The 72,089-nt window shown below is 46.7% G+C and overlaps 1 protein-coding gene across 1 annotated transcript; it reads left to right on the top strand.

Moving 5' to 3' along the window:
- The first annotated feature begins 38,932 nt into the window (after positions 1 to 38,932).
- LOC146191459 (cytochrome P450 2C30-like) lies at positions 38,933 to 67,581 on the top strand. The gene is made up of 8 exons (XM_084599951.1): positions 38,933 to 39,185; positions 42,363 to 42,484; positions 46,959 to 47,065; positions 48,646 to 48,950; positions 51,481 to 51,596; positions 59,051 to 59,309; positions 62,797 to 62,987; positions 67,355 to 67,581. Exons 1-8 carry the CDS (start codon positions 38,935 to 38,937, stop codon positions 67,531 to 67,533), a joined length of 1,530 nt encoding a protein of 509 aa, XP_084456077.1. The 5' UTR covers positions 38,933 to 38,934; the 3' UTR covers positions 67,534 to 67,581.
- Positions 67,582 to 72,089: the final 4,508 nt, after the last annotated feature.

Raw genomic sequence — 72,089 nt, 5'->3', positions numbered from 1 at the left:
TGACCCACTCTGCACGCTTTCTATCTCTTAATGTTACCCCTACCATTTTTCGTTCCATAGCCCTCTGGGTTGTCCTCAACTTAAGTAGAACTCTCTTGGTTAGCCTCCACGTTTCAGCCCCATAGGTGAGTACAGGCAAGATGCAACTGTTGTATACTTTCCTCTTGAGCGATACCGGTAAGCTGCTAGTCATAATCTGCGAGTGCTTGCCAAATGCGCTCCATCCCAATCGTATTCTTTTTGTTTTTTCCTTTTCGTGGTCCAAATCTCCGGTTACTACCTGTCCTAAGTAGACATATTCGCCTACTACTTCCAGTATTTCGCTACCTAATGTAAACTGCTGTTCCTTCCCGAGGCTTCTGAACATTACCTTAGTCTTCTGCATATTGATTTTCAAGCCTACCTTTCTACTATTCTTGTCTAGGTCATCAATCATTATTTGCAGTTCATCCCCCGAGTTGCTTAGCAAGGCAATGTCATCAGCAAATTGCAGATTACTGAGGTATTCTCCATCTACCCTTATCCCTAACTGCTCCCATTCCAAGTCTCTGAATACTTCTTCTAAACAAGCTGTGAATAGTACTGTGGAGATTGTGTCTCCTTGCCTAACACCTTTTATACCAGAAAAGAAATCGTACAACAAAAACTGTCATTTCCATCGCGTCCACGCCGCGGTAGTACCGTGGTGAGACTCCCGACTACTGTTCCAAAGTACATTGTTCGATCCCGACCGCCGGCTGCTACGATCCAAAGTAGGCAAAACCAACGCTGTGCGATGTGTATATACGTTAAAGATCCCCAGGTGGTCGAAATTACTCCGGAGCACTCCACTACCAGCTCCCCTTTCTCTATTTCCGCTTTCACTCCCACCTTCCTTTATTCCCTTATGACATGGTTCAGGTGCTCACAAAACAAGTGCGACAGATACTGCGCGTTTCCTTTCCTATGAAATAAATTATGTATTGTTTTTCATCGCGTTCCACGGAGATTGGAAATGCATCGATAATCCGGTACCGATCGCTAGAACACGAAGGGAAATACATGAAACGATGTGCCGCTGTGCTGACACGGAGAGCGGAACGCTGCAGGATCGGTGTCCAGATTGTTATTGCGAAAGTAACACTACGACAGCCAAAGCGAGACCTCAGGTGGCCGCAGCTACGCCACGAAGAGGCGTAGCTACGGTCCCCTCATAAGCAAATCAGTCTGTCATGACATTTGAATGCACGTTTCCCCTATCCCACGGGCAGGAGCTGCCAACTCGGGTCGCTGCTTTCATATGGGAGGGTGATATCAGAATGAGCCTGCCAGGACCATTTGCATTCTCGTTACCCCTACGACACGCAGGTATGTCCATACGGCTTGGTTGAAGTGTGACTTTATATGTGGCCTGGTAGCTAACGCTATCGCGTCATACCCTTAAAGTATGAGTTTAAGTGTGCCCAATAATGTAGCACCTTACACTGGGGCGTGATAGGCGAATAATGTAGCAGGCAAAATAAGCTTCCGCCGTTGCTTTCGCAGTTCAACTAGCGTTAACCAGAGCTAAACCAGACATTTTTTTTTTTTTTTAGAAGGGATGAGAGTAGCTTCTCGCACCTTTACGGTTCTTCAAGCTGTTTCTCGTTGCTTGCCATGCTGTCGATCTGCGCGCTGTAAATCAACAGTTGACGAGAGTCAACCCTTAAGCCAAATAAAGGATGTAGTCATTCTTTTTTGTGTGTGTGATTCTGTGAGCGCTGTGCTAACGGATTTGACCTCTTTAACTCTTTTTGACCTCTTTAGCATGACTGTGCCGTCAGGTGCAGCATGAATGTCTGGAATCGCTAATATAATGTTTGTTGTGAGAGGACGTAAATGAGTTCCAGTTAATATCTGGAGTATTAAGATCGTCGAAAATGAGTAGTTAATGCATGCTATGAGAAATTATAACATGTTCGATTGAGAAAAGTACATAATCGTATAAGAGGAAGAGACAGATTATGAGGAATTTAGAAAGCTGCCAGTAAATGTTTTTCTTGCGATTTACAGCTAGCTCAAGCCGCACACTGCAGGGAACTGTCAGTAATGAGCACTCCGCCTCGTTTCTGTTGAGGTCATACTTTAGGGCGGTCACACTGAAAAAAAAAAGAAACATTTTTAAGAAAGGAATGACGGGAAGTGGTATAACTTGACCGCCAGGTTTCGGTAATTACAACAGCGGTATAACAACAGGTCAAAACGCTAAAAACATTCACTTCCCATAGTTAGAAGACCCCGGATGTTTTCATAAATGTCCAAATTAGGGGCCACTGCATTTTAGCGTCAGCTGGGAAGGATGCAACACATCATCGTTGAGCTTTCTGCGAAAAGCTTTAAAAGTGCAGCGCATCGGCCATGTCGAGGGCTCAAAAAACTTGTTTTACTGTTCTTCATCAACTGAAAGATGGAAGTACGAGTAGAAACCATACCTAGTTTTCAACTACCGGCAGAAAATAGGTAAAATATCACTGACTTTAGATGGGTAGTCAGCTCAACCGACGTTGTTTAAAAACCGAGCTCAGCGATGAAAATAGTCTTCGGACGGTTCTTTTATTTCGCAACATTCATGATGAATGAGCTCGATGTGCCAGAGATGGCTGAGCTTCGGATGAGTGGCAACTTCAATAGTTGCCACTCCTCATCCGCCCAAGTGGCACACTTTTTTTAATCGATATTTATTGCCTCAGGGCATCAGTAGGTTATGAGATGAAGGATGAATAAATGATTAAATGAATGGAAAAAGGTTGGCTGATTTTATGAAGTCCAGAAGTGAGCGATGATGAGGTCCCTGCGTCCAAGTGATGTATGAAGCGGGATTGGTTGCTGAAAGGCCAGCTGTGCTTAGGTGCCGGATTCGAGTTCGTTTGAGTGCTGCGCAGTCCCACAGCAAGTGGTGGATGTCTGCCTCAACATCTTCGTTTTTACAGATCGGGCACCCTGGGCGGGGATATAAGTGTTGGAAGTATGACCATGTCCTAGTGATAGCTGGTGTAAGGGCAACACCGACCCGGATCCTCTTAAGCGCAACCTCCTCTGCACGGGTGAGACCGCGGGGAAGGGATATCGCACACGGAGGGATAAGTGCACGTGTGCGGCGCCGGAGGTGCTCCTTTCTTGACAAAAGGAGGGTAGCGTCGTCCACTTCGAGGAGCCGTGGGATTGATGCTTCTTGATTCACAAGGCGGGTTGCTAAATCTGCTTGAGTTTGGGAAGGCAGAAGATCCCGTGGGACCCACTCAATGCGCATTGCATTGACTGTGGGATGCGCGCCGCAAGCTGGTGGATGTCTTGGCAAATTTTAGGGCAGCGGCTGACACGTCGGAGCAGACGTACTGTTTGAAGTGCGTCAGTGCGGATGACAACGTGGGCTGTAGGGAGCATGGGTATGGAAGCCACGGAGCAGAGTGCCTCCTGAACTGCCACAAGCTCAGCGCAGAAAGATGTAAGTGGCTCCGAAAGCTGAAACGTAGTGGTCTGATTCAGGCTAGGTCTCCGTGGACAGTAGATTGCCGTTTTGGCTTCACAGCCTTGCAGGCTTCCATCCACGTACACTACTATGGAATCTTGAGGCAGGTGAATATCTTGCTCTTCAATTAAATTTCTTGCGAAGTAACGATGCCGAGTTGGCAGACCTTGGTCTGTGGATATCAGTTGGCTTGTTGTCTCCTAACTGTATAAATTTCCAGGGAGGAAGTGACACACTTCGAGTGTACACGTCTTTCACAGTCAGCACAGCGAATAAACTGCTGCTTGCCAAAGAAAGGGCGTGAGCACAGCGCACCTAATAATAGTAATAATAATAATAATAATAATAATAATAATAATAATAATAATAATAATAATAATAATAATAATAATAATAATAATAATAATAATAATAATAATAATATTACGACGATATGCTTCATCCCTCTGCACTGACGCAAAATTGCAGTGGCCCCTAATTTGGACATCTATTATCAAAACGCCCGAGGTCTTCGGACTAAGGGATCTGAATTTTTTTTTCTAGCGTCTTGTCCTGTTGCTATACCGCGGTTGTGGCTACCGAAACCTGGCTGTCAAGTGATATTCCTTCCAATGATTTCTTTCCAAATAATTACTCTGTTTTTCGTAGCGACCGCCCTGAAACAGGTCCCAAATAAAGAGGAGGTGGAGTGCTCATTGCTATTGACAGTTTTGTGAAGTGTGTTCGACGTTCCGATCTGGAAACTGTTGAAAAATGTGTGTGGCTCGAGCTCACTTTAAATCGACATGAAAAACTTTTACTTGCAGCTTTCTACATTCCTCCGAATCTTCCTCCTCCAGCCTATGATGATGTTCTGCTCTCAATCGAACATGTTATAACCCGTCAAAGCAAACACAAACTTTTTATTTTAGGCGACTGTAATACTCCTATTATCAACTAGAACTCATTTATTTCTTCTCACAGCAATCATTACATATTAAGTAAGTGTAACGCTCTACTTGATTTTATAGCCTTTAACTCTTTGCAGCAACACAATTTCATTGAAAACTGCTGTGGTAATATTCTTGACATCTGTCTATCGAATTTTGAAAGTGCTCGAGTCTCGAGTTCAGACATAGCGCTGACTCGCTGTGACAAATTTCACCCTCCGCTTCTAGTTACTACTGCTGTGTCTGCCTCACCTTTGTTGGGCCCGTGGCACGCCGCGCATTCGAAGGCCGCGCCACTTCCCAATGCTCCCTGCGCGCTGCCTGTTTCCCTCTCCCCGCTCGTTCGGGGATAACCGGTCCCGCGCGAGGGGGCTATAAAAGAAGGCACGCGCCGCCGTCTCGCCCTCTCTTCGCTCCTGCTCTTTGTTCCTGCTTCGCTCCTGGCGCTTCTCCACGGAAGACGACCCGCAGGCTGCAGCCCCCCGGACGACGACCCCGCACCGTCTGGGACGACCCCCTGTGAGATTAAAGATGTTTGTTACACGGCCCGCTGTGTATTTGTCGTGCGCATCCCTCGGGCAGAGGAATCGCCCGCACCTTCTACTAATTCAGATCGGGTGAGAAATTCGCCCCGTTTCGCGTATGCACGTGGTGATTATGTCGGTCTTTTCAATTTCTTCTCTTCCGTCGACTGGTCCCTTTTAAATGGCATTAATGATTCAGATGGATAAGTCAGTCGCTTTACAGAAATAGTTCTTGATGGTATGCGTCGGTACATACCTTTGCATACTCCTACGCGTAGGAAGTTCCCCTCCTGGTTTTCAAGGAAACTAATAACGGCGTTAAAACTCAAGGAACGGGCCCATAGTAAAGCGAAACGCCCTGGGTTTCACAATTGGGCAGATGAGTTTCGCCGTGTGCGTTCTCTTTGCAAACGCGTATACAAGCGGGACTACGACTCCTATCTTGAGTCTTTAGAGAGGAGTGCCTCAAATGGTCCTAGTCAGGTCTGGCGTTACGTTCGCAAGCGTTCCATTAAATCAGATTTAAGTATCAGCTTAGTTGACTCTCAGGGTTCGGAAATTCGGGATGTTGCCGACAGTTTTGCCCAACATTTTTCCTCCGTTTACAAACATCCACATTGTGATTCCGTTTGCCTCCCATCTGGTGCACTATCTAATTCCATTCTCTTTGACGAGGAGTTGATAACTGAGAGTCTTAAGCGTCTGAGACCATCTTTGTCTACTGGACCTGATGGCATTCCAGCCACCATAATAAAAGCATTCAGTTATATCTTTGTACCAGTACTGACTGCCATATTTAATAACTGTTTAAAAAAAATGCTGCCTTTCCTCGCGTGTGGAAAATGGCACGCGTGTTTCCTGTCTTCAAGTCTGGAAACAAATCCGATGTTTCCAATTATCGTCCGATTTCTCTTCTATGTGCAACCTCTAAGATTTTCGAATTAGCTTTGCACGACGTACTTTCCTTCCATCTCAAACATATCATAGTACCGAATCAACATGGCTTCATGTCGGGTCGCTCTACTTCTATCAACCTAGTCACGTTTATGACGCATGCCTCTGCAGCAGTCCTTCAGAGGGGTCAGGTTGACACTGTGTACTGCGATATGAGCAAAGCTTTCGACGTTGTTACTCATTCACTACTTCTTGAAAAACTTCTACTCTCTGGCGTTGAAGTCTCACTCGTAGCCCTCCTACGCAATTATCTCCTTGATCGCTTCTGCTTTGTCAGTGTCAATGGACACACTTCTTTCGTTTACCCTGTAACGAGTGGAGTTCCTCAAGGTTCAGTACTAGGCCCGCTTCTCTTCTCCGTTTTTATTAATGATGTTTCCTCGGCGATAAAGAACTCCTCGTTTCTTCTTTATGCTGATGATGTAAAAATATTCAAGGTAATACATTCTTTTCAAGATTGCTTGTTGTTGCAATCGGACATATCTGCTTTTTCTGATTGGTGTGCGAAGAATCGACTTACCCTCAATTTTTCCAAAACTAGAGTTGTATCCTTTACTCGCAAAACACATAGCTTCCTCTACCATTATTCTGTGAATTCTGTGCTGTGGGACAGGGTTGATGAAATTAATGACCTTGGGGTACTTTTTGACCGCACCCTCAGCTTCTCCTCTCACACTAAACGCATTGCTCAGCGGGCTATGCGCACACTCGGATTCATTTGCAGACTTTCGAGAGAGTTCCATACTCCACTTCCGTTCCTAAAACTATACCTGTCCATATGCTTGTCGCTCTTGGAGTACGCGTCGATTGTTTGGAATGGCACTTGCAAATCGAACTTGGATAAGGTTGACAGAGTACAAAAACAATTTTTACGGATATTTCATTACCGCTTTCCTTGCGCAACTTTCCCCTCTCACTCCACCAGGAGCGCCCAACTGAATATTCCTTCTCTTCACTGCCGTCGTATCAGACTTGATATAATTTTTCTGTACAAACTCCTTCATGGCCACATTATGTGCCCTCAGCTCTTAGAGTACATCCTACTGCGCGTTCCGCGAAAGAGCATGAGGGAATTCAGACCATTTCAAGTTTCTCCTCTTCATTCCCACTCCCCTCTAGACAGGATGCAGTGGTTATTCAACTCTTTTTGTCCTCACCTTGACATCTTCCAAAACTCGCTCTGTTCATTTACATTGGATGTTCGTAGCGTTGCATTCTAAATAGTACTTTATCACATATACCTCCCACTTTCTAACCTTAATATTGTATTTACTTCACTTTTTGCTTTTTCTCCTGTTCAATGCTGTCTGTATCTTGAACTGCTTTTTATCCGTTTCTTATTTATATTTCAACTTTAAACTTTATATTGGAATCTTACTGTCCCGTGTTCAATTTTACTTCCTTATTGTATTATTCTGTATTTCTAGTCTGTGTTTTAAGTACCATGCACATGTTGCGCCTGGAATGGTTGTTTATTCTATGTATATTTCTATATTACTATAATCAATGTCAGTTATTTGTTGTTGTTTTTTCTCCTCTATCTACCGTTCTTTTTTTTTTCTTTCCTTATGGGCTCAAAAATTCTCTCACTGTGTATATAAGTGATGCTACTCATTTATTGCTTACTTTCCGTAATTCTTTTCGTCTCAGTTTCATTTCATGTATTATTTATTTCTTCTTTTGTGTTCTTTGTGTGTGTGCAAACATGTTTGTGCATTTTCATTTTTGTTCCTTTTTTTGTGTGTGTGCTGCAGCACGAAGACCACATGGTTGTTCCTGCGCACATTAAATAAAGATTGATTATTATTATCATTATTATTATTATTATTATTATTATTATTATTATTATTATTATTATTATTATTATTATTATTATTATTATTATTATTATTATTATTATTATTATTATTATTATTATTATTATTATTATACAGAATAAGCATGTTCAATAATATACATATATATCTCTCTTCTCATTTAAGTGCATGCGACCATCTGTGCGTATTTGAAGGACACGAGCCATGTGGCAGAAAGAATGTCACCCATCAAGCACGCGTTCCACTTTATGAGAAAAAGACGAATAAATAAATATATTCCCCTCTCTATGCTTGTGTGTTCATGTCATTTGTATGATGACGCACTGCGCAGTGCACAAGGGCATGTGGTGGACTCGTTATAGCGAACATATGAAGCAAACTAACTGGCAAACAAAAAATAGAAGGAAAGCACAGTGGAATGTTTTTACAGAGGAAAACTATTTCAGACAGCAGCGGTCTTTGTCTCCCGCCACAGGCGCAGCTGGAACTCGTGCAGGACTGACACGAGCGATTTGGAATGGAAAGCATAGTTGCGTCATTATGGTGACCCGCTTGCGCAGCAGCGTGAACCAGCGGATGTGCTGTTTGTAACGAAAAATATTCTAAGACAGTTTCGTAATGTTGCAACGGTTCTCCGCCCACATAGTTCACCGGCAAAGGTTTTATGCATATATTAGCAGTAGTCATGGCAACCACAAGGCCAGCATGTTTTCGTGTCCACGTTTCGATTATATAGATCATCTGAATTCGATGCCTGGGCTCCACCATCTTCACTTGATGGTGGCGCCCTCTATGAGTCAAACAGGGAAAGTCTGCGCCACCTCCACTCGACGCCATCTTGGGCTGTGCGCGCGCCGTTGGTGCTGCGGTAACAGCAGTATACAACGGCTACTACGCGTTGCTCGTGTAAGCTGCCATTTCGCTGCTAGTGATGCTATTTCGTGTTTTGTTTGAGCGCGCCAGCAAACCGTACCGCCAGTTTTGCACAGCGGAAGCTGTTGGAACCAGCAGTAGCAGTCAGGGCGACTGCAAGGACTGCATGCACTCCGCTTCCGCAGGACGAACCCTCATTAGTTATGAGTGTGACAGTTAATTGTGAGCATCTCTGTTTTCAGTAGCATTCTATAGTTTTAATGGTAACTGTGGACACAAGCGCATAGCGAATTAACCGTATGCGGGCAGTCACCCAACGGAGAACGCAGATTTAATACCAGACATGCTTTCCGTTCAATGCCACACTGATTTGCCACCGCCCATTTGATGTCTTGTATCTTTTGTTCGCAGTGCCTATTTATACTCAAACTGCGATGTGTTCATATCAAAATTTAAAAAATTTGAGGCTTATTACACACGGGCTGCGTTCAACACGGATACGCCGCTAACTACTGATATCGCGAGCAGAGCTTGGCCAATATGTTGGGGTCCGTGGTGCGCGGCGCCCGAGTGCGACAAGCGTACGATCGAGCTGGCCCGTTTCAACAACGTACTTTTCACATTAAATCCCTTTTCAAGAGCAGCATATAAAACAAGCAGTGTCCGGAGCACCGTCCGAGGAGGTTTTCGTGCAGCCTTCGAGTATACGTCGGACGGCGCAGCAACAGCGCAGCCCAATCCTGTTTGTGCAGCATCGGTCTTAAAAAATGCGGCGTGCCCCAGCCCAGTGAAACCAATTCAGAGCTGTTCAGAACCGCCTATGGTAATCTGCGGTATTTTTTCGCTTACCGAAGTTAATTATTCAGTGAAGAATAATTAGCTATTTTTTAATTGTTGCCGTGAGACAAAAAGTGTCAAAGCAAAAGTTGTAGATTTCGAAAAACGGCTACGTTGTTTCCATCACGCTGCGACTTACGCGCCGCCTTATTTATAGGCCTTCAAAAATGCTGTCACGCGACAAGCAGTTATTTTAAATAATTCGCCAAGTGCGTAAAACCACCTTCATTGCAGAGAGCATGGCTCAGCATGGCGGACCTGTTATCTCGGACGCGTCTCGATGATTTAAAGTGGCGCTGAAGTCACAAGGAAATATTTATTTTATTTTTTGCGCAAGGCGTTGTTTTTGGCTGATAAAATATCACTTTATGTATAAACGCTAGTAGGTTGAAAACAACGTCGCTAGCCATTTTTTTTAGATCTACCACTTCTGCATTTACACGTTTTCTCTCAAGGCAATAACTTTAAGATAGATAAGTAGTATTTACTAAATAATTAACTTCAGTGAACGAAAAAATACTGCAGATTAGCTATCGAGACTGTAAACATATCTGAATTTGTTTCACTGTGCTAGGGGTAATCGTGTTTTTTTAAAAACATTGGTCCTATCTAATTTGGACACCCGGTATGCAACCCCTTCGGGGTGGCGCAGTGGTTACGGCGCTCGACTACTGTTCCCAAGGACGCGGGATCGCCTCCCGGCCTCGGCGGCCGCTTTTCGATTGAAACGAAGAGCAAGGCGCCCGTGTGCTGTGCGATGTCAGTGCACGCTGAAGAACCGTAGGTGGTCGAAATGTTCGGAGTCCTCCACTACGACCTCTCTCATAGCCTGAGTCGCTTTGGGACGTTAAACCCCGCAGACCAAACTAACCAAACCAAAGAGCTGAAAACTAAGTTATATCAATCATGAGTACATAAATGGCGTGCTAAGCGCTGTCAAAGAAGTGCTTGAGGACATGTTCGCGAAAGGTCTAATGACTTTGTTGCAGTGAGAAGCAATCTGGAGAACCGTTTCAAAGAGAATGGCACACGGGAGTCACGAGAAGTTTAAAGCCTATTTACTGCTTTAAATGCGGGCTTAGCTGTAGTTATTATGTAATCTTCGTAATAAGAGGTCTGTACTATTAACTTCATTCACATGATGGTCTTTTTTACAGTTTTTAGTCTTTATTACATTTACACGGTAATTTTTATTGGCGCTACTTCTTGTTCAAGATACAGAAAGTAGTTCTAGGTCTCTACATTAATTAAACAAAATGTATGAGCGGCTGTGAAAATGGAGCTGAGACATGGCGTAGGTATTTTCCGGCGCGGACTATACGTCGATCTAGTCTAGTCGACCTGCGTAAATGCTATGTTACACGGAGAGCAGATGCAATTTCTATTGCTTTTCTTTTTATTTCTTCAGTGCGTTGTCACACACACTAATGCAGACTTAACCTTTTTACCCGCCGAGGTGGCCCAGTGGGTAGGGTGCTCGACTTCTGTTCCCAAGGATGCGGGATCGAACCTCGGCTTCGGCGGCCGCGTTTTGATGGAGGCAAAAAGCAAGGCGCCCGCGTGCTGTGCGATGTCAGTGCACGTTAAAGAACCCCAGGTGGTCGAAATTTCCGGAGTCCTCCACTATGGCGTCTTTCATAGCCTGAGTCGCTTTGGTAATTTAATCCCCGCAAACCAACCCAAACCCTTTTTCTCTCAGTCCCCGCCTACATGTCTATCCGTTCAACAGGAGCGCATGCATAATGGGCACGTAGGAAAAATGAATGGCCCCTTCAGCCAGATGTCGTACTGTAAAAGTCCATATCAGCGCGGAAGAAACCCTTCGCATGCTCTCAAATCACGCTCACCTGCTGCCAAACCTGCAGTACTCATTTAATATGAAAATGTCACACTTTCTGCTGCAAGTGTGCTCGGACGGAAACACAGTCGCTCTTGTCGCGTGACGTTCCTTGGTGCGCGTTCAAGTGTGGGATTGCAGTTGACAGAAAACGCTATACAAGAATACGTCTCGCAGAGTCGAGCGAACAGATCTAGCGCACGCTGCGGCGGGGGCTAGCCCGCCACCGAATGTTTATATGTTGTAGGCCGTCATTGTACTCGCCTCCGCTTAGGTGGTGGACGACGGCTGTTGCGGTGCGCGTCTTTCTCTCCCTCTTCCTTTTCTTTCTTCTCTATTTCCTCTTCTGTCCGTACGAGGCAGCGGAGGTGGCTCAGCTACTGATCCAGTAGCAGGCCCGTGCATTTTCTTTTCTTTCTTCCTACAGCCACGGCAACAACAACAACATAACCCCTATTTCTAACAACAGTTCTGAGATAGTAACGTAATGCTGTGAAAAGCAGCAGCACAAGGTCTACTGGCTGCGTTAGATCAAGTGAAAGCTTTTGACCGCCTTGAACATCAGTATCTATTCGGCTATGTCATCACGGTTGCAGCGTACGCCATAGAGTTCATTAAATAACAACGAATCGTCTTACAACAACTGCATTGAGCGGATCCAGCAATCGTTGTCGCACCCTTTTTCCAGCAGCTTCCTTTCCACTCGGATGAAGTGCCTCGCAGTGCGCCTCGTCGCGCGGCCGTCGCCTGGTATCCGCCTCCAAGGGATCCTGCTGTCATCTACCAGAGCCGCTACTATCACAGACGCAGTAGTGGAGGGGTCCGGAAATTTACACCGTCTCTGAACGTTCCTTAACCACGCATTGAATCGTAGTGCACATGGGCGCCTAGCAAGGTCGCTGATCGAATCTCCCCGCGTTTAAATATTACCTAATTACGAGAACGTATTTCGTAATGCCGGTGCACGTGAATAGCATGGCTGATTGAAATTGGAAGAGTGTACGTTCCGACTTTTTCTGGGCATGGAGCAAGAGGGACGGAGACACATGTCCGCTGGCCTGAGCAACTCAGGACGCGGCGGCGTCGCATGGGGACGACGTTCCCCAGCTGTTTACGAAGGATAGGTTGCGCTTGACTGGATAACGACTTTGACCCTGTGTGCGTCCTCACCGTATGAATCACCCAGGACTGGTCGGCATGGCACCGGGCATCGGCAAGAGCGGCCCCATCTCGGGACGCGCTAAATAATTACTCAATGACTGGATGCAGCTGTGTCTGTTAAACTGCGCGTAGTAGGCTCGCGTCATTAAAAATGCGGCTCGTCTCTGTCCTAGCCTTCCGGCGCACAGATTGAGCCTTGGGAATTGTGCACTGTGTCCGAACTTGAACAAAGAGACTCACTTCCCCAAGATCCCGCCATCACTGTTGCAGGGTGAGCATCTTACCGGAAGGGAAGAGTTGGATATGTCTCTGGAGGCCATTTCATGAAGGTTGCGGCCTTGACTAAACCACATGATTAAACATTATAATAATAACTAAATGCACCAACTAGAGACTTCAAGACAAGAGGTCCCCTTTATAAGAAGACCACACTTTCTAATACATTAGATACCTCTAAGTCGAGAAAAAAAAAAAAAGCTCGCCGCCACGAGCGTAAGATTAACAGCGTTAGCTATGGTTATGCATAATGTAATCCTATAGGAACGTGTAAATCATGGAACAAAGATTCGTCGGGTACCTACCGCACCTTTCTACAACCACTGACTCTTCTCCGTGGCCCCCCGAAGGTCGCACTGCATCAGGGTTTCGCGGACCAAAATTCGTCTGTGTGGATCCCTCGCATATGTTAGAATTCAACTCAAAAAATAATTCTGTGCGGTAGTGGTGCGGTAGACCCCTGTGTCTCAAGCGGTACGGACCACAATTTCGCCACCAGTGGGGATTGGAAATGACGACAAACGCACCCATTTTCAAGTGAAGTGCGGTCGGTCGATATTGTAGTAGTCAATGCAGCGGCGAGAGGGGCATCGATCATGTGGCTTTAGGAAATTATGATAAGGTATTTAAATTACTGTCCCCAGTTCTGCCTTGCTTCCTTCAAAAATCACGAGCGTGGCACTAACAGGCCTTCAGTGAGAAAGCATTAACAATTTCTTGCCAGAAGAGAGAGAGAGAGCAGAACTTTTTATTGATTCCAGCGGATGAAGAGGCTCCGGCCCTCCGTCGCTTGGGATGGATGGCGGGTGCCCCGCCTCAGACGCAGGCCGGCAGACGTTGTTGGCCGGCGGCGTCCCAGGCCAGCTGGATGGCGGCTAGCTGGAGCTCAGGGTCCGAGCAGCGCAGCATGGTCTCCCAGAGTTGCGGCGTCAGATTTAGACCCCTCCCGGGAGAAAAGGGGCAGTCCCAGAGGATGTGTTCGAGGGTCCCTCTCGAGTCACAGTTTGCACACAATTCAGATCTTTCTCCTGGGAGCATATGGCTCACCAGGAGCGGGTGCGGAAATGTCCCAGTCTGAAGGCGACGCCAGGCGACGGCCTGCCTGAAATTTAGGGTAGGGGCTGGCGCAGCAGCCACCCGTCTACTGAGTCTATAATGCTGCAGAATTTCTGTGTAAGATTTGGCACACTCTATGGTCCCCGCTCCAAGTCCGCCCTCTCTGCCACCGGCTCGGTGGTAGAGCCCTCGAGCCATGGCATGGGCGGATTCGTTGCCGGGAACGCCAGTGTGCGATGGAGTCCAAATCAGCTGTATAGTTCTCGAGATTGGTGATTGCTGTAATATTCGAATTGCCTGGGGAGCAATAAACCCACGACTGTAATTTCGTATGGCAGTTTTGCTGTCGCAGATCACGAAACGCGCCTTTGTCTGGGCGCAGGCTAGAGCTACAGCCACTTCCTCAGCTGCCTCAGGAGATCTAGTTTTCAGGGTGACCGCGGTGATCGGTCTACCCGACCCATTCGATACCGCTGCAACCATAAAGGAGCTTGCCCCTCCGGCAGCATCTACAAAGGCTACTTCCTCCGGCGGCAAGCGGCTAAATTTCCTACTGAGCATTTGAGCTCTTTTTTCCCGACGCTCCGTATGGTGTTCGGGATGCATGTTTTTTGGCAGCAGAGGTATCCATAGCCTGTCCCGTACAGCCATGTCTATTTCAGATTTTGTCTGAGTGCCTCCCCAAGTGTCGATGCCCAGTTTTTCTAGAATGGATCTGCCTGCGGCGGTTAGGCGGAGCCGTTCTACCTGTGAAGTGCGTACCGCTTCCGCGATTTCATCCCATGTGTTATGGATGCCCAGTTGCAGGAGGCTAGCGGTGGAAGTACAGCGCGGGAGTCCAAGGGCTCTTTTAATACTTGTGCGGATGAGGCTCTCTAATTTCTGTCGTTCTGCTGCCTTAAGGGGTAAGTATGGCGTAGAATAGCTGATTCGACTAATGATAAATGCCTGGATTACGCGCAGAAGATTTTTTTCCTTTAGTCCTCTGCCTTTACTCGAAACTCGGCGGATGAGGCTAACTGTTTGAGATACATGCCGCTCAAGCTTTTTAATAGTTTCTCCGTTGTAGCCGTTATCTTGGAGAAGGAGACCTAATATACGGATCTGCGATACCTGGGGAACTTGATGTCCTTGTACCGAAATCTGTATATCCACTTTACTCTCTTTCCGCAGGCACCGTGGATTGTAAATTAAGAATTCTGATTTTTCCGGCGAGCATGTAAGTCCACGTTCTGCTACAAACCGCACGATCGTGTCCACCGCCTCTTGTAGCGTGTGTTCAATTACGGCATCGCTACCCCGGCTGATCCATAGTGTAATGTCGTCAGCATAAATACTAAAATTTAAATGAGGGTAACGTCGTAGTTGTTCTGGTAATTTTGCCATTGCTGTGTTGAAGAGAAGAGGCGAGAGTACCGAACCCTGAGGAGTACCCCTACTGCCTAGAGGGAAAAGTGACGATGTGCTATCGCGAAATTTAAAGCGGGCACTACGCCCACTCAAAAAGTTTTTGATGTAGTTATACGTTTTTGTCCCTACATTCAATGCTGATAGGCCGTCCATGACTCCCTGGTGTGAGATATTATCAAATGCCTTCTTTAGATCGAGGCCAAGGATGGCCTTAGTATCTTTACTCTTGGACCGGATAATGTCATGTTCCAACTGGACCATGAGGTCCTGAGTCGAGAGATGAGAGCGGAAGCCTATCATTTCCCGCGGGAAAAGGTCGTGTCTATCAATATATTTGGTGAGCCTGGTTAGGATAACATGCTCTAGTAGCTTTCCCAAGCATGATGTTAGCGATATTGGCCGTAGATTGTCTATCCGAAGTGGCTTACCAGGCTTGGGTATGAGAATAATGTCAGCCGTTTTCCACTGCTGAGGTATTTCCCCTTTCTCCCAGCACTCCTGCATAAGCTGAGTTAGTGCGGCTACCGATAGGTCATCTAGGTTTCGCAGCATTTTATTAGTGATACCATCTGGGCCCGGTGCCGTGTTGGTTCTAAGCCGAAAAATCTCTGCTCTTACTTCTGCCGTGCTAATAGGGGCATCAAGCTCATCATTGGCGTCCCCTAAGTAATCGGGAAGGGGCATCCTGCTTGTATCACTAACATACAAGTCTTGCAACTGTAGAAAGAACTTCTCGTCATCTCCTGGAAAGGAGTGTCTAATCTTCATGAGGTTAGTGCTTACTTGAGCTTTCGAGCTCTCAGGGTCCAGAAGGCGACGAAGAAGTCCCCAGGTCTTAGGCATGCTCATATTATTCTCCATGTGTTCGCATCGATCCCCCCAGTTTTGCTCGCATAGCTTGAAAGCGTAATCTTCAATGGCCTTATTATGCCTTGCTATCTTGCGCCTTAGGTTACGATTCCACCGCTGCCCCTTAAGTCTCCTTTCCATTCGTTCCTTTGCCTCCCACATGCGGAGAAGACGACTATCCACTAAATCCGGAGCGTTAGCGTCATCGAGATATTTAGTTGCTGCCTTGACGTCGGACTTTAGTTGTGCAACCCACGTGTCGAGGTCGGTTATTTTTCCTTCATTGTCGCCTGTCCTGTTGTCCCGAAATTTGTCCCATTCCACTATCGCCGGCTTTGCACGACGTTTGGGGCCGGGGCCACCCCCAAGTTTAAGCGCGATTATGTAGTGATCGCTACCGAAGTTCATGTCCGTGTTGTTCCACTGGGGACTGAGGGTGCGCCTAGATAGTGTGAGGTCGGGGGATGTGTCGACGCTAACACTGTTCCCAATTCGTGTCGGACAGGTAGGATCTGTATGTATAGTGTACCCTAGGTCTTGTATATCCTCCCACAACTGCCTCCCTTTAGGGCAAGGTGTACAGTATCCCCATGCAGGGTGTCTTGCATTGAAATCACCCATAATCACTAACTGATGTTCCCCGCTGACTTGCTCTGCTTTCCGGAGCAAAGTCCTGAATCTGGCCTTGCGCTGCCTCGGTGAGCTGTAAATATTGAGGAGGAAGATACTGGGCCTAGGACTGGTTCCCAGGATAATCTCCACAAAAACACTTTCTATCTCTGGCGATGCGAGGTCGTGTTGTACTGCTGCCATATTTCTTTTAACTAAAGTTGTCACTGCCGCCCGCTCCCCCTTATCGCTGTGGAATGCTTGGTATCCCGAAAGTTTAGCCGGGCCTCCGGTTTCCTGAAGTGCTAATGCGAGAGGCGCATGTAATATCGTTGCGAGGAACTGCTGCAGCACCGGCCGTTTCCTTCGGAATCCGCGACAGTTCCACTGCCATATCTCATACTTAGCCTTGCGAGCCATGTTTACTCGCAAGGGTCTGTTCGATGTTCTGCTGCCAGGCGTTGATGCCTAGCAGCTCGTTCCGGAGTACTTGAGACTCCTCAGCTTGTTTTTGCACTGCCCCCACAAGCGTCTGGAGTTGGGAGGTGATTTGATTTAGGGAGGCGGCCATCGAATCTAGCGCCCCCTCAATTCGGGTCACCCTTTCTTCTACTGATTTTTCTTCGGAGGGATCCTCGCGTACATTCCGTTTTACAGGTGGAGGGCTTGCCGTGTCAGTGATCATGCTATCCTCTTTATCGTTCTGCGTATTGGGCCTGATATTCAGATTAGCGGGTGTGCCAGATCTGGACTGCCCCTGCTGTTGCAGATTTTGAATTTGACCTCGAAGGGAATCTACTACCCCATTAAGATTTTGTAGCATGCTTCTAAGCTGTCTATTTTCATCTCTTAGTTTTGCCAATTCCTTCTGGGAGACCATATCTGCGAAACTCACCCCCTGCTGCTCCTGGCTGCCGCTCCGCCGCCAGGCGTCCGCCGGGTCCCGTGAGCTGGAACATTCCACCAGTTCCGTCTTGTTGCCGTCTAGCCGGGGAAAGGATTCGTCCCTGACCTTGAACTCTCCCCCTTGCTTGCTCTTTGATCTGCTGCGCCGACCCGTTGGGGGTTGGTCTTGAGCTTGCGGCTGTTGATGTTGCTGCTGTTGCTGTTGAGTCAGCTTGTCCCATGCCTTCTTCTTAACGTGATGCGGGGTGCGATACATTTCCTTGCACTTCTTGTCTCCGAGAATATGGGCTTTTCCACAGAGCATGCACTTTGGCTCACAGCGATGCTCCTGTGGTGGGAGCTCCATGCCGCACCCCCTGCATCTTATGTTGTCGGGGTCCGGGCAGACACCTGAACGGTGTCCAAGTCTCCCGCACGATTCACAAACTTCATATTTCTTGCGATAAAGTTGGCACTTCAGAGGCATGCCTCCATAGAAGATCCATCGGGGCACCTCCACAAAATTTTCTGGCGCCGTCAGCGTCAACAGTTTTAAAGCCTCACAGCCTCGAAAAGTCACTGCACTTCATTTGGCAGGTGACAAACAGCGCGTCCCTTGCACACCTATAACTTGAGTCATTGCAGCCTCCAAGGATCACGAGAGCGCATCTGGCTGGCGTTAGGTGAAAAGCGCTCGGACTATTGCACCCCCCCCCCTTTTTTTTTTTTTTTTCAAGCATCGTAGCCTCGCAAAATTATTGACATGCCTATAGAAGGTGACGAAAACCGGGACCCTTGCCCAATACGTTTGAAGCATCGCAGCCAAAAAAAAATTATGAGCGTGCCACTGATGTTGGTAGGAGACAAGCACCGGGACCCTATAACGCTCCCATTTGAAGCATAGCTGCTTGACTCAAAGAATCATAAGCGCACTCCAGTGAATATTCGACCTGTCGGTTGACTACACAATAGAGCCCCGACACTCATTTCTCTTTCGCTCAAGCCAGCCGCCGGAGGTGGAAAAAGTATAAGCGGTTTGTGTACCGCACAAGTTCAGATGACGTGGCCAATGTGGAAGAAGCCGCTAAATCAAGCATTCCTTTTTATTGCACGGTCGACATGAGAGGCGAACGCACGGTGCCTTTGCAACACCCTTACAACGTCTCAAGCCTCGGAATATTACTAGTATGCCTCTAGCAGGTGGAATGAAAGTTTCCACGTTTCTCACCTTAAGGCTAACGGGGATTTCATTGAGGTCGAAATCGTCATTTGAAAAAAAAAAAAAATGTCGACGGCTACAGTACACCCCGTGTGATCCAAGCTTAGTGAATGGAAACTACCTCTGCACAATACATAATTTAGAAACGGGCAACTGTGTGCGCCAGTTCATTTTAACATAACCATACAGGAGCTGCTGTATAAAAATGAGATAAAATTGTAAACTGCGCGAAAAAACGGGGCAATAGACGAAGGGACACAAACACGACAACACGGCCACAAACTTCCAACTGTTTATTGGTGAACGAAAGCACATGCTATATACATGAGGGAACTTAGGTGCCCAACCACTGCTATCTTTCACACAAGACGTGATAAATGATAAGAAGGTAAAATTCATCGCAATTTTCTTTCACACTATGAGTAAGCATATTGTAGAATGCCAGATAAAAGGTCGAGCACTCAGACGTCATGCTCCAAACAGGCATCACATGAAAAACCACAATCAGACTGATTGAAAAAACGCAGAAGAAGCAAAAAAGGTTTTGGTAAGGCTATGAAGCAATGTGTAGGTGTATGGAAAAACAACGGTGGCGTAAAAAATTTGACAGAGATGAAAAGAAAAGCTGAACATTAAAAGAGGAAAAACCTTTTGCGATAAGAAAACAGGGTTAAGCGGAAAAGAGGGAACAATTATGGGGGTGAACATAATACCCAGCTAAAAGAATCATGTGGAAAAATTACTGGATGTGTTGTCGTGTTTGTGTTCCTTCGTCTATTGTCCAGTTTTTTCGCGCAGTTTACACTTTTATCTGCAATGAACCAACTCGCCCGCAAAAATATTCTACGGCTGTATAAAAATAGCGCTTTCGCGTATAAGCCCAATAAATCACATCGATTATATTGACACCTGGTGTCCCCATGTTCGTGCTGTGCCTGGAAGAAGACACTGAAGTTGACTCGCGTGGGTATGTGCCATAAGTTATTTGGACAACAACTTTGCCTGCTGGTACAGCTTCATCCCGTCGTTTTAGTCATGTCTAGCCCTGTTGTCCGTGACATATTTTGGTGTCGGCGCAGGGTATCGATCCCAGTATATGTCCTGCACTCCTCCGCATACCCACGATTCAGGTCCTGTGCCAATCGACACTCCTGTTCACCGCGCTAGCCGGAGGAACCTAGGCCTACCACCTGAGCACGGGCCGTTGGAATTCATCACCGCAGCCGCCCCTCGACCTGTCATGCAAACTCCAACGTTTTACACCCTACAGAACCCACGACTGCCTAAGGCTTTCCACGGCTGTCAGATGCAAGACGTCGAAGACTGGCTCGCCCAGTTTGAACGGGTCGCCGCATTTGATCAGTGAGACGACGCCGCGAAGCTCAGAAACGTCTTCTTTAACCTGGAAGATGGCGCTCGTACTTCGTACGAGAATCGCGAAGGCGCCCTAACATTGTGGCGCGAGTTCTGCCGCTGCATCCTGGACATCTACACCAGCCCGGATCGCTGAGAACGAGCGCAAAGGGCTTTACGCTCTCGCATACAGATGCCGAACGAGACCATAACAATGTACGTGGAGGACATGACTAGGCTGCTCCGACGATCTGACCCGGCCATGCCCGAAGAGAAAAAGGTGCGCCATCTCATGCACGGCGTTAAGGAACAACTGTTCGCTGGGCTCGTGCGCAATCCGCCGAGCACAGTTGCCGAGTTTCTTTCGGAAGCAATCACGATGGAAAGGATGCTCCAGCAGCGGTCTACGACCTACGACAGGCCGGTACTAGCCGCTTCGCTCACGGAGCCGCATTCGGCCTTCGGGGCTAGTCCGGATCTTCTTAGCGACATCATCCGCTCCATTTTGCGTGAAGAGCTCCAGAAGCTTTTCAGTGCTCCCCAGCCGACGGTCGGCTCTGTCGCTAGTATTGTCCGAGAAGAGCTTCACCAAGCACTTCGGCCTTCGGTACCATCTGCTAACCCGCCATCCTTTTCCACCGAGTCCTGTCGGCCAACGTATGCGGACATCTTTCGACGTCCCCCAACTGATTCCACACAATTACTGCCGCCCGACCAAGGCTCACTGCATTCAGCCCACCCCGAGCCGTACATCGACAACCACCGACCACCCCAGCGAAAGTCAGACCTGTGGCATGCCCCAAATCAATAGCGCATGTCCTTCCACTGCTGAGAACCTGGTCACCTGTATCGACAGTGCCCATATCGACAACTGGGACTGAAGGGTTTCCCCACCGACATGCGTAGCCCTCCTTTAGGCCAACGACCCCGGGATATTGAGGACTACGTAGCCCAGCAGCGCATGGCGCCAACTTATAGACGACAGTCGCGATCTCGGTCTCCACGCCGACTATCCTCGCAGCCCAGCTCCTCCGGGATGGCGCAGCGACGGTCGCCTAGTCCGAGCCGGGAAAACTAAAGACAGCAACCTCAGGGGGCGAGGCCGCTTCAAATCGACCCGACGAAGACCCCCCGACAACGCAACCTGTGAGCGACCACGACTTGACGGCCCCGTCGACAATTCGTACACGTGAAGATAGACTCTCGCTGGATATATCCGTGCTCCTCGATGGCTATAAGGTTAGCACATTGGTAGACACTGGTGCTGATTTTTCGATTTTAAGCGGGAAGCTAGTGGCGCTTCTAAAAAAGGTGATGACGCCGTGGTCTGGCACGCAGATTTGAACCGCTGGCGGGCATGTCGTAACTGCGAGCGGTCAGTTCACGGCGAGAGTCCAAATTCGCAACTCCACGTTTGTTGTCAGCTGTCTTGTGATACCTGACTGGTCTCGCGACTGTATCCTTGGTGTCGATTTTCTCCGGGAGTATGGGGCCATTATTGATCTCCGGAAGCATACCATGACCTTTTCGACCGAAAAAGCTGACGATACTGACACCGCAAACCGCCAAAGCCGCGCCCCTCTTCGAATTTCTGCCGAGAGCGTTTCTATTCCGCCACGTTCCAGTGTTTTTGTCACTGTTAACTGCGATGAACTACGTGACGGAACGGCGGTCGCTGAGGGCAACCAGTCCCTTTTGCTCACTCATGGCATCACCTCGGCGCGTAGTCTCATCAATCTCCGTAATGGCTGATCTGAGCTCCTGGTGACTAACTTCACGAACGAACCTCGCCATCTTTTCCGCACTACCGCAATCGCATTCGCCGACGCCTTAGCGGACGTTTCTGAATGTTTTACGTTCGGAGAAGTTGAAAATGTGCGCCCATCCCTTGATCGTCTGCATTAGTACAGATCTCTCGGAAACACAGCAGCACGACCTGCGTTCTCTCCTTCTAAAATACAGTGCTTGTTTCGCAACGTCATCGAAAATTCGGCAAACGCCTCTTGTGAAGCACCGTATAATGACTCCCGACGATGCCCACCCTATACGCCAGCAGCCGTACCGCCTCTCAACGACAGAACGTGAAGCGATTCGAACACAGGTTCAGGAGATGCTTCGTGATGGTGTCATCCAACCCTCCAACAGTCCGTGGTCGTCCCCTGTCGTGCTGGCGAAAAAAAAGGATGGCACCCTTCGCTTCTGTGTTGATTATCGAAAGTTAACGACATCGCTAAACAAGACGTCTACCCGCTGCCCCGTATCGATGATTCGCTCGACAAGCTTCGTCGCGCCCAGTACTTCTCCTCCATTGACTTGAAGAGCGGGTACTGGCAGATTGAGGTCGATGAGCGGGACCGCGAAAAAACAGCTTTTGCCACCCCGGATGGACTGTATGAGTTTAAAGTGCTGCCATTCGGCCTCAGCGCCGGCTACTTTTCAGCGCATGATGGACACCGTTCTCGCCGACCTCAAATGGCAAATCTGTTTAGTTTATCTCGACGACGTTGTCGTGTTCTCTGAAACCTTTAGAGAACACCTCGAACGCCTTCGCACAGTATTAGATGCCCTCCGGTCAGCTGACATGACGCTCAAGCCCGAGAAGTGCCACTTTGGCTACAAAGAGTAGAAGTTTCTCGGTCATCTTGTGAGTGCCGCAGGCGTTAGGCCAGACCCCGACAAAACTGCCGCTGTCGCCAAATTTCCCGTTCCTGCCACGAAGAGGATTTTAAAACGTTTCCTGGGTTTATTTGCGTACTACCGCCGCTTCATCGCCGACTTTTCTAAGATAGCCGCACCCCTCACTCGCCTCACGCGGGATGATACACAGTTCGTGTGGACCGCCAAGCAACAGGAGGCTTTTGCGGAGCTGCGCAGACGACTGCAAACTACCCCTGTTCTTGCGCACTTTGATGAAGACTCTGCCACCGAAGTCCACACCGACGCCAGCAACATCGGCCTTGGCGCTATACTCGTTCAACACCAAGCTGGTGTGGAAAGGGTCATTGCGTATGCCAGCCGCACGCTCTCGCGCGCTGAAACAAATTATTCTACTACGAAAAAGGAACGCCTCGCGGTTGTGTGGGCAACTATGAAATTTAGGCCGTGCGTTTAAAGTCGTTACTGACCACCATTCTTTGTGCTGGCTAGCCAATCTCCGTGACCCATCGGGGCGCCTAGCATGATGGAACCTTCGCCTCCAAGAATTTGACTACACCATTGTGTACAAATCTGGTCAGAAACACGAAGATGCTGACGCGCTCTCCCGGGCACCCGTCGGATTTGTCGATAACGTCACGGATGACAGAGGTTTTCTTGGACTAGTGAATGCCTCAGACATAATGACCCGACAGCGAGCTGACCCAGGCCTTCGACCTGTCATTGACCACCTGGAGGGTCGCGCTGCTGACGTCCCCCGCCAGTTTGGAAGGCACCTGTCTGCATTCTGTCTTCGGAATGGCGTTTTATTCAAGAAAAACTCCAGCACTGTTGATCGAGCGCACCTCCTTGTCGTGCCGGCCGACCTTCGCGACGATATTCTTTTTGCTTGCCACGATGAGCCCACCTCCGGCCACTTGGGCTTTGCACGCACACTCGCTCGAGTTCGTCAAGCCTATTATTGGCCTAAACTTTCTGACGCCGTCCATCGCTACGTCAGAGGCTGCCGCGAGTGTCAGCGTCGAAAGGTGCCTCCTCTGAAGCCCGCAGGTTTGCTCCAACCTATTATTCCACCTCTGACGCCGTTTGACCAAGTCGGCATCGACCTACTGGGCCCATTTGCGATGTCATCGATGGGTAACAAATGGACTATAGTCGCGATCGACTATCTCACCGTTATGCGGAAACCAAGGCAGTGCTGCGGGGCACATCAATTGAGATCGCTCAATTCTTTATGCAACAAATCGTGTTGCGTCATGGCGCATCGTCCCTAGTCACAACCGATCGAGGCACCGCGTTTACGGCACAGCTCATGCACGACGTGCTCGAGCTTAGTCATACCAGCCACCGAAAAACTACTGCATATCACCCGCAGACGAATGGCCTCACGGAGAGACTCAACAAAACCATCGCCGACATGATCGCAATGTACATACATAGACTCGCAGCACAAAAACTGGGATGAAATTCCCCCCTACATCACATATGCCTACAACACGGCCACCCAAGAGACGACGCGTTTTACACCATTTCGCCCAGTCTACGGACGTGACGTTCAGACGATGTTGGATGCCATGCTTCCGAGCTGCCCAGATGATCATCCACTCACGCCCGACGCCGAGCAGTTTGCTCAGCGCGCTGAGGAAGCACGTCAACTTGCCCGCATTCACATTCAACAACAGCAGGGCACGGATGCACGCCGCTACAACCTCCGTCATCGACACGTCGCATACCATCCTGGAGAGAAAGTTTGGGTGTGGACCCCGGTGCGTCGGACGTGCGTCGTTCGGCATTAACTTTATGTTATTCCATAGCCCTCTGCTATAGGTTTCCCCGTCCTCTACAATCAGTTTTGAGATGTTAATCTCACAACCTACTCACATGGCCCCGTTCTGAAGCCCATTGATGAGGCACCGCTTTGCGCAGCCTCGCTGAGGTCTGCGAAATGAAAGAGCTGCATTCTGCAGAGCCGCATTGCTGCCGCGAGTGTACGGCAGAAGCCTATGCGGTATGTGCGATCAAGTCTGCCGAATTTGCCTTCACTGTTGCGTCGCGCTGCGGTTTCATGAGTCGAATAAGGGCAAATAGTACATAGGAAGCCGGCCGGCGTGCTCTCTCTGTTGCAGCAGGCAGTGTACTGTCATGTGCCGGCGCAATCACTTAGTATGAAGAAGGATCAACGACTGGGTTCGATGAGATGCATGCGGGAAGCGGGATATGCGTCGTCCGGAATAACGCTTAAATGGACGGTGCGAACAAAAGCGGGATGATGTATCCGCTGCGGCTGAAACTCTAACAGACCGGCGCCGCTTTATTATCGTAGGAATAGATAAAAGCATTCCGCATAGACCGATAATACCCAGCGGATGCGAGTCTAGGTGGTTCACGCGTGATGGTTTCGTATGGATACCGGCCAAGTTGACATTAGTATTCGGAAAATGTGAAAAAAAAAAAAGTATCCGATCATCTCTGCCCTGACCGGTGCGCCACTGCATGTTGGGGAGTTGAGTCCAATAAGTGGGCTGTATATCATGCATGGCTGAAGCCAGCAGCACGGGAGGAGCACATGGTCGTGAGTTCATTGTAGCTTACAACAGCTTATTCTTAAATTTGCTCTAGACATCATTTCACTGCAAGAAATAAGGGTCTCCATTAATCGTCTTTTCTCAATTAAACAATTCCGTGCGTTTAGAACTGATCGCCCAAAACGGCAGGTGCGGGTGCGGGTGCTTTCATATTTTATTGTACGAATCCGAGAAAGCTATGCCACCTGGTTTTCAGATTCTTCCAGTAGAAATCTCTGTTCCGCAGTGTGCCCCTGTCATATTTACAAATGCATACTTCCTGCAGTAGTTCGTAGGACGGATGGACTAGACGCTTTACTGCACAATAACTAAAAAGTGGCTTTTGCTGCGGAATTCAGTTCGAGTCATGTTATGTGGGGGTCTCAAGACAGAATTTAGTGGGTGCTTATTTTGGTCTCGGGCGTCCGCAAATATTGCGTCCTGCTAAACAACAGTCGCGCCATAAATCACATGACGGGGGATTCTCGTTCAGCTATTGATTCAGCGTCATCTGTTAATAATTTTGAGATAGTTTTGCGGTGTACAGTTGACATCGGTACGCCAACTCACCCCTACTTGATCGCTTTATTCATAAATTTCTAGATCAGGCTCGGCAAACTAGCACCGGTGTCCTCAAGCCTTATCTTCCTTGTTAGGCGACCCTGGGTGATCAGTGTTTACTATTCAGTCAGTCACCAAAATTGAGACCCCTTTGAACTTGTTGAATGAAGAATGTGAAAAACCTATCATCGGAGGAGAGCCGCGTGGAAGCGTTTAGTACTTAAGAAATGTGTAAAGAGCTGAAAGAATTAGAAATTCTTGGCAATTTCACGTAAGGTAATCATATCAAAATCCAAGGAGGGATGCAACACACTTAAAGACCTATTTCTCTAATCCAGTCATTCAGAAAGCTCTGTGTAGGTACTTGGAAAGTACTACTTTTTATCCTCCTCTCATATCACCCTGAATATTGCATTGCTATACCCCGTTCCCCTTTCCCTATCCAGGAAAGAACAACTTCAACTGGAGCCCACAGCTCGCACTTCCTTTTCTTCAACCTCACTTCATTTCGGCGCTGCCTACATCTGAATTAGTGTCTGTATAGTTCACTGCCTACTCTATGCTGTCCCTTGTGTTAACGCAGAAACAGTGAGCACGCTCAAAATACGAACGCAAGATTTTGCCTCGAACTTCTTGCATATCGTGATATGGTACTTTGAAAAAGCCTGGATTCCACTAGGTTGCAAAGCAGCGAATTTCTTTTTCCTTCTTAAACATGAGGCGATGGGTTCTGACCTTGACAATATTTGACCGATTGTGTTTACTTTTAACTTAGTTAATTTTTAAAAACGAGTGCTCTTCAGCCACCTCACGAATCAAGTTTTGACTCTTCAAGGCTTCAGCGATGCTCGTATTTTCTTCGCGGATTTTTGAATTGGTTCGCAAACATACACTTTGAGAGCCGCATAAGGGTTGCAACGAGGCAAAAACAGGTACAAACTATGACTACTTTTCATTTTGCAAAGGTGTATGGCATCTTTGAACACAGCACTTTGCTTGATAATTTAGATGATATCTACAGTCTAATATGTGCCTGTTCGCGTTGGTAATAGAGCCTTTAAGGAAAAAATCATTTCTTTGCACTAAGGATACGTAAACTATAACTCGTACGCCCAGTTCAAAGCTGTATACCTTATGCTTCCATCAGCTGAATCGATACTTAAATATAGATTAATAAACCTTGTCTTCGACCGAGCAATCTAACCTCCAACCCTTGGATCTCCAGCCCAGCGCTTTACCACTGCGCCACACCCCGGATCATAAGACGCTCTTCATAATTCCCCTTGTCTACAGTGAGAATGATAGCGGGATACCGCGAGTGACAGATACTGCGCCTGTCCTTTCCTGTAGACGAATTATAATAATAATAATAATAATATTTGGTTCATAGGAAGGGAAAGGCGCAGTATCTGTCACACTTGCTCTGTGGACACCTGAACCGCGCCGTAAGGAAGGAAGATGGGTGTCAAAGTGGAAAAGAAAGAAAGAAAGAAAGAAAGAAAGAAAGAAAGAAAGAAAGAAAGAAAGAAAGAAAGAAAGAAAGAAAGAAAGAAAGAAAGAAAGAAAGAAAGAAAGAAAGAAAGAAAGAAAGAAAGAAAGAAAGAAAGAAAGAAAGAAAGAAAGAAAGAAAGAAAGAAAGAAAGAAAGGGGAGCCGTAGTGGAGTGCTACGAAGTAACTTCGGCCACCTGGGGATCTTTAACGTGCGCTGACATCGCAAAGCACACGGACGCCACTTCGTTTCGCCTCCATCGAAACGCAGCCGCCGTGATCGGGTTAGAACCCGGGAACTCCGGCACAGTAGCACGGCCGCTCGATGGAAGCGCACTGGGTGCGGCCTGCTGCGTCGCGCCGCCGTCAATGGGCAAGCGCGTCCTTGGGGAGTTTACAGTTGCGCCCGCTATTTCTGCTGAGGGCGCCACTGTTCGGGGACACGTCGCCGCCGGGGTCGCCGGCTCGAGCGCGTGGTTTGCTTCCTTTCTGGGCGCGTTCGCCTCGCGTCTGCGTGGTAAACGCAAACTTTTTGTGTGCGCGTGTGCAAGCACAGACTGGATGCGTTTGTTTTTTAAGGCGAAAGCCGTTCAAGGCTCATGGAGCGAAAATCTATGCGCAGAAGCTATACCTGTTATCTGTGCGTCGCATCTGTGCACTGGTGTGCCAGTCGCAAAAGCGGACATGCAAGGAGGGAGATAAGAATGAAAATGATTGATGGTGATAGGCAATCAATAAAAGTTATAGACATTGTTAGAGGCAATGACTGATGCTAATGACTAATAATAGTTAATAATGACTAAAATGATTTGTAATGACCAGTATATCAAACTACATGTAAAGACCGCTATTAATTAGAAATGAGTAAAAGTGCTTAGCGATGTGGGGTAATGACTATACTAGCTAGGTATGACTCATCATTACTGTTAATGACTACAAAATGACCAATATGTGAAACGACGACATGTGATGACCACTGCTGATTCTAAATGAGTAACCTGCTTAGTTATGAGTGATAAGGGCTACAATGACCACGCAGGCAGACTCATCGTGACTGAAAAACGACCAATATATCAAACGACGACTTGAAATGAACTGCGGCAAACGATGAGAGGCAAATGATAGGACAAGGGTAGGCTTTCGCCGTCCTCCGCTTAAGAGACATCTAAGAGACCCTCTAATTTTATCTGCTGAGCTCGCTTCAGGCAAAGACCGCAGCGAGAAGTGGAAATGCAGTCGCTTCCTCTGAAATGAAAGCGGCGCTGAGGTTAAAAAGTCCAGAAAATGCCCTATCAGCTGCCATTGAACTTGCTACAAGGGACAGCAGATTGGACTTGTTGTTGATTAATTATAGGTTAACCGTGCAAATAACGTGACGGGAACACAGGAGAAAAAGACGGCACAACCACGCTAGTTGTGTCGTCCTATTTTCCTGTTTTCCTGTCACGTTGTTTAACCTATTTAATTACCAGGGAGCTGGCCAGTGAACTAGGATTTTTAACGATGTGTTGTGAAGCAGATGAACACGATGAGGTAGCACCAGAAGCTTTTCTCGCAGGTTATGTTGCGAGGACATATCAGAAAAACCTACGAAGGTTGTTTTTTTTTTATATATATATATAAGCATGCAATTTGAATGTTGCCGCGCTTAGTCTGAGTGGCCTTGCAAGTAAAGGAGCCTGTGCATACAGCATTTGTTTATACTGTTGAGACTGAGCCGATGCGATAAAATGAAAAGCCACGTTCCACAGAAAATCCGGCGCCCGCTCTATCGGCGGAAAGTCGGAAAAAAACCTCTCTGGTAAGAGGCACCTTAGTTGGTGATATGGCCAGACACCTTTGGCGCGATGAGAACACATGACATGTTCAATGTGGCAGGAGCTGCCAAACTAGACAGAGTCAATAAGATGTAAGGGTGAAATGGGAATTATTGAAAGCGGGACCCTTAGATCCCAAGTCAAGCACACTATACTCCTATAGGGCACGTTCTTACGGCGTCGGTAAAGAGGTGCTTTATATAGCTATGTCTAGGGTGCTATTTAATATGATGCGGTGGCTTAAGGCAGCATTCTAATGATAAGCGACAGAGGCAGCAATTACGGGATACGGTGAATAAGCAGGTAGCAAAGTGCGGGCACTCTAACGAGGCTCCTTAAGGAGACTTAAGAACCCCAAGTTTTGTTTATTACTACCAGGTTGTTGCTTAATTTATGCGATATTTGGTAATGGTTTTGAGGCGACATGTCAGTCGTGCAAAAGCCTGTTGCGCGAAATATGAGTCAACTGGACCAGTAACAGGTTAATGAAAGCCAAGGACAATGGAGGCTTGATGTACTCGCAAAGGAAGTAATCAAGCTTTGTCAGCTTACGAGCACCTTCATTAACAGAATGATGAAGTCTGAGAAGGTCCGGTGAAGTAGCAAGCTGTGTAAACTTTTGGTTTCATCATTGTCTTCTCACTGTACACAGTACCTGCAGCTAATCTATAAAAACAATGATCGTGCCCATGCTAAGGCGCTATGCAAGATATCGTTAAGTTGCTGCCCCCACTGATAGCGAGCTGGGCTGGAAATGTCAACTCAACAGTGGAGCGATATTTATGGCTATGGCATAAACCTCTCTCAAGGAAGGCTTTCCGTCTGCGATTGGTAATTTTCTTCCTGCTTTTGTGTGGCCATTAAATAAGCGTACTCGGCTGCTCGCTGAATCTCGGCGGCAGTTGCGCTCTGACGCGTAAACATTCTTGTGATGACAGCTAAGAGTGATCAGAAGTGATCTCGTGATCACAGCTGAAGCGGAGCTCTTATATCCTTAAAATAAAAGGCTTCTACCACGCCGACGCCTCCCTCAAAGCGCAGCCAGGCGCAGCTCTCCGCGCGCGGCTGTCCCCGAACGGTGGCGCCGCGGCGGTGGCGACTGGAAGTAGGCGCCTCCCGCCGGTTTCGGGCGACGTAGCAGGCCGTACCTAGTGCACTTCCATCGAGCGGCCGTGACAGTAGTCAGGCGTCTTACCACTTCACCACCACGGCGGTACGAATTATAGATCGCCGGTGAACTTTAATGCGTTCAATGAAATGCTGGTTGTGTTCGACAAGGAACGCGCGATGTACCGTCACGACAAGACGCTTTCCTAGAGCGGCCGACAGAGAGGCCCGGAACACTGAATCTTCCCAGAACGAGAAGAACTTCTAGCGAAAAGACGTCGCCGGAAGGCTCAACAACGTACTATGGCCGCCGCTAAACAACAGCAACCGCAGCCGGAGGAAAGTGAGGAAGAGGACGAGGAGGATGAAGAAAGTGATTCCAAGGCTCGTCGGTGCACTGAGCACACGATAAAACTCAATGAAAGTGCAAACTCAGCACCACGCGTAACCCTAGCTTTACGCTAAGTACATTCAGTAATAGCAGAGCTAAACCGCCGTCATTATTTTTTTCTTTTTCTTTACTACAAGCGCAAGTATCAGTTATCCTACTGCCCTACCGTAGCCGATCACCAGAAACAAGGATTTGGACACATGCACTCCTACACCGGATCTTGTTTGCATTCATAGGTACAGAAGTATTGAAGAAGCCACCATTTATGTATTTATTTATATACAACAAACTTACAAGCCTCAAGAGAGACATTGTTGGTTGGTTGCTTTGTGGGGTTTAACGTCCCAAAGCAACTCAGGCTATGAGAGACGCCGTAGTGGAGGACTCCGGAAATTTCGACCACCTGGGGTTCTTTAAGGTGCACTGACATCGCACAGCACACGGACGCCTTGCTTTTCGCCTCCACCGAAAAGCTGCCGCCGAGGCCGGGATTCGATCCCGCGTCCTTCGGAACAGTAGTCGAGCGTCGTAACCACTGCGCCACCCCGGCGGGGTAGAGACATTGCGTTATGAAGGCCAAATAAAAAGAGCAGGAAAGAACCTGTGAACACACACAACACATCATTGTTTACACAAGTTATATAAGGAGTAAGATAACTATACGTGTCATGATAAAAAATTAAACGAAATAAGGGCAAATATCACACAAAAGCAAATAAAAATCTGGCTTACAATTGTCTTAAAGAGCTGAAAACTAAGATATATCAATCATGAGTACAGAAATGGCGTGCTAAGCGCTTGCAAAGAAGTGCTTGAGTACTACATGTTCGCAAAAGGTCTAGTGACTGGGTTGCAGTGCAATGCAATCTGGAAGATCGTTTCAAAGCGAATGGCACACAGGAGTCACGAGGTGTTTTAAATTCTATTTACAGCTATAAATGCGGGCGTAGCTGTAGTTATTATATAATCGTGATATGGGGGGCCTTTATTACCTTTATTTACGTTATGATCTTTTTTAGTCTTAAGTCTTTATTACCCTTACACAGTAATTTTTATTGGCGCTACTTCTTGCTCAAAGATGCAGAGAGTACTTCACGTTTACTACATGAATTTAACAAAATGGAACAGCGACTGTAAAAATGAGGCTGAGACCCGACGTAGGTATTTTCAGGTGCGGAGAACGTCGACCTAGTCTCGTCGACCTGTGTAAATGATATGTTGCACAGAGCACAGGTGCAATTTCTATTGCTTGCTTTTTAATTTCTTCAGCGCCTTGTCCCACACCCTAATGCAGACTTGACCCTTTTTAGCTTAGTGCCCGCATACATGCATATCCCTTCAACATGAGCGCATGCGTAATGGGCACATCCTGCTGGGGCATGTATGCACACACACCAGAAAAAAAAAAACAGTGCGGCTGTCTCTGCAGTATATGGTCCCACGCGTCATAACAAACCGACATGCACTGTGGCTGCATCAAAAATGGTGTGCGTCAGAGCCTGAGTTCATCGTCAATGGCTTATGCATTACGACCGTACATGTGCTATAATTTCTAGCGGGATATCCGTTGCAAAAGAATTTATTTTTCATCTTGCCTCTTTCTCTCCGTGCAGAGGTTGTTGTCCTCGCCATCTGCTCTGGAAACTCTCTGGTGAAAGCCTTTGTTAACGTTGTGGCAACGGACTCGTTTTTCTTTTCTTTCTTTCTTTTTTGTGGGGACGGCGGTTTTTACTCGTTCGTTAGAGTATTGTTGCGAAAGCGTAGTCTCTTCTTGGATGCTTCAGTTGACAAGCCAGCAGGGTGCATCCATCGCTGTTCACCTCGAGGTCCCAGTCCTACACTGATCACAAGAGCTTTCGCCCCACGCCTGTTCCCTCAGATGGTACGTTTTAAGCTGCCATGAGCCCTGCTCCGGCTGCCCCACCTGTGGTCGCTTTTTGCGAAATACCAGGGTGATCATTCTCCCTTGCTTGCTATGTTTGCCAATGACTCGTTGTCTTGTCGACTTTTTCTCACGAGTCTCCGACATAAAAAAAAAAAGATATAATTGCTTCTTCCGTCATGCATAGCCTGTACAGAATCAAATAATCACGACATGAGCATGCTATTGACCTCAGAGGCGATATAACGAGACCAGATTTTCTTGACACCGACCATGCTACCTTGTTTCGAGCGTGAATTGCAGAGTGCGAGTAGGTAATTATTACGAAAAGAAAAACAGGTGTGGGGTGTCATCACTTTCTGCCTGATATTACCTACGGTCTTCTTTTAAGCAATAACCGCCCTCCGCTGTTAAATGCTCTGGATAATTTCTAATCATGATTGGTCGCTGCGGGCGATATGAAATACGTGCGTATACTTTATGTTGCCTCTTTAAGCCCCCATATGTATTATGCCCTCACAAGTTTCACTCTTTCCCGCATATTCTATCAAACTGTTTTTGGCACATGCAGGTGTCTTTTTGATTTCGCCTAAAGAACCTCTCTAAGCCACCAGCGTATGTTAATGGCATACGATGCCAGACGCTGATTACAACTAAGAAAACTAAATGCAGTGAATCGCGAAAGTTCTCACATTTGATTACAGAGGTCTAATATTCTCAAAATATCGTCTTATTTTGCTTGCTTTCTTGTTGTCAATTTCATTCCACTTTAGCAGTGGTCAGGGAGTAGAATTTTGGTTTTAACATCCAGAAACTGCAGTTTGATTGTAAAGGATGTAGTACTAGATGGATCTGGATTTAAGCCGACCATCGGAGGCTTTTCAACATGCACTTACACTGCGTAACGCAGGAGTGCGGTCGTATACTGCTACAGTCGAAATGATGTCGTGGTAGTTAGGGTGTGATACCATGGCCTCAAGATGAAAAGGCAAACGTTAAAGATTGCAAGTCATCGTAATGGGTTTAGGTTTCGAAGGTTTGCTAGCTCCTCATGCGAAGTGGTATAGTCCCTATAAGCGAAAATATTAAAGGAAGTGATATCTCCAGCTAGCATTTAATTAGAAATAAATTGAGCCTCTAGTACTTACTGTACACGCCGAACAATTTTCCGGGTTGGTACACAAGTGGTCTTAAATTAAAACTGCTGGCAATCGCCAGGTGAAAATTAACCATCCAGTGCTTCTTTTCAGCAACCAAGAAGTGTTACTGAGGTTACGATGATGAGGACAGTATTGCTTGTAGTGCAGCATTGAGAAGTTAGAGTTGTCGTCTAAATCTGTATACTTTGAAAAGAAACGATTAACGCAATAACTTCACAGTCCACTTCGGCTGACAGCGCCGTGAGGAATCACTTTAAATGAGAACTCGCCGAACGGTCCTGCATGACTCCCTCAGTGAATCAGATTTCATCTTGACGTCAGTGGCCCCGATTGGCATTTTGGGGTCTGACGTCCCATCAAACTAGTTCAGGGGAGATATGAAGAAATAAGTTAATTCATTACGCAATGAAAAAGTTGGCTAATTACTGGAAAATGCGGATGAACTTGATTAGAATTCTTGTGCCGCGAAGCGAGCGCGTTAGCTTTACCACGTGGAGGTAATTTTGCACTACATTGGCACAAAATTAACCTAATGTAGGCCGATATGTTCGCAGTGGTTACTCCATCCGTGTCAGCCAGTCGGCGCGCTAGACGGTGCAAGATGCAGCAAGGACGCCACGCTTTCTTAGGGTGATAAATAGACCGCAGATGGAAATGCACAAATGCGGCAACCTCTATCTGTCGCTTAAAGGAAAAACAATAAGATAGGGTTGCGAGTTTTTTCTTGAGTACGCAAAGGCAGAAGCCGTGGTCATGATGACTATTTTTTATATCGGAGGGCTGCCGACTATAGGAAGTGCCCGAAGAGGTCGACTTCGGCATGAATACAGCTCCATCTGAGGAGAAATTACTTCTTACTTCTTATTTCGGCTTTGTGGTTTCCCCGTGGGGGAATTGAGAGCTGTTCAGAGTCGTCTATACTAACCTATAATATTCCTTCATTACCTAAAATTACATAAATAGTGAATACTGATTAGCTTATTTGTAATTATTGGCTTGAGAGAAAAAGTGTCATTGAAAAAGCTATGGTTCTTTTTGAAAATCAGGTAGCTACGTTGTTTCCACCACGCTACAACTTAAGCCGCTATTTATAGGCCTTCAAACATGCTGTCACGTGACCAGCTGTTACTGTAAATCATTCGCCAAGTGTGTACAACCAGTCTCATCATAAAGAGGACGGCAGAGAAAAGCAGATTTTGTTATCTAGGACGATACTCGGGGATTTAAAGTGACCCCGCAGTCACGAGGAAGTTTTTCCTTTTTTTTTTTTTTGTTGCGCCAGGCGTCTTTTTTGGCTGCTAAATATATCACTTTGCGTAAACGCTTGTTTGATGAAAACAACGTAGCAACCTGTTATTAGAGAAGATCTGCCACTTTTGAATTCACACTTTTTCAACCAAGCTAATAATTACAAAATAGCTTTGTTAATTTTTAATTATTAATTATGATTAATGTATTAATTAACTAACTTTACTGAACGGCAAAATACTGGAGGTTAGCATAGGTGACTGTGAATTGCTCCGAATTACTTTCACTGGGCTACGGCTAACCATATTTATTAAAATCTTGGTCAACGCTAGCTGGGAAACCGTGTATACGTCCTATCACACCTCTGAGGCCACGTAACGAGCGTTAATATTCTTATCTTCATCCATGAAAATATGACTCCGAGTGAGATCTGAACTTTCTCCCTGCAACATATAGGAACACTGTAAGTAAATAATTACTTAGCCGGTACTATGAAGACGTTAAAGATATAATATTCTGCTGTATGTATGCGGCCTGAGAAACACTTCCAAATAAAGCATCATCAGAAAATTTGCACTAGGCACAGAATATCAAATGGAACAGTATTTTGGGTTGAAAGTCAGGAATTTTCCCGGTGGCTATGAGGGGCAACCTTGTTAGAGGACTTGCGTCTAATTTCAACCGCATAGAAAGTCATTGTACGCTGAAAACGCACGGCAAAGAAGCGTTTTTTGGATTCCACCTCCACCTAAAGACGGCCAACGGAAGAGGGATTTCATCATCATCATTCCCATGGCAGTGAGATCCGCAGCCCTACTTTAATGCAACTAAGCCAACACGGCGTGTCTGGACGACCAGCGCTGTCACGATGTCCACTTTCAGTTGCCGACTATGGGGCCTCCTTTTACACATCAAGTATGTAAGACAACTAAAGATGACTAATAAAATTCTGATTCTGAAAGCGCCCGCACGGTGTAGATCACACTGAGCGCCATAGTACGTGTGCTGCCCCTATAAAAGCCAGTGGTTACGGATAGTGCATATGAAACGAGAGTATACGCATTAGTGTATTTTCTAAAACCTCCTTTGCTAAGAAAACACCGGTTGTCTTGTGTAAAATCAAACAGGTTTCGTGCATACCGTGGCTCCAGATTCTGATGCAGCCGCACGTGGTAATAAGATAATGGTGGTTCTTTTCGCATTACCCGCAACTTTCGTCAATTCGACTCTCGAAATTGTACTCACACTAGCGTCGGGACTCAAACAGAAAATTGACAGAATATTCGTCGTGGGATCGTCATCCAAGACAGCAGTTCAGTTCTTCCTCTGTACATAGATGCTTATCTTTCACAGGGTCTCGTAAATTCGCGCAATCAGAATCACAGAATAGGCGCCGTTGTCCCATAACTTCTTCGGCATGCACTCTGTTTATTTCCATGTAGCGCTCACAAAGCAAAAGCCATGTATGCTTTTTGTAAGTTGAAGACGGCATATTTACAAAAGAAAGCAAGAAAAAACTTGATATATTTCGGTGTCGCATGCGACTGCAATTACGAGAGGACATGCGCCTGAACACTGTGACTAGAGTTCAGAAACCTTCTAAAGAGACGACGACCCCGTAGCCAGAACCCTCTGCCTACTCAGTATAAATCTATTTTACTTTTCTTGTGTTTCTTAGTGCCGATTAATAGTGAATTCCTATCTGTCCAGCTTCATTCGCTTCATGAACGCCATAAAGCGCGGAGCGCTCGCGGCATCTTGCACATCGGCACGTGCAGACTGGTTGGTGTGTGCACCGCAATCACTGTAGACGTGTCTGTTAAATTTAACGTAGAAATTGGGCTGTCGAGCCACACCAGCGGCTAACTGAGATCCTTCAAATCTCGATTAAGAGCAGTGTGATGATAATCGCTGTGGCGCGAATGCGTAGTTGTCACGAGTAAATGTTTAGTCGCATTTTTCGAACTTTCCTTCTAGCTGTAGTACATAAAGGGGACACAGAAGGCGTATCTTATCACAAATTTCAAATATGGCGCTTTTGGAGGTACCGTATATACCTAACTCTGCAAATATTTTTCAGTCAGTGTTGCTTAAATTAGACACCTAATCCTACTGGATCTACATATCATTACAAAGCAAAAAGCAGAGGTAAGTAGTCATAGATAAGCACAAGTTTCACGAGCGAAAGCGAGAGGTTCTTTCGCACCTAGTAGGCTTATTTAGCCACCGGCTTAGTTAAGTCTCGGCAAGCTAAGGAAGGGGCATTTGAAGACATTGTGCGTTCAGACACCAACCAACAATTGTATAATGTGACCTTGCATAAACTTATGCATAGTTTGATCACGTTAGGCCGGCCTAACAGGCTAATTATGCTTATGACGGCATAATTACGCCAATGTGTGATCATACTCTTCTGACTTCATTTCCTATACCTCTTCCTTACTGAGGTTTAATGAGTGTTATTTACGCCAAATTAGCTCTGACCTTGAAGTTAACTGACCCTTTTACTCATGGCAGTCATGGCCGCTCATGACAAGGGATACTGTAACCATGTATATTAAACTAGGCTTGATTGTTGCCATAGCAACACTCAGAGTGGAAGGAAAGTGGAATCCGAGAATCGGCGAATTATATTGTTTCTAGACCAGAAGTGCTGTCGCACTAAATATACATTACATTGGCCCCCAAGACGACTGCCAACAATATACAACTGCTTTCGCTGTATTTCTTTTTTTTTAGTCCCTGGTTCAAATTACTTGCCACATCCGATATAAACTTTTTTGTGCAGCAGATTGGTTAGCATAGCGTAAAGGCTGTTGCAGCTGTTTCTTTGCGGAATGCAAGCAATTATATTGTAGAGCAAAGTCTCTCCCTCTAAAGTAATATGGTTTCGTTTTCTGACATAGAAAGGAGACGCTGGTTACTCTATTCAGTTACAAACGCAATGGTCAACGTGAATACGTTACGTGAAACAAAAAAGATCTATGTTCCAGGCGAAGAAGAAAGGTTTAACTGCGCAAGGTCTTTCAACCACAAAGGCAGCTGTGCATCGTTGGAAGCCGACAACACCCACTTACAACATTTTCATTTGCGGGAAAACAGAAGCGGTGGACCTAAAGGTCGTTCCCACACTCGAAGAAAATAAAGAGAGGATGCAGTAAAGCGGCAGTTTGGGCGCTTGCATCCACCTGACATAACGTTACGCCCGCCACATAGAGATTCGCAAGAGAGATCCAAAGGGGAAAAGCGAGGTCAGTTAAGGTTGAGGCATGTCTTTTCTCTGATGGGAGTGTGAAAAAAAAATTACGAATTGCTTTAGCGACTAAAGTAGGGAAAGGCGAAAGCCTGAGTGTCGTATTCTGGTACGCAAATGGCATTAATTAGTAATTATTTATTAATTGGTCGGACTATAATTAATAAATAATTACTACGTAATTTATTCATGCATAATTACGTAATGTATGCATTATTTCACAAATGCTAATAATTATTAATTATTTACTAACTGATCTGACTATAATTACTTTTCATTATTAAATAATTATGACGCAATTTATTCATGCGTAATTACGTATTCATGCATTATTTCATCAATTCAGTAACTAGTCATTCGTTGGTAATGGATCGCTGATTGACATGCCATATAAGGCACGCATTCGCGCATACTGTGGGGGTGCTCTGTGATTGGCCGAGACCTCTATGACGTCATCTCGCCTCGGCCAATCAGAGCCGCCGCAAAAGCGGTACACATTTTGCCCACGACAGCATGAGCCAACTTTCGCCTTAAAAATGGCACATTTTGCTCATGCACGACGTCCTCGGTAAGAGGAGCAGTGGTGGTCAGCATATCCCAATACATATAGGCCAGTGCATGACAATTTTACAAGAGATCTAAAACTGCGTTCCTCTTTGGTGCTATTTGTCTGAATAGAGATATCCTGATATTTTTGGTGCGACACTTTGTAGGCGGGGATTATCAGCCTAATGACGGTGACGCAGTTGGCTGGCACCGCGGTGTTCTCTACCAGCGCACTTCTGTCGCTGGCCGCTATACTTCTGGCATCGCTGCTGGCACTGAAGTGGTGGTCCCGCGGTGGAAGCAGCAGCAAGGGCGCCCGACAACTGCCCCCTGGTCCTCGAGGTCTACCTCTGTTGGGAAGCCTGCTGTCCATGAACCGTGATTTCTATGCGGGCAAATGTCGGCAGTGGGCAGCGGAGTACGGAGCCGTCTTCATGTGAGCCTCCTCTCGCTGAAAACACCCGCGCAGCTGAGCGTACAATTACGGGTTACGTGTACACAGTCGTCCAGGCACCTAACTCTTATGTGCAGGGCACTGATGGCGACCTTGTGTCTTAAACACTCGCTGCAGAAAGTAAGGTTTGGAAGCAGGGTGAACAAAGCTCTGGTGTTTGAATGGACAAGAAACTCAAGCTCTGTGTTTAGGAAGTAAAGACAGTGCCCTAATAACTGATTTTAATGAATCGATTGATTAGGTTTTACTTCCCTGAATGTGTTATACTTCTCCATCCATGACCCCTGGCGTCGTCCAGCCGTTCTAAAATCTTGAACATGTAACTTGAACCCGGCGCGATTTAAACACTGCCGAAAAGAGCAAAACTAGAAACAATGGGCTCTTTCAACTTAAGTGCACTTCGGAAAAAATTCGTACAATGCACGTGTCTTCCAGGGAGATGTAAAGAGGAATCATAAAAACTCAAAAGGAAAAAATTCGTGAGAAAAATGCCTGCACTTGTCATCTGGCCTTGTCTTCTATAGCTGCGTATTCGTGCCCACTCACCCACATCTTGCTGTTTGGAAAGGGAATTACGATATTTAACAGTAAAGAGAAATACATCCTCTTCATTCGTTGCCTTTCTCGGTTAATCAGAGAGCCTGAGTACATATAAATATCTCTGTTCGCGTAATTTCGTAAATCGTGCTCTTTCTATGTGATGCGCAAACAGAAAATCGCGAGAAAATACCGTTTGCGATAGTCTTGGTTGTTTGTTGTTGTTTTTTTCACGCTTTTTGTTATTCTTCTCTTTCCTACTGGAGCTCGACCAGGCGGCAATAAAGCGGAGGTGATGCAGGAAAATTATAAATTCTGAGTGGCTATGCAGCTTACAGCGCTCACTTCTCCCACGCGGGCCACAGCAGCTGCCAGCAGCAAAACCGTGCTGCAGAAGTTGGAATCGGTGGAAAGTTCGAGTGTTGTCTCGAATGGCAAAGCTAGAAAACGAACGTCAAATAAAAAAAGAGCAAGAGTTGTTGCAAACAGGATGGGCGCACTTTTCTTAATGGTGGTATAGGGGAGTAAGCGTAAACTAGATCTTTAGCCAAGACTTTGCTGTTCTGAATAGCTGGCTTTATATTTATTTTGACCGAGGGGCTATATTTCGGGGCTACGGCGGACACCAGGCAAAGTCAAAATGCTTTAATTTGTTTTCTAATAATTTACATATACATTACCTGTTTAAATTTGTGTCTTAAGGGGTCTTTTGTATTTGCACGACTGAAGTGTGTCCTCAAAATGGTATAACTGAGAAAAAACTCTCTTTAAAAAAATGTAGCTCGCGTTACAGGCTCACAGATGTCAACTTAATAGGCAGCTTCAACTCTTATTTACACAGCTGCAATAGGCGCGTTCAGTGTAGATCGATTCGCATTGGCCATTTGAGGCCGTATTGCGAGCAAAAAGAGTGTGCGATTTGAATACCGACGTGACAGCTGTCAGAGGGCGCGGTCGAAGCGAACTTGACAACGAACCGCCGCGCATACGTCTGTCTCTCAGGTGACACCAGCAGAGTGATGAATCTCTGGGTAGAAGGTGGACAAGGGCTATGCTATGGTGTGACGCCACCTAGCCAGTGTGACTATAAAAAACCACGCGCAAACTCCAAAGGAGGAGGTGCAACTCCCAGAAGTACATTTTAAACGGCTCAACCACTAACAGCTCCCGCTTCTCGTTCCCTGCGGCTCCAACCCGCCCAAGGGCGGGTTGGCAAGTCCCTTCATACTTTCCTCACAAGCTGCATCTGCTTCATTATAGCGAGACACGAAAGAAGATGTTGGCCTGACGCGACAGGCCAAGTCAGTTTATTCTCTGCAGTCGGGATGTTCCAGCCCGACTCGATGATCTCTAGCCCAACTGTCTTCCATGATGATGATCTCTTAGTCCGACAACCTAGAGTATACCTGAGTCCGGCAGCTATTCAGTACAACAAGCAGTCTCGGCCCCACTTTGTCGAGTTTATTAAGCCTTCTGAAAAAGGGGAAGGATACCGGAATCGTCCTTAATGCTTGCGCAGTATTAACTTTAAACCTAGGTATAACTCGCATTCTTCACTTTCCCGAGCGCATGCGAAGCTTCTTAGGGCACCGTAACATTTAGTTAGAGAAATTTATGATCTCCTTCGCGAAGATATTTTGAGAGGGGAACGTAAAAAAGTATCTTGCATGAACGCATTTGTTAATAAATCTAATTCTGCAGGAAGTGTCCGTCAGTCTTGTGAACTGCGTTTGATACTTGCCACTGTCGATCATGTATACCATGTTCTTACAGCCAAAGTTTAGGCTTTCTCGAATAGAACATTTGAAACCACGCGTAGGTGCTAGAGGAAGGACGCCCTGAGGAACAATTCCTGGTTCCCGTCTTTTGACGCCAGTCCCACCAAAGATGAGGAAAGAAGGGAAGTGCTGACCCGACGCGGCAGTGTTATAGGGAGGGGCCCACATGTTGCGTCACCATTCAGGCTCCCTAGGTAGCGTATAAATGCTCTTCGCGATAAAGGCCCTAGAAATTTTTTTAAAGTAACGACAACTACCTCGTGAACAGGTCTAGCAACTGAGCCTGCTCTATGCAGTAGGGCTGACCACTGCAAATCCTACTCGACGATCGCTTATACGCTGTATCCATGAGCCCGATAGGCGATTTTCAGCCCAACAGCCCTAGTCGACCCAAATTTGTCGGGCTCATGTAGCCCTCATTGGGTGTACACGCGTTTTGCATTCATGCAGACGCCTTAGCAGATAGCCTTTTCTGCGTATCAATGACTCTCTTTTTACTTCTTTCCGAGCTGTTGGGGGGGGGGGGGGACGCGCTGCATTGACGACCTTGAGAAGGATGGGCCCCGGTGAAAACATTTAGTCAGGTCAATGAAACATTTTTTTTCCTGCAAAGTACATTGAAGAACTGTATCCCATACTCCACCAACTGCCTCCGTCAATTGACATTAAGACGCGCTGTGCAATCCCAGTTCAATTAGACCAGCCTATGATGCTGCATCGGCTTCTTTATAGCGAGACGCAAAGTGGGGAAGTGTAAAATTACCAAAGAAAAAAAGTTGGAGATAAGAAAGGTCGATCCGCATTTCCTGAAAGCTCCTTTCTTTGCCCACTCTGTAAGCAACAGGATGAAACTGGCTGGCGTCAACGTGGTGATTCTCAATGATTACGAGTCTGCTAAGAAGTTCTTGGCCAGGAAAGAACTGTTGGACCGCTCTTTGCACTGGAGGCTTAGAAGTGAGATAGAAGGTAAGCTCCATCGCTCCTCTACCTCATGTTGGGTAAGCAAGAAAAATTCACCCTGTTTAACTAAGTTGGTCAAATGCAAAGTATATATTTACTACGTCACGTTTCATTTCGCTTTCGGTTCAAGACTAGGGTTTCAATGTCATGTTTGACACAAATAATGGTGAAATCGGGGACTGCGGATTTTAGCGTTAGGGCGCTATAACGTGTTGCGATCGCTTAAGGTACCTTCAGAGGGCACTGTGATAGCGGTGTGATCTGAACCTAGTGCGCGCGGATGAGAGTTGAAGAAGGCAACATTCAATGCACAGCCCCAAAGAATAGAAGTTATTTCCCTTCATCAGAGGCTGCACGCTGCCGCGATAGCTCTGGCAGTCGGTACTCGCTTAATTCCTACTAGATGTTGCTGAGTCGTTCCGAATGGTTTCTTTCTTTAAGCAAGTCAAATCTCGAGGCTTACCACATATCTTATGGTTATCCGATTTGCCTTGTAAAGAAGGGCTTTCGAACTAAAAATAAGAAAAGAAACTGCGTATAAAAATTCTTTAACGGGCCGGCAGCAGCAAATAAATAATTACCAGAATTTCAATACAATTACTCCTAGTCTTAATTAGTTAGCTTTCCGTGCTTATAACTGAAGATAAAGCTGCCCGGATTAACAACACATGTTCATCTGCGGGCTGGTACGTGATGTGAATAATATATTTCTCGATGATGCAATCGTATTGAGAAATAAAATGAATGCCAAAGTCGATAGAGTCATCCTTCATAACGTTCCTTTTATGCCCCGAGGCAATAAACATCGCAAAAAGAAAAAAAAACACACAGGCTACTAAATAGTGCTTTGGTATTTGCGGTGCTTCGCGTTCTTGGCGTAATCATTTAAGTAATCTCTGACGTGACTATTTGTGCTATCCTTGATGCACAAGGGAGGTTTCAACGAGACTTTGAATAATATCTACGTTCCTATTTTAATGCTACATATATCTAGAAGTTGTCGACTCGGCTCGAATTAAAAAACTGCGTTCGACCTATAAATCACAAATAATTTTAAAATATTCCTTCTCTCTTTCGCGGCAGCCGATTAGGGCGAGAACGAAAATTGATGGACTAGTTGATTCATAATGCTCACAAATGTGGAGCGGTTTCCGACACTGCGTGTAAGAAAAGTGCTTAAGGAAATCGAACATTTCCCAGCGGTGTTTCTCTGAGCCCCCTTTGCCTCGTCCAGTACCTGCCTTCGCTGGCTCCACCTCTTTAAGCATGCCAATGCGGACGACCTCATCACGTGTTCTAAGCAATCTCTGCCTTCTCAATGGGCGCACCCATATGATTGCAACGGGGTGCGGCGGGACCGTCACAACCTGTTTCCTTTGCTTTGTTTCTAAGGCGAAATCCATTATTGGCTCATACTGTCGCTGTTGTTGTGGCTGTAGGAAGAAAAGAAAATGCACGGGTCTGCTACTGGCTCTGCAGCTGAGCCACAGTATGCTGACTTATAACACGTGGTGTGGACCTGCCAGCAAAATACAAAAATAAAAGTTATAAAACAGCCAACTAGGGAGGGCTGGGAGGCGGCCGGCCCTGTCCAGCTCGGACCTGGAGGCCCAGCGTGTCCTGGTCCAGAGAGCTCGTGCAGCGGCGGCGGCTAATGGCGTCTCGGAATAGGGTCTGCCACTCACCTCCAAAACCATATGCACCTCCCTTCCCAAATCATTTCATTGTAAATAAATGTTTTCTCCTCCTCCTTCTCCGCTGCCTGTTGTGGCTGTAATAAGAAGGAAAGGAAAATGCACGGTCCTGCCACTGGCTCTGTAGCTGAGCCCCCTCCGCTACCTCGTGCGGACAGAAGAGAGAAAGTAAAGATAGAAAAAGAACAAGGAGAGAAAGACGCGCGCCTCAACAGCCGTCGTCCACCCCCTAGGAGGTGGCGGTGAAATGTTCTTCAGAAAAATCGGACCTGTTTATATACAATCCAAAACACCTAAGGCAAAAAGAAGAAGTGGACGTAAATATAAAAGTGAAGGGACAAGCAGTCCCGAAAGTCGAGCAAACGAGGGTGCTAGAAATGGTCCTCCAAACAAATTGATAGAACGGAGAAACGATAAAGAAACTAAAAGGACAGGTCATAGAAACGACAAACCTAATAAGGAGAATAGCTAATAAAAAAAGGAGGCCTTAAGGAAAGTAATTTCTATTAAGGCTCATACAAGCTTTTGTAGCAAACAGGGTCGGGTATACCACGCCATACTTAGACCTGAAAAAGGCCGAAAAAGATAGTATCGATAGCATGATCAGAAAATGCTATAAAAAAGCACTACACCTCCCGGCAAGTACCCCCACGGACAGACTAATGATGCTGGGAATACACAACACATTAGATGAAATAATTGAGCTACACAACGAAAAAGGCTAGCGAAAACTAAAGGTGGAAGGAACGTATTGAGGGAAATAGGCATACAACCGAAGGGATACTGGGACAACACAGAGGAAATTAGAGGGGAGGTCCGGAATCGAATTCATATCCCCCCATTACCAAAGAACATGCACCTTGAATATAATAAGCAAAGACGAGAGAAAAGGGCAGAAACACAGACACGGAGATTCGAGGCAGAAAACCCAGGTAGAATTGCATATGTAAACGCTGCATGCTGCGGCAAAGAAAAATGAATGCAGTACTCAATTTAAAGCAAGAAATGGTTACAGCAGTTTCGATAAAAACAATATCAATACATACAGGGGAAGAGACTGCAATAGCATTGGCTCTTACTCAGACCGAGGCAAAATACATAGTAAGCGACAGCAAAAGCGCAATCAAGAGCTACACCGCAGGAGTAATAGCAAATATAGCGGGTAGAATCCTCGCTCAAAAGCGAATAGAAAGAGACGTCACCCTTGTTTGGACGCCAGCCCACGCAGGCATGCCCGGAAACGAGGTGGCACACAAACTAGCCCGAGATCTCACACACCGGGCTGGAGGAGTGCCACCGGAGCAAGGCAAATAAGGAGACCTCATTAACTATAGCAAATAACAATGCACTACAGGCTGAGCAGGAGGGTCCTACCACCACCAGACCCCACGTTAGACCAAGAGGCAGCAGTAACATAGAGAAAGCTAGAGACAAATACATAACCGAACCCACTTCTAGCCAACCATATATGGCCGGAAATACGATCAGACCTATGTTCATTATGTAAGGAAATGAGATCACTAGATCACATAATATGGGAATGTGCGAAGTCACCAGGCAGGGCTAAAAATATTGCTAAAGACACCTGGAAGACCCTTCTCCGGATCTCAGACGCAAGAGCCCAAAGAGAAATTGTTCGACTGGCCGAAGATGCCGCCGGAGTCGAAGAACTACTGGCCTGCAACTATAAGGCGACTATCCCACCTTCCGGGTCTAACCCCCGAAGAGCGGAATAGTCACTCTTGTGGGCAAATAAAAGTTATCTCTCTCTCTCTCTCTCTTTCTCTCAGCTACAGAGCCAGTAGCAGGACCGTGCATTTTCTTTTCCTTCTTCATACAGTCGCAACAACATCGCACAGCACACGGACGCCTCTCCATTTCGCCTCCATCGAAACGCAGCCGCCGGCGGTCGGGATCGAACCCGGGTATTCCAGCACAGTAGTCCGGCATCCTACCCTTGAGTTGAGAGAAGCGTTATTTTTTATCCTCAACGTCTCCGGTATTAGCAGTCGAATCTAGCTAAAAACCTTTTCCGTTGCTGAGAGGGCTGGTGAAACCGATCACTCGCGCGCCATTTATAGCCTTAAATATTATTTTTTCAAGAACTACAGACGCCAAATTTTGGTGGCATTTTTCTTCTTAGTAATGATGCGTATTCAGTGAATCATTCCTGTATATCGACCAGCACAAATCTTTTGCCTACAACGGCGCAATAATTTATAAATGAATTTTCTTTTCTCATCAGTTTCGGTTTCACCAGCCGAGAGATGACTGTAACGTCAAAATCATGCCTTGACGCACGGCATGAAAAGGAAAAGGCGATATAATCGCTGATTCTCACTTGTAGTAATTCCTATCCTTGAGACAGGCTGGCTTTGTCATCACAGTAAATTCAAATGACACAGCAATGATTATATCGCGGTATTTTCATCCCTCGCGTGACCTAGACTTGACTGTGACATCTCAGCCATCGCTCGGCTGCTCAAACCGAAACCGAAACAGGTAAGAAAAGAAATTTGATTATATATTATTCTGCATTTGTAGGTTAATATGACGTGGTAATCCGTGTACAGTAATTGTCTTAGGCATCATTGCAAAAAAATAAAACATGAATCCAAAAATTATGTGTTTGCACTCATTTAAGGGTCTCTTTAAATGTTCGCTTTTCTTTGGTGCTTTTCATATGCGCTGGTTCGGAGGGTATTCTAACCGGGATATGAGCCATGCATGAACGAAAATATTATTTTTATATTATCTTTAACAAAATCCTGTTCTTTCTCTTTCAGGTTTCGCTTCATTGAACGGGGAGACGTGGAAGGAGAACCGACGCGTGTGCGTGCAGGCACTGACTGAGCTGGGATTCCGCAAGGAGGAGATGCGAACTCAAGTGCAGGTTCAATGCATCGCGGCTCAAATTAAAGCGCGCTCTCTTAACAAGCACTTTTAAATTTATGCACCTCGCGTTTGTTTTGTTTCTTTTTGTTTCGAACCGATCAAGTAGTCGCACTAACTTTGATTAAAGGCTCCAATTCTGAGTCATCAATATACATCACAATTGCTATATCGCCGATTCGCACTATGTTAAATCACTATTAAGCTGAGCAATTTTTTCGATATTCTCGCACGATTCGGGATGCTGTACTTCTCGCCTGTCAAACTGACCAACGGTGTTCTACCTGTAATATTTTTGTATTTTTGCTACTTTTTGTTTCATTCACTTGCAAAGCAAACGTTACTTCTTGCTATTCTCCCCACTTGATTGGTACTATGTTTAAAATAGAAGTAAATCTCGCGCTTCGTTTAGAAGACGCACTTAAAACGATTTTTTTTTCAAAGAAATAAAGAGAAAAAGAAACATTGAGAGCACTATAGAACATGCAGTGGCGAAATGAGAAGGCCTGAACGTTGCTACTGATCTTGCTACACTAGACACATCAGCCCTCGCGGGCTTCGCCCGCACTCGTTCAGATAGCGCATGTGTAGAGCTATATACTAGGTCAGATGAGGGAGCGGAGCAAATTGAAGTTCAAGAATGCGACTATTTGCACTTCATGGCGCCACATAGTGTTACAGTTGGAACTTGATGAAACGGCGATGTTTACTGCAGAATATGAGAGTGTGTTGCAGTTTAAGATTAAGTGTGATCGGCTGTGGCAATAGTATGTTCATGGCCGCTCGATGGAAGCTCATCTTGGTACATTGGCCATGGCTCACGTGGGCCAGAGAAGCTGATCTGTAAGTTTTGGCGCAGACTATGAACCCATTCGAGGCTGTGATTTTTTTTTTTTAATCTCACTTCATGCGGACACAGTGTGAAGACAAGTTCTGTCGAAACACGCTGCCGAAACACTCTGGTGACAAGAAATGATTTCGCTTTAAAATATATTTAGGTTTATTTCCTGTTACAAACTTGCTTTTCCACCAGCCTGTAAGGGCTATTCAGAAGCGCTACTTTGGTCCTCGTTGTCAACAGTACTATGAGATATTGGTTTCAGGAGAATCAATAAGGTACAAGCACCGAGCTTCAAATTACCGTAAGCTGTTTTATGTCAGCTACTGTCAAGCACCCTGTCTGATGGTGAGGATTTTTACTTCAAGCCTGTGTCATTAACTGAGTAAAAAAAAAAAAAAAAAACACTTTTAAATATAATTTCTCGGCCTTCTATAAAACAATGTGCAAAGCAGGCCGGCATCCGCTTTCTCTCTCTCTCTCTCTCTCTCTCTCTCTCTCTCTCTCTCCGTCTTTATTTCCCTCCCCACTTTAGCTGCAATCACTTGGGAAGCCCCTCCGATGGAGCTAGATTATAGGCACTGACGTCCACGAAGGCTGCCGGCTAAATGCCTTACAAAAGCACTGCAGTGCACACACGCATCTGCCTCACTGCAAAAGATGTCATGCCGGAACTGCCGTTGCCAGGCAGCGGCAGACACTGCAGCAATGCCGCAGGTTTGTCGTCACCTTTCCGCTCGCAGGCCGAGGTGCAGCTCCTGGTAGATAAGCTGTCTGAGAGCTGCGGGGCGCCCGTTCCTGTGCGGCCCCTGCTGGTGTCCAGTGTGAGCAACTGCGTGGCACTGTACTTATTCGGCCAGCGATACAGCCTGGATGATCCGCGGCGCCAGTGCATGGACCGCCAGGTGGAAGCCTTCCTTAAAGCAGCGGCCTTGGTTCCCATCGATTTCATGCCCGCGTGGCTTAAGCCCCTGGTCAGGCGCGTGATGCCTGACAGCGCGAGTGCCTTCGTCAAGCGCTTCACCGACGAGCTCGCAGAGTTTTCCAGGTACAGACGGCCCGCCTCGTATGCACTGTTCGGCGCTACCTAGAAAATGCACTGTATGACTTCAGCCACCCAGCAGCTAACCTATTTTGATTTCCTAAAGGTATTTTTTTCGTGTTACTTGTTAAGGCCACACGATCAGGTTAGGGGTGTGAAGCTAGTCGCAGAGCGTATACGCACGCTTGATTGGATGTCTGGAGAGGTGCACGGAATGGTGAGAGATGCGCGCCGGGTCATATACTCCGTCAGGTGCATGACTCCATACTGGGCTGCGCCGACAACTCCGCGCCATCAAGGGTATAGGAAGAAGAAGAGAAGATATTTGTCACGCCCAACGTTACTAGATCCTTTCGTGTCTAGTAACGTCGGTCGCGCCAGTGTCCTGCAGAACCATCTGTTGTTTCTAGGCGCTGAAGCGCAGCGCATAAGACGAGGTAGCAGGAGTTGTACCGCTCGCCCCTCATACCGCTAACGTTTTCAGAAGCCATTAGTTTTACTATGGCACAATCTTGAGGGTGCAATAATCAACTTTTTAAAATTTTCTCGCTAAATTTATTGCGGAAAATGTAATACCGTTCTTTATAAGTAGGTTGTGACCTCGTTTCTTCACATACATTTTCGTTGACGGCACGCAGTTCATCTTCTCGTGTTTACAGACATTTGTATGTTTGATAGCTACAAAAAAAAGCAAAAAAAAAAGCATAGAAGAGTTCAAACCTATTCAACACAATACAACCAGTAAAACATGTTTCGGTCTCTGCAAAAACACGATGAGCACCGGCGAGGTAGGGATGCGATTGTTTGCCATCGCGCTTGTAGTGCTTGCACTGAAATAACTAAGCTGAGAAATTGCGACAACTAGGGCGCAATGAAATGTGCATGCGTTGGAACTTACATCAATCATCTGGCACGCAGGTCATTAGGTCGTATACCGACGTCGCATACTTTCAAATAGAACGCTACAGTTTTCATAGGCACTAGTGTACACAGCGTGAACCAAGCATTCTGAATATCACTCAGTAGTGGCGCCATGACGCGAATGTTACGAGCAATGTGTGCTATAGTAGACTCCAGAAGATTCTTCTCACTGGCGCTGTTTTCTTAGCTTTTGCAAAGTTTAACGATTTACGCAGATATAGCTGAAGCGCTGCACATCATTTTTTTTTCTTGTATGATTAGTTACATTTTACTGTTAGCAGAAAACTATTATTCAGCCACACCTGTAATTCAGCACAGCGCCGCTAAACAGATATTTTAACACATCAATCATAAAAAAAACTTGTTTCGCTAGATCTCCGGTCAAAAATTACAATGAATCCAGCCACGTAGAAGTGGACGGGAAATGTCCCTAGTTGTTTGATTTTTTCATTGCCTACAATGAAATAGAAGGTTAACATCCCAGATGCGGGAATGGCTGCACCGAGGTACTCTGCAGCAACAGACGTAATTTCACCGGAAGAGAAATGCTCTCTAACAAATGTATAGTGAGTCATCGTCATGTGCACTCTCCCCATCTTCGTACACTTCCTGTTCCGGATAAATTCCTCTACTATGCATTCTAGAGGCATTCTTAGGCACTCTTCGAAGCATACACCTAAATTCACTGGTTACTTTTACCGGATATTTTCGTTACCTTATCAGACACTATCCCGCATGCCCTGATTTTCCTGAACCTTATGCAAATTTAAAGCACTGCGTTATCTTCTACCCCGCTGCAATTCAGTCCCTTCATTTCCCACGCCCTTCTGCCCCACAGTGGCAGGCTTGGCTATAGGCTCGGACCAGCTGACGGCACAGTTGACCCTGGTGACCCTGGCTCTGGACATTCTCGGGGCTTAATTAATTATCCGTCTCAATAAAGTTTATTTTCCTCCTCCTTCACCTACTCTCCACATCCACGATTACTGTTGCGACCGCTAGTATGCTAATGCCTCCTGGTAGCCCACCGTCTACCTGCGAATGAAATGCGCGAAATGTTAATTTGTCAACAATTACCTCCTTTGTTTAATTAACTATGATGAAATGGACTCTGCATATACTATAGTAAGGCTATATTTTCATTCTCAGTGTTCTCAAAAGTGCGACAATGTTCTCTTGAAAAGATTGCAATGCTTGTCAAAGCAGCGAGTCGTCGGTTCGTTGTTTTTGTCTCTTGCTTCGTCCAGGAATTTTTACCAATGTACATTTCGGTACTTAAGAGACTTAGCTTAAAAGAGACGCGCTTTAGCGCCCTGCTTTCGACTACTACCCACAGAAATACCTCTTAGTTTCCATCCTAGCACTCACGCACGCTGCACATCTGGCATTTGACATCAATTTTCTTGAATGACTTATCGTGACAGAACAAGTCCGTAAAGATTGCATATTTTCGCATAAGAAAACTTCTTGGTTGGAGAAGTTCTTGATTATGTACGACAGAAGTAGTTCTGGAAACGATGTGAATAATTTGGTAACTGAGGTGCATAGGAAGATGGCCGTGGAAGGAGAGCTAAAATTGGCCCTCTTTTAGTTTGTCGTCGATGTTTCATTCCAGAGAGCAGGTCGCACTCGCCCTGAAGACCCAAGATGGGAGCCGCCATCGATCGCTGATCGACTTGTACCTCACCAAAATGGAGAAGCACGAACCCGGCACAGAAAGCAATCTCACAAGTGAGGCAACATGTTGACGTTCACTCCACGGTGTATTTGAAGATACGATAATCCTCACAAGAACTTTTAACGCTTCCTTTTTGTTTTGCATAGCGTTGCCACCTTTAACGTGGGGCAAAAAGCTAAAATTTCTATCGGCCTCTAACTTTTAAACAAGTTAAAAATTTAACTCGATATTTTAGTGTTATGATCTGCCCTATAGCCATGGGAATTTTATTCAAGGTAAACAATTGTGACCCTTCTTAAGCAGAAAAATTAATGGCGAAAAGGAGATATATGGGATTAAGAGAATGGTCCAAAAGGTACGGAATTCTGCATAATGATTTGTCAATACAATGCAGCTCGATCAATCTGACCTCCTGTAGATTAACACGGGTGCTTAGTTATGTTGCAAGCACCTATTACTTTAACCAATGAAAAGATTAAGAATTTCGTCCCCAGGGTAATTAAAACGTAATAATTTTATCAGCACAGGCTACACGTAGGATAAAATAGGGCGTTTCGATATTGAATCGAAAGATTCAGTACGCCAATGTAAGGCCAGGGTCATCGTGCCGGGCGCAGGCCACAAATGCCCCCGCGTTTCGACTTCTTCGCTGCGTCTTCCGAATCACCTTGCTTCCTCTCTCCTTCCCTTCTTCTGTATTCCTCTCCTCGTTCTTGTCATTTTCCGTATCTTCTTGTTTTCGGTCTTCTTTCTCTTCCCTTCTTCGGTCTTCTTCGTCTTGGCGTCTTTCGAATCATCTTGCTCCATTCGACCTGCTTCGTCTTCTCTTTTACCACGTGTCCATTAAGAATGAAGCCTTCGCTTTAGTTCTTCTTCGCTTCTTTTTATTATTATTTTTATTATTTTACAATTTTAATCCTTCTTTCACTGTTTTCTATTATTATCGCCTCAAAATTTAAAATTATTTCAGCAACACTAACTCCTAAATATTAGGTTATCTATCATATAGTCAAATCGACATTATCAATTATATTATGTCACCTACAACGAATTCTGGTCAATCCCCCACTCTAGGAATGTGGCATTATAGCGAGGGAGAAGAAGAAGACGAAGAAGCTTGCACTTGCCCTCTTGGTTTAATCAATTGAAGTCATGATCAATTTTTTCAGTAAGGCTAAAGTAAACGCATTGTTCCTATAGCTCGCTCTAAAGTGCTTACCTGTGTATTCACACTCTCTGGGAAAGTATCAAAGTACACCAGGAAAACCATAAAAAGCCACTATCGTGCAGAACGTATGAAGTCTCTGAAGACACAAGCTGTGTCAGCGCTGTAAAGCTTTATGTTGCTCCCAAAGGCGCCTACCACCTTAGAAGAGCACGAAAAATGAGGCTGTGAAAAGTTGAAAAATGCAGAAAACGTATTTAGAACTACAGTGTCGCATTTTATAGGGTGGGCATGATGAGCTATTTATAGAAGACATTCTGACAACGGAGCAAACTCGACCCGTTCGATATTGTCTGTTCGGTCAGCTTAAAAACGTCGTGTTCATTTAAAGATGTTGGCTAGAACGAAAAATCTCCAAACAGTGGAAAACGGCTGAGATAGTGATGATCCCCAAACCGGGTAAAAAACTTAAGTTTGAAAATATGCGCCCTATCCAATTGATTTCGTGCGTAAGCAAGCTGGTGGAGCATGTAATTCAAATGCGTTTGAATAAAAAAATAATGAAGAAGAATTAATTATTCACGCACGATATGCTACAGCCTTCAGGTCCAAGCTGTCCACGCAGGACATCATGTTACAAATTAAACATCAATTATTGACACGATCACATAGGAAAAGCGAGTGATCGTAGGATTGTACTTGAAGAAGGCGTTTGACAGCTTTCATCACGGGGCTAATTTAGCAAATCTTGAGCGCCTTGGGGTCGGAATACGAACATGCAACAACATCAGAGGTTTTCTAACAGGGAGGATAGCTAAACTTCGATATGGATAGTACGAGTCCAGAGAAATCCGATTGTGAAACAGTGGAACGCCATAAGGCTATGTTCTCTCTCCATTTCTCCTTAATTTAGTAGCCCTGCTTCAGCTACCGCACAACCTCGAACGCTTTCGAGGCATAAACATATGTTTTTCTTTATACCTGTATACCTTTTCTGTATCACTCTCTAGGAAGTGACGCGCAGATAGAACAGAGACTACAAGAAACCACAGACGCGGTTGATGCATACGTCGTCACCCGAGGACTAAGGTGTTCGCCGAAAAAGTCAGAATTTCTTATCTATACCGGCAAACACGGTCAAGCAAGTATGCTGATCACAACATAAGGCCATCTGTCGGAGAAATGCCTATACCTTAGATCGCAAAAACCCGGTTTTTAGGTCTCATATTCCAAGAAAATTGCTTCAATGAAGACGCAGTTAATGCGCTTCAAGGCATACGCAGCAAGCGATTTGACTCATTCGAATATTTAGTAACAGACACTCCGGCATGAGAGAAGCAAAGCTCCTAATGTTAGTGCAGGCCTTCGTGATTAGCCGCATAGCCTACATTTGTCCATATCTCCGACTTAAGGCGGCTGAGAAAGAAATGTCGACATCAACAAAAAGTACAAAAAACAAGCAATAGGGCTGCCAATCCGCACGTCGAACGGGTGACTTCTAGGTCTAAGCTACACTGAAAGCTCACAGAGGCCGTTACGATTTTGCAATATGATCGCCTCTCTGCCACACAAACTAGGGATGAGGTTGGGACAGGTAGGTCACCGCCGCTTGCGGCGGGGGCTTGCCTGCCACCGAATTTTTATCTGTTGTAGGCCGTCATTGTACCTGCCACCGCTTCGGTGGCGGACGACGGCTGTTGCTGCGGCGCGCGTCTTTCTCTCCATTTTCCATTTCTTTCTTCTCTATTTTCTCTTCTCTCTGCACGAGGCAGCGCGGAGATGGCTCAGCTACAGAGCCAGTAGCTGGTCCGTGCATTTTCGGCTAGCACGGCTCGAAAAAGGAAATCGAGGCTTACTCGTGGGAACTTTGCCGAGAACAGTGGCATCAGACTTGCGACCGCCTTAATGGGTAACTGGGCAACAAGAACACGTGGTTTTTACTTAGACATTTACTGGATCCTACGAGAACTAAGGCCGAATCCCACAAGAACCTACATAGGATCTCGCAATCTTTCCAAGGCACCGACGAAGAGCTCATGACCACATTAAAAGATAAATACATTGACACCTCCCAGGGTATACCCACGCCAGATGGGTACTCAGGATTGGACAATCCTCGCGTGGATAGCGTCTTTACCGTAGCAGAGATCAGGGCTGTTCTTAACCAAATTAACACCACCTCGGCACCGGGGGAAGATTGCATCACCAATACGATGTTGAACAATTTAGAGGACCAGTCAGTAGAGGCTCTTACGGACCTCTTCAACTGGTACTGGACAGAGGGCAGCGTCCCTGAGGAATGGAAGCACGCTAAAATTATTTTCATACCTTAACCGGGCAAAAAAAAACTCGAGATGGGGAACCTCCGCCCAATCTCGCTAACGTCATGTCTCGGGAAGGTAATGGAACACGTTGTCTGAAACAGGCACCTTATGCACACCGATGCGGAAGGCACGTTTCCCCCGTCCATGACTGGGTTTCGAGCAGGTCTTTCGACTCAGGGCATCATGTGGCAAATTCAACAAGACAATCTAGATACAAACCGCATAAGAGCCACGCGAACCATCTTGGGACTCGATGTGAGTAAGGCCTTCGACTATGTGTCACACGCTTCCATCCTCAGTCACCTCTCACAGTTAAACGTAGGCAAACGGACATACGAATACATCGCTGCCTTTCTGAACGCGCGCACGGCTACGCTCCATTTCGTTGACAAAGCGAGCGACAAAATTACACGAGGGACGAGACGAACACCGCAAGGCGCCGTACTTTCACCTTTTCTCTTCAACATCACTATGAGCGGCCTCCGGCGTCTGTTAGATGATATCCCACACATACATCATTCCATATACGCCGACGACATCACCATATGGACCAATTATGGCTCCGATGGAGAGATTACAGAATCATTACAACGAGCTATCGACACGATACAGTCTTACGTGCAGGAAAACGGCCTTACCTGTTCACTGGCTAAATCAGAACTATTAGTTATAAGGAACAAACAAGCTTCACAGGCAGAACCAGATTCTCGAGAACTATATATCCAGTTACACATTGACAACCATCCGATACCCCCGGTAACCACGATCAGAGTTCTCGTAATGTTGATTCAGAATAATACGCAGAACGCAGAAGCTATACGCCGGCTACGCGTCACGCCGCCCCAGATACGTGGGCTGGTGAGGCGCATTGCCACGCGTCGCAGGGGTATGAGAGAAGCCGACCTGTGCAGGATCATTTAAGCCTTCATGATAAGCAGGATCATGTACGCTTGCCCGTACAATCAACTGCGTCGTAGGGACGAAGATGCACTTAATAGCATAATTAGAACAGCATACAAAGCGGCCCTTGGCTTGCCAATATACGCTAACTCAGATCGACTACTGCAGCTGGAATTTTTAACACGCTACCTAAGACAGCCCAAGTGACCCGCTTGTCACGCAGCCTTGCGGGACGCGTAATTCTCGACAAGCTCCACATCTCCACTGACGAGGTGTGCGCAACATCCCATTTATCGGCTGACATTACTAGTAAACTAGTTGTTAAACCAATAGCTAAAAACATGCTACCAGGCAGACATGATGCCCGCAGGAAGATAAGGGCACAGACCCTTGAGAAACAGTACGAGGACGATCCACAAGCAGTGTACGTGGATTCAGCTCAACACATCAAAAACGGAGCATAGTGGCATGTATGGCAACTCCAAAGTCAACCTTCATTAACGCCATAACATTTCATGCTAGCTCCGTATGCGAGGCAGAGGAAGTAGCTATCGCACTGGCCATCGCAGATCCCCGCACCAAAACTATTCTAAGCGACTCAAAGAGCGCCGTTCAAAATTTTGCCAAAAATTCTGTAAGCACACTCACGGCGCGAATCTCATTCACAACATCAATCTCGTATGGGTTCCGGCTCACGCGGGTAACTCCGGAAACGAAGGGGTCGACCGTCTAGCCCGAGGCTTAACCAACCGAAAGACGGGAGAACTATCGGGAACGGACGCGCCTGTTGAGGCACCGCGCACATACGCGGAAATAACAAACTTTTATCGCGATCTAAGATGCACGTACCCTGCCCCTCACCTCGATCTGGACCGGGCGCAAGCCACGACACTCACGCGCCTACAAACAAAGACCATTCTTAGCCCCTACCGATTATCGTTAATTACAAACGAAGAATTAAACCCTGCATGCCGGCACTGCTGTGACGGAACGCAGGCCACCCAAGACCATATACTATTGGAATGCGCCAACAATCCCCTCCAAAGACACTCTTGCCAGCTCCCTCAGCGGAGGAATGGGATACGCTGTTGGCCAGCCCAAGAAAAACTACTCAACTGGTCCTCGTCACGCGAGCTCGAGAGGTCTCCCCCAACTGGAGGCCACCCTAGACTTGCCCCAGCCCGAAATAATTCCTTTCATCTTGTGGCAATAAAAGTTGTTACCACCACCACCGACGCGGCTGTCCAGCTGTGCTCCGTGGGACGCTACTCCCTCCTCGCTCATGCGCTCGCGCATGCACTCACAGCTTTCGCTCTTCCATTAGGTTCAAGCCATGCTTAAACACCCACATTTTTGTTATTGGCCGCCAGCGCCGCCGCTGTTCATAAGCACATAAATTTCGACTAATTAGAGCCGCCGTCTTTTTATCATGGGCCCTGTGGGAAGTTTTGCAACTGGTAATATTTAAGAGTACTGGTTTAAATATCATTTAAATATAATGGCGTACATTTGCGAATTCTTATCGAGTTATCCATTCGCACTAACTGCAATAGATGGAAGAGCATTATAGCATATTATTTTGCTTTTTATGTTTTCGTTCACAGTGCTATGACTGGGTATGCGTATCCGTTGCGTTGGGAACTGTACTGTGGCAGAAAATTTGCGTCCTTCTAAATTAGCGCACATGTAACCAGCACAATACAATCCAAATTGTAAACACTGCGGCGAAATAGCAGGATACGATCAATTATTATGGAGCTGCAAACAAGCGCCGCCACCAGCGGACCTACTACCAGTCCCTTCTTTTGAGCGGTGGCAGGCTATACTGGTCAGCTCAGACCCGTTAACGCAAGTTCGGGCTACTGAGTGGGCTCAAAAAGTCGCCGAGAGCAACGGACTTGAGGCCATATAAGTGTAGCGCCCACAAATCGCTCATTGCTGACAATAAATGTTCTCCAATCCAAAACCTGCGTAAGCCTGCAAATTGTCAGGTTACTGTAAATTGTGCACTGTGAATTTACGCGCATTCATTGTGAAGGACAATAAAATAATTTCGCAAATAGGATTTGATGGGACACCCTACGCCCAGAAAGTGGTAGCTCACTAAATTCAGCGTTCGAACTTCAATTTTATTTTCGAGCAACCGTGTAATATGAAAATATTTAGAGGAATGTTTCGATCTTCTTATGGACTGCAAAATCTTTTTCAAACTTTTATGTCTCGCTCGCATCGAGTATGTATAGTTAGGACTTCGATAGAAGACCAATAACGAATGTTTTTGACGATAGCAAACTTTCGAGGGAAGACCTGCAGATATATTAATTGTCAAAATGCAATTCTGTGATATGCGAATTAATTTCGCCCATGAAAAATCTCCTGTAGAAAACGTGACTGCAGAATTAGTCCGTATGCTGTTTACTCACCCCGCCCAAGTCTAGGCGCTGCCGCTGCGGCCAGGATTAAAACCGAGGACAGCGGCCTAACAATTAATCGAACACTCTAACCACTCGAGCCACATGGGCGTGATAATAATGTAAGAAATAAGCAAACAAACCTAAACATCTTTTTTACATCACACAGCATAGAGTTGCAAAGAATTGTTTCTGTCCTTTACGGCGTCATGCCTGCACGACAGATTGTCGCTTAGCGGCACCCACGTCATTATATACCAGAAGTCCTTGATCCTTGATACCCAATCTTCCTCGCCCTTTTACTTTCCGCTTCCCTTCCTCCCGTGCAAGGAAGTAAACCGGAGTACCACTCTGGTAAACAGCTCTACCTTCTTCTACCCTCCCCCCTCTCTCTCTTCGCCCCCCCCCCCAAAAAAAAAAGAGAAAGAAGAAACCTCTACCCTTTCCGTCTTAAGAGCACTCATATGCTTATGGAAACATTGACATATCACCTGTTCATTCTATTATATAGAAAATAACTAGGAGTATACGGTTAAGTCCCGCCACAAAAGTGTCGATCGTCCTTTTTGTTTCATTCAGAGTGCACAAGTCTCACCATAGCCTGCAAGACAAAAGGCAAAGCGACTGGCTAAAATAGGACCTGAGCAGCGTACTTTTTTCTTTGTAATCTGCTGTCTATCATTGCAAGAATCCGAATCCGTGCGCAGTGTCGCACCTCATGGGCAACGTTAACGAAATCCTGCTGGGTGGCACGGCATCCGCAATCATGTACCTGCACTGGCACATGCTCCACCTGGCCGCCCACCCTGACACACTGCAGGCCGAACTGCAACGCGAGATTGACGCCGTGGTTGGCCGCGACCGAAAGCCCACCTGGGAGGACCACACGTGCCTGCCTCTCACCATGGCCACCATCTGGGAGATGTTTCGCTACAAGTCCGCCCCGCCTCTCAGCCTGCCCAGAGGGTGAGTGCGCGAGCACCCATGTCGCCCTTATTGCATCTTTCCTCTACCTTATCTCTTCGAACTGAAAAAAAGTATTGCATATTTCGTTTTCGAAGGTCTTTCCTTACATCACAAATATTCGGAGCACTTAGGGATACAAGAAGTATGGGGTCAATGCGGCATGATTCAAATAAACACAATTTTAATCAAAAGAAATTGTGCCTGGCTTTGTCTTCGCTACTTTCGGGGTGGGAGAGCGGTCACCTCGCCGTTAATTCAGTGCTATACCCACCGCACGTACCTCAAGAGCCACTGTTTGTGCGGCCTTTTAAGGAAAGAAAATAGTGTCGCATTTCGGTCACACCATGCTGTCGCTCATCCTGGCTTAGCCACGCCGGGCACGTGAGAAACGTATCTTAGTTCTCTAGCGTCATGCCAGCTCGGCTGCCAGGGAGACCGCCGCCGCTAGTATAGTGGTAGATAGTGACCGATAATGATAATGAGTCGTAGTTAGTGATAGTGACAGTGATGATAATAATCACAGAGATGACTGTGACTATGACGTCATCACCTGGTGACGTCATGTCCGAATCTGACGTCACCGTGACGTCAAATCCGGTCATGACATCACTACTTTTCATGATGTCACCAGGTGAATAAAAATAAAATTATCATTATCGTCATAACGCATATACGAAGCTGACCCTGCCGGGCGTCCGATACAGGTGTCCGTGCAGCCTTTTTCATTTGGTGCTTCCTCGAACGCCGCACCACAGCATACAAAGCAGACGCAGACCTAACTATACGACCTAACTATACTATGCCCAGGTACCAAGCTGATTTCAGGCACACCTATAAAATTTGACCTAATATGCCTAACCACCTCCCCCCCCCCCCCCCCCCCCCCCCCCCCCTCCTTCCGTTTAAAGGAGTACAATCAAAAGAGCGATGGGAGGCCGCTCTGAGCTGCTGCCGTTATTGTCGTGTATGCGTTGGGATATTTTGGTCACATACGAGAACTCCGGTAAACTTAACAAACCGGTTTAATGGCTACACGATATGAAGAAAACTGTACAGGAATTCATACAGATGACCGATTTGTTCGGCGTCTTTCAAGCCACTGTTTTCGCCGACGGTTCGCCGTGTTCCTCTCTCCAGGCCTTCCCTTGTTTCCACTTTCTTTAGGGAGGCCACCCGCTTGCGTGGGCTCTTGGAACCTGGCAGTCACGGCGCTGGTTCAGCGGCGCGCGACATGTAGGCTCCCTAGGTTCGGCGGTGTCGGTAACAAAGGAATCCTTCTCGCCTACTCGGTGCCGGCTCGCGGCCCCTAACCAGCGTGGTTACATGTCCAGGCCTGAACTTTCTATGATCGTGGCCTGAGCGCGGTTCAGTGAGTGGAACAGTTGTCGTAACAAAGTTGCATCCCTTTAAGTACAGGTGAACCAACATTTGCACGATCGAGAAAAGGAAACAGAAACGAATGCCGGACATGATCAAATGCCTTCGCAAGGTCAATGTGGTGTAGAACAAGCTCCTCGTAAGAGCCAGAGCAAAGATTCGAGAATTGTACGTGCAATATGTATGTTATTTTGTATGGAGCGTCCCCTCAAGCCACACGTCTGATGAGGGCCAATGAGAACCGTCATCGCATATTGTAAACGATTCGATAGTACTTTAGCAAAAAGTTTGTAGTACACATTTGCCAACGTGATTGGCCTGTAGCCATCCACTGAGAGCAATTTTTCTTTATCCGTACTCTTTGGAATTAAGACTGTGATTCCTAGTAAAGGACTGAGGAAGAACCCCCACATCAAAACGTAAAGCGAAAATCTGCAGCAAGACAGGGCTCATCAAAGGTTTACAAGTTTTGTAAAACTCGCATGATATGCCATCAGGGCCAGGGGTATTAGAGGGATAGTTGGTCAATTGTTTGTTCTATTTCTTCCAACGTGAAAGGGCCGTTGATAAGAGCACAGACACCACCTGATAAAGGAGTTATAAGAGCTGTGAAGTTAGCTTTAAGTCCGAATTAGATAGCAGAAGCGTCACTGAACAGTTTCGTGTAGTAGCTCACAAGCACAGAGATGATCTCACACGTTTTCGTTACTAGGGTGCCATTGGACATCATTCCCGGTGTCAACTTGGCAGTAGCATGACGGCGCTCGTCAAGTAAAGCTTGTCGCGTAGGAGTTTCATAGTGCAAAGCATGATTTGCACGAGATCGAACTCGGGCACCCCTGTATCTTTCAGCGTCCAGTTTTTGTAGGTCGCACTTTACCCTAACAATTTCATCTAAATATACTCCCGGTGCATAGAGGTTATACAAATTCTTATGCAATGCCCTCTCTTGAAATTTCCTGTAAAATGACCTAGCAGAACCAATTTCAATAGCTATCGCTCGCACCTCCTGTTTAAACAGGTCCTAAGCAGCAAATATTGTCATGGCACCTGTCAAACACACTTGCAGTTGTGAGCGTATCCGAAAGGCACGCTCCTGGTCATTTACAAGCGAATACTTTATCTTCCAAAGCTCCCATTGCGGCCTATGATTTTGAACAGTAAGTTCTCCCGAGCCGAGCGAGCAACCACCATAATATTATCTGAAAAAGAAACCGGCACAGTTTCACACAACAAATCGCGGGAAACCAGCGAGGAAGAAACATAAATCCTGTCTAGGCGCGCGTGGGACCTCCCCTGGATGTGCGTGAATAGTGTACTTGTATGACATGAGGCCCCTGTATCAAAGAGTCCTGAGTCATCTATAGCACGCGACATGCCCCGGGTCGTGAAACGCTCTTCATAATTACGCTCGTCTACCGTGAGAATGATAGCGGGATTTCGAGAGTGATGGATACTGCGCCTTTCCTCTCCTGTAAACGAATTTTGGAACGCCGGTGAACTCTGATGCGTTCAATGAAATGCTGGTTGTGTTCGACAAGGGGCGTGTGTGTGTGTGTGGGGCGGGGGGGGGGGGGTGAACAACTTTTATTTTCACCTGAATGGAGGCGCCCCCTACTCCCTGCCTCCAGCACGCGGGCCTAGGAGACAGGGGCCGGGACCTCCGCGAATAAATGCAGGCAAAGAGGTCTTGGTTCCTTGCGGCCTTTTCCTTCGGATGTCGGAAGGGGGCGTCAAAGGCGCGATACCGTTTGCGTTTCAGCTCAAGTTGCTGACCTTTGTTCGTTTCGAGAGCCCTCTAGTTGCGCTTAGCCAGTAGTGGCCAGTACTAACTTAGGCAGCCTTCTACTTTGCTCTGTTGATAATCTACGGAATGCTGCCGTCAGTCCTTCAGTAAAAAATGTGCATATAGCTCATGGCACCCTTTTGTTTACAATGGCCTATGACAGCGCGGTCATCGGTATATAGCGCAGCAGTACGCGTGAAACAGGTGATGTCAGTTTCAGATACAGCTAAATAGGCAGCCATTTTCAAGCACTACAAAATTGTTGAACATGCTGTATAGTGTGTTGAAACCTATTCAGCCTACCTATCCATGCCATTTTTTCAGGGCTGCGGAGGACGTAACCGTCGACGGCGTGTTCATTCCCAAGGGGACCACTGTGTCGGCAAACATGGCGGCTATACACAGGGATCCCAAAATCTGGAAGGAGCCCGCCAAGTTTAACCCTTACCGTTTCATCTCGGACGACGGTTCAGCGCCCTCGTCAAAACCTGAGAACCTGATCTCTTTTACACTGGGTAATCGATGAAGTCCCCATGCGTTTGTTGGGAAAAGCATTTTACAAAAAATACACGCCTTTAACACAAGATAGATTTGCAACGCTTTTGGTCCAACCATTCGGGCCCGTTTCGGTGTAGGCAAAATCCAATAGGCGCTCGTTTGGCGTGTGATGTCTATGTCAAGGAGGTCTAAATTAAACTGAGCCATTTATTATCACGAGGTTTAATGCGAAAGCTCGACTTTGAGATCTAGAGAGCCTAGCAAAATCACCTAACGCTTGCGTGTACAATACTTGGATGTCCACTTGTAGCACACTTAAATAAAAAAAGAAAAAAGTCGTAGTTGAGCGCAACCTAAGAACTTATCGTGAGAAACGATTGCGGAACGTTGTAGATATATCAGTTCAGCCGATCGGCCCTGCGCATTCTTGAATGGAATCTCGCGCGGTTCATTGTACGTTGTCGTTTCCATTACCTTCCATCTGTGCGCGAAAGCTTTCGCACAAAACGCTACCATTTTTTTCACGCTCTCTTGTTTTGCTCCATCCTCCATCTCTCCTATCACGGCGTGGTTGAGGTTTCCACAGTGAACGTCACTTTATTTAAACGACGTGTCTAAACATACGTCCGATGTGCACAGTCGATTTTCATTAAAGGTGTGATATATGTCACTCTAGGTGCGGCCACGTGGCAACATTAGATAATATAATATGGAGATGCGTTCGTGCCCCAGGGCGCTACGCGATTAAAACTAGCGATGAATGGGAGACCACGCTAAGAAGCTCCGACGAAAAAACACAGCGATTCGCCGTTCGCCTGGCGGCCGAGGCTGAAGACCTCTTCTCCTAGACGAGGCCGGGTGTCCTCTGGCCGCGGTGTGACAGACTGCCTCCCCGGACGCCTGCGTGCGGACTCGTAGGTGGCTGCTGCACCATATTCGGCGGAAATAAATGTTCTTCCTCCTCCTCCTCACTCTAGGCCCCCGACTAAAGTACTGGTTTGATTTGGTTTGTGGGGTTTAACGTCCCAAAGCGACTCAAGCTATGAGAGATGCCGTAGTGGAGGACTCCGGAAATTTCGACCACCTGGGGTCCTTAACGTGCACTGATATCGCACAGCACACGGGCGCCTTGCTTTTCGCCTCCATCGAAAAGCGGCCGCCGAGGCCGGGATTCGATCCCGCGTCCTTGGGAACAATAGTCGAGCGCCGTAACCACTGCACCACCCCGGCGTGGCACTAAAGTACTAAAGTGACGTCTAATGTCTGCTGCTGCTCTCGCATTCTGCTTGCTGCTCCTACATGGAGCTGAGCTTTTGCAATTTTCGAGGCGCCATTTCCACGACTTCCCTCCCGGCTGCACGCTGCAAGCACCGCAACCACTCATAATGGCTGAAAGTAAAATCGAAGACCTGCATATACGCATTCACTCACTGTCTCTTCGCACTTTGTACTCAGACTCGTTATCTATCACCTCAGTCTGCTCGTAATTTAGGCAAGCTATCGCTAGACTTGGCGCCATCTGACCTCTGAAGCACAGGCATGCATACCAGGGATCAAGCACCAGTAGCCGGCACGATACGCACATAAAAATGCAGAACAACGTAACCTGCGAAAAATGTTATGTCAGCTCTTCTTTACCCGCAAACGTAGCGAATAGGGTGTTCATAACTAAATTAAATTATCGTGTAGATAGCCATTCCAGTCTGGCCGCCACGGCAAAAAACTTGTCGAATCTACCCGAGTCGAACCATGTCAACTTAAATCCGCCCCGTTAGACCGATAGCGGATCGAAACACACTGTCGTACACGTAGTATCAAACCTTAAGGTTATGCGATGTACCGTGCTTTGAATCTGACGTACCCAGAAAAAGCAATGTTCAAGATCCACCGGTGCATCTTCATCCAAGTTTCAAAATTAAATTATCGAATGCGAACAATCGCTCCCGAAAGAGGGTGTACCGGGTCCGCCCGACGTACCATTAGCTAGAACCTACGCTTGAGCCAATTTTAGAATACAAGCTAGCGGTCATGGCGATAGCGTCTTTGACTGGCATCTTGCTGCCAGTGAGAATAGTGTAGAAACTATGCACGATGTCAGGTAGCTATGCATATGGTTTAAGCTTCGCATCGCCTTTATAGTATACGTTTACGTGACATTATGGTCATTAACAGGCACCAGACTCGGGGAACACACGCGAGTACATGACGTCTCGTGTCCCACGGTATGCCATCCGTGGCCAGGATTGGATTCTGAAACCTTAATAACTGACAAAGCCTTAATATACTGGGCCGAGACAGAGCGATGTTGTTTTACCGCACAAGGCAAATTTTGGTCCCCCGTGGATATATCGATACATTACAACCGAGACAGCACAATTCATTAGCCCAATATTGGCACTCCCCAGCACTACATAGGACCACCCTGTTGCCAACATAGTACCGATATAGGGCGGTGATTGTTCCGCCTAGATTGAAGACCCTTTTCCAAGCACTGAATCCGAAAAGAGCTAATCCCAAGGCTGTAACAACCCATTAGGAAACCGCTGCGTAGCCGGCGGCACCGGCAATCGAACTGAGCACTTTCACAGTGCAAGGCCCACTGTACCAAGAGGCCACCGTTTCAGTAAAATAAATGGCCCTTAGTGGGCTTTACCACACGAGAAGAATATAAGACGGGATCCAGAACGAATTATGGCAAACAAACCTTCAATTTCATTATAAGTGATATTCTCAACAGCTATGAATCTGACCGGTTACGTGTATAATAATTTCCCACGACACGAGTTTAAGTTGCATCTTGTAAAGAAATTGTCTTAACTTGTGATTATTACAATGCCGCCCTTTATTTTGTTTTACTCTACGATGTTCGCAGATATGAACTGCGAGCTCATGAGTGGTCTATCACCCCAGCATATCTTCATTTTTTCGTAAATTCCACATGTCTTTTCAGGCTTATTTCTTAGCTTTCCTGTGGCTTGTTTTAAATGTATCTATATACATCATAAAATAAATCCTATTCCTAGAGCTCCTTGGCGGTGGAAGGAATGACTCTTGTAAAAGTAAAAGCTCGATGCAGGTAAGTGCCTTTTCCAAGGTTTCTTCCTAATGAAGCACTTCTCCCCGGACGAAAATCTGCGCGCATTCCAGAACTGTTGGATACCCGGCGTCACTGGGAATCGAACCCGCACCTCCCGAATGCGACGTGGTTAATCAAATTACCAGGCCTCGTCATCAAACAGATTTAAAGGAGGGAATTCATATCGAATAGGGGCCTGAGGAAGCGATACCACAAAAAGCACAATGCCACACAGTTTGCGAGATCATCAATAGCGTTACACTACATTGACAGTGTCTTTTACCCTTATGCTATGCCCCGGCCTCGGCGGCAGCTTTTCGTTGGAGGCGAAAAGCAAGGCGCCCGTGTGCTGTGCGTTGTCAGTGCACGTTAAAGAACCCCAGGTGGTCGAAATTTCCGGAGTCCTCCACTACGGCGTCTCTCATAGCCTGAGTTGCTTTGGGACGTTAAACCCCACAAAATCAAACCAAACCAACCTTATGCTATGTCCATGTTTTTGGAATAGCGCAAGGATACAAGACGCCAAGACCAAAACAAACAGCTTCTGTGACTTGGTAGCAATTTCCTCTCCGGTGCCTTTTCGAAAAAAAAAATTGATTAACTTTTCATAACTCCTGAAAAATGTACAGGGTCGTCCACCCTTAGGTTGAACACGGTCGCTCCCTACAAAGCACCGTTGCATGCGACGCGCCTGCGCCACGCAGCTCGGTGGAAGGCCATGCGGAACATTGCCTCCTGGTACCATCTGTGCTTCCGCCACTTTGATACGAGCCCGCATCGGACAATATGGAGCTTTGAAGACAACCACCGGGACAGACGTTTGCCACTGTGTCGCAATTGTGCACTCACTGTGACGATTTGCGGGACATGTGCGATGTGCGACACTTGTAGTAGACGTGCGTCTGCGACACAGCGCTTTCTAAGGAAGGTGGGCCTACAATGGGACCTTGAATGTGACGATTTGCGGGACATTTGCGATGTGCGACACTTGTAGTATAGACGTGCGTCTGCGACACAGCGCTTTCTAAGGAAGGTGGGCCTACAATGGGACCTTGAACGTGACAATCACATATCACAAACGGATAACAGCTTCTACAGCAATGGTTGAGAATGTTTAAGTAACGCTATAGTCCACACGCCTTTTTGTAACTTTCTCACACATTCGCGCCCTTTCTCACTGTAGCCTAGTGGAGAACATCTAGAATTAAAGAAAAATCTAAATGTGGATCACCTTGTGCGTGTAAGAAACGGGAAGTATTTGCGAATGTGTTCTGCTCAGAATATCTGCACTTTCCACTTTCCTTGCAGGCAGACGGGGCTGTCCTGGGGAGGCACTGGCCATCACGGAGTTATTTCTCTACGTGTCCCACCTGGTACACGAGTTCCGCATTTTGCCCGAAGAAGGCCAAGTCTTGCCGAGTATAGAGTCACCCACTGCCAGCTCCAACAATCTGGCCGGTGTGAAGCTGCGCTTTCTCAAGCGGTGATCAAGCTGATATATGGACAGCTGCAGCTGATACGGTCATTAAACTGTGTTGCCACCAGAAGTAAAGCATCTCGAAAATATCTTCGTAGCATGCTACTCTTCCACCCTGTCCCATCTTGCAGCGTTTTTCAGAACGGATCGCCTCGTATATCTCGCAGGGCCGGTAATGGTAAAAACATTTATTGGATATTTACAAAGAGGTATGTTAGGCGCGGAGCCTTAAGGGCATCGGCCTTACAAATACTCATGGAGTCCCTAGTCAGGGACCTCATTGGCGGTTGCCGCCGCCCGCGCACGCCACTTTAAGGCCCTTTGGGCCTGTAGAGGGGCGCGGGAGGGACCAGGCTAAACATAGGGATTAGTCTTACCCGTGCTGTGCAACCTGAACACTCAGTTGTAGCTCCGTAAGTCGGGCTAGCGTGAAGCTGGGCTTTCTCGAGTGATAACCCGCGCCTTCCTCCCGTTAAAACAGGGATCAAGATGGGAGTGAAAGAGGAAAGAGAAAAAGATGTGTCCTAGAGAGGGGCAGGAATAATTACGGCCATCTGGGGATCTTTAACGCGCACTGACAACGCGCAGCACACAGACTCATTTGCGTTTCGTCTCCACCCGCTGTGCGATGTGAGTGCACGTTAAAGAACCCCAGGTGGTCGAAATTTCCGGAGTCCTCCACTACGGCGTCTTTTATAGCCTGAGTCGCTTTAGGATGTTAAACCCCAAAGCCAAACCAAACAAAACCTGCTCGCAGCGGACGAGTTTGTTCCCTTCAAGAGCGTGTTACTCTGGACTAAGCAGTCGCGTATCACTCGGGCGCCTTCATCTTTGGCCTCTCTACCGCTGCGCCCATCAGCCTTCACGGACAGCAAACTTGTGCGCGCGGTGCTCCCTAGACCTCGTCTCCGTGCGGCTCGCCGCATAGTTAAGTCGTGGCCCTTGTCCGGGCATGACCTTCGCCTCAAAGCAAAACACCCCCCCCCCCCCCCCGCCTGTGAGGGGGAGGGGGCCTTGCCGGGGCGTCGGATAGATGATGATCAGTTCAGTTCAGTTTAGTCGTTCAGTCGTGTCCGACTCTTCGTGACCCTATGGACCATGTCACGCCACGCTTTCCGGTCTCTCACTATCTTCCTAACATCACATAACTTCATCTGCAGTGCCTCGAGGATGCCATCTAACCAACGCGTTCGCTGCCTACCCCTTCTCCGGCGACCCTCAACCTTTCCCAACATCAAATCTTTCTCCAGCGACTCCTCTCTTCTCATCAGATGACCAAAGTAGCTGAGCTTTAACTTTAAAATTTGACCCTCCAATGAGCAGTCAGGGTTTATGGTCGACAATATCGACTGATTTGATCTTCTGGCAGTCCAAGGAACTCTCAAGAGTCTTCGCCAGCACCACAATTCAAACGCGTCAATTCTTCGGCGGTCAGCCTTTTTCACAGTCCAACTCTCGCATCCATACATCACAACTGGAAAGACCATAGCACGAGTTATACGGATCTCGGTTGGCAGACTAATGTCTCTGCTCTTTACTAGGCGGTCAAGGCTAACCATTGCTCTCTTTCCCAGAAGCAGGCGTCTCCTAATTTCATGGCTGCAGTCTCCTTCCGAGGTAATCTTAGAGCCCAAGAAGAGAAAATCTGTCACAGCTTCCACTTCTTGTCCCTTGATGCTCCAGGACTTGATAGGGCAAGACGCCATGATCTTTGTCTTTTTAATGTTCAGTTTAAGCCCAAACTTCTCACTCTCTTCTTGTACGCGCATCAGAAGTCTCTGCAGTTCTGCTTCACTTTCTGCCATTAAAGTGGTATCATCCGCATATCTAAGGTTGTTGATACGTTTTCCAGCAATCTTCACTCCAGCTGAAGACTCGTCCAGACCGGCCTTCCTCATGATGCACTCTGCATATAGGTTAAATAGGCAGGGCGACAGTATGCAGCCTTGCCTCACTCCTTTCTCGATCGGAAACCAATCAGTAAGACCATGCCCAGTTCTGACTGTGGCCTCTTGCCCTTCATACAGGTTCCTGAGGAGACAGATGAGGTGACTTGGAACTCCCATCTCTTGGAGAGCTTGCCACAATCTGCTGTGATCTACGCAGTCAAACGCTTTCGCATAATCAATAAAGCAGAAGTAGATGGGTTTCTGGAACTCTCTTGCTTTTTCCATGATCCAGCGAAGGTTAGCAATTTGGTCTCTAGTTCCTCTGCCCTTGCGAAACCCAGCTTGCACGTCTGGAAGCTCCCGATCCACATACTGCTGCAGCCTACCTTGGAGGATTTTCAACATCACCTTGCTAGCATGCGAAATAAGCGCGATCGTGCGGTAGTTGGAACAATCTTTGGCACTGCCTTTCTTTGGAATGGGGATATAAACTGACCTCCTCCAATCCTGTGGCCACTGCAGGGTTGTCCATATCTTCTGACATAATGTATGCAGAATGTTAACAGCATCATGGTTGAGGTTTTGAAGCAACTCAGCTGGAATGCCATCAATTCCGCTAGCTTTGTTCTTAGCAAGGCTGGCTAAGGCCCATTCAACTTCACTCTTCAGGATGCCCGGCTAGAGATCAGTGATCACAACCGTCTTATGTTGGGTTTGCACATTCGGGTCCTTCTTGTACAGTTCTTCTGTGTATTCCTGCCACCCCTTCTTTATCTCTGCGGTTTCAGTGAGGTCCTTGCCTCGTTTGTCCTTTATCACGCCCAGCTTAGCACAGAAGCTTCCTTTGATATCTTTGATTGTCTTATACAGAGCTCTTGTGTTCCTTAATTGGCTGTTGTCCTCAACTGCTTGGCACTGTATGTTCAGGAAGGCATTCTTATCTCTCCTTGCTATTTTCTGAAAATCCGCATTGAGAACTTTGTATCTTTCTCTTTACCCCATAACTTTTGCCATCCTCCTTTCCTCAGCTATTTGCAAAGCCTCTTCAGATAACCAGTTTGCTTTCTTGCATTTCTTTCGCTTTGGAACTACCTTAGTAGCAACTTCTTGTATTATATCACGAACATCAGTCCACATCTCTTCGGGCTCTTTGTCTTCCTTGAAATCGATTCCTCACTTTCACAGCATATTCTAATGAATTTGATTCAGATCATACCTGAAAGTCCTCCTAATTTTCTGCGTTTTCCTCAATCGAAGCTTAATTTTGGCAACAAGAAGCTGATGATCGGTGCCACAATCGGCCCAAGGCCTTGTTTTTACTGCTTGCATAGCGCTTCTCCATCTCTGCCGGCAAAGAATATAATCGATCTGATTCCTGTACAGACCGTCCGGTGAAGTCCATGTGTACAGGCGCCTCTTGGGCTGTTGAAAACGAGTATTCGCTATGGTCAGGTTGTTTTCTTGACAAAACTCTACCAGCCTCTGCCCAGCTTCATTTGGCTCGCCAAGACCGAACTTGCCTATAATTCCGGATATTTCTTCACTCCCGACCTTAGCATTCCACTCTCCTATGAAAAAAACGACGTCTGATGATGGGGTGCGGTCTAAAAGGCATTGTAGGTCCGCATAAAATCTCTCAACGTCAGCTTCTTCAGCAGCAGTGGTCGGTGCGTAGACTTGGATAACTGTTATGTTGAAAGGCTGACCTTAGATCCGAAGTGAAATCATTCGGTCGTTTTTGGGGTTGTACCCTAGCACTGCTTTGACCATTCTTCTGTTTACTATGAGAGCGACCCCATTCCTTCTCTATATCAATGTTCAATCTGTCCATTTCTCGCTTGACGACATCCAGTTTACCTTGCGTTATAGATCTTACATTCCATGTTGCTATGTGATATATCTCCTTGCAACATCGGACTTTCCTGTCGCTTCCCGACACATCCACAACTGAGCGTCCTTTTGGCTTTAGCCCAGCCGCTTCATTCGTCCTGGAGCTACTAGGAATCGCCCTTTGTTCATCCCCAGTAACATGTGGGACGCCTTCCAACCTGGGGGGCTCATCTTCCGGCGCCATATCGTTAATGGTATTGTGACTGGCCATAGGGTTTTCTTGGCAGGAAATACTGGAGTGGGTTGCCATTACCTTCTCCAGTGAATCACATTTTGTCAGAACTCTCTGCCATGACCTGTCTATCTTTGGTGGCCCTACACAGCAGAGCTCACGACTTCATCGAGTTTCGCAAGCCCCTCCGCCACGACAAGGCAGTGATCCATGAAGGGGAGATGATGATAGGTTAATGAATTATGTGTGATCCTGGGACGCGGCACATCCGGGTGCCAAGTTCCCTTCCCTATCTGACAACGTCAAGGGTGCTCCCCTCCGTGCCTTTACGGGCGCTCGCCTACAAACCTATTCCTTTCTCTTCCGTTACCTTTCTTTGCCCTGGCAACCTTTCATGCTCTAGATGTGGTGATGGCGAAACTATAGCATCTGCTTTGATCACGTCCTGCATTCTGAACTATGCACAGAGAGCCGAAGCATATACATGAGAAACCTTAAAGGGCCACTGTCCAGGGAAGGCCCTTTTAAGAAAAGGAGCCCAGTGTTTCGATCAGGTACCGGAGATAGTCTGTGCAAAATTCTACAGCGACACGCGCGCCGCAAAGCATCGAAAAT

The sequence above is a fragment of the Amblyomma maculatum genome, chromosome 4, assembly GCF_055883805.1.
Source record: "Amblyomma maculatum isolate TAMU_Amacu chromosome 4, ASM5588380v1, whole genome shotgun sequence".
Classification (NCBI taxonomy): Eukaryota; Metazoa; Arthropoda; class Arachnida; order Ixodida; family Ixodidae; genus Amblyomma; species Amblyomma maculatum.
This window is presented reverse-complemented; position numbering and strand designations above follow the sequence as displayed.

Coding starts and splice junctions, on each gene's coding strand:
- LOC146191459 (XM_084599951.1), top strand. CDS start 38,935: ATGACGGTGACGCAGTTGGCTGGCACCGCGGTGTTCTCTACCAGCGCA. Junction 47,066..48,645: donor AGATGCGAACTCAAGTGCAG/GTTCAATGCATC, acceptor TTCCGCTCGCAG/GCCGAGGTGCAGCTCCTGGT. Junction 51,597..59,050: donor CACAGAAAGCAATCTCACAA/GTGAGGCAACAT, acceptor ATCCGTGCGCAG/TGTCGCACCTCATGGGCAAC.